Source organism: Tachyglossus aculeatus, unplaced genomic scaffold (assembly GCF_015852505.1).
Source record: "Tachyglossus aculeatus isolate mTacAcu1 unplaced genomic scaffold, mTacAcu1.pri scaffold_140_arrow_ctg1, whole genome shotgun sequence".
Lineage (NCBI taxonomy): Eukaryota > Metazoa > Chordata > Mammalia > Monotremata > Tachyglossidae > Tachyglossus > Tachyglossus aculeatus.
Window position 1 is genome coordinate 333,036 of NW_024044866.1, and position 72,089 is coordinate 405,124.

The window sequence follows — 72,089 nt, forward strand, 5'->3', positions numbered from 1 at the left end:
TGGAATATGGACTGGAGGAAAGAGAGAATGGAGGCTGGGAGATCAGTGAAGAGGCTGGTAGAATAGTTATGTCAGGATAAGAAAAATGCCTAGACCAGTGTGGTGGCCACTAGAGTGAAGAGGAAGAGGCCAGTTCTGGGAATGCTGTAATCGTAAAACCAAAACATTTGGCAACAGCCTGAATATTGGGGTTGAAAGAGAGGGAGGAGTTGAAGATACTGCTTATGTTGCATTACTGTCACATACAGAATTCATCCAAAAACACGATTTCAGCTACTCCCTGATAGTCCCAAACTATCTCTGTAGCCCTGACCTCCTACACACTAGCCAATCCATCTCCTCCTGCCTCCACATCATGTCCAGTTGTCCAAGTCTAAAATTGAATTTCTCAACTTCCCTTCTAATCCTCTTCTCTCCCGAACTTCCCATCTACAATCAATCAATCAATCAGAGGTATTTACTGAACACTTACTGTGGATGATGAAACTGTACTAAACGTTTAAGAGAATACAATAGAGTTGGTGAACATGATTTTTGTTCTCCAGGAGTTAACAATACAGTCAAGGAAACATACATTAAAATAAAGTACAGGTAGCGGATGCAATGGAATAAGAGGATATGTGCAATAAGTGTAGCGGTGAGGGTTGGAAGAGGGTCAAAGTGCTTAAATCTCCATTGACAACATCACCCTCTTCCCTGAATCTGAAAGTAACGTCCTTGAAATTAGAATGCAGGTTTCTGGCCCCAAAGACCTTGTTATCACTATGCTCAATACCTGTTCTATAAAAAAGTGGCTTGTTAATCTTGAACCTCACTTCAGTGGATGCCCCCTCATTCTAGTATTCAATCACTGGTATTTGTGAGTGCTACCTCTGTGAAGAATACTGTCCTAAGTTCTTGGAAGAATATAATAGAGAAGAAGTGTGGCTTAGAGGAAAGAGCACGGGATTGCGTGTCAGAGGTCGTAGGTTCTAATCCCGCTTCTGCCACTTGTCAGCTGTGTGACTTCGGGCACTTAACTTCTCTGTGCCTTAGTTACCTCATCTGTAAAATGGGGATTAAGACTGCATGATAGGCAGGATCCCTGTTCTCAGTGATCTTTCAAACTAAAAGGGAAGGCTGATATAAAGTCATTTACAGATAGGAGGAAGACAAAAATGGAAAGATGGATGTGAAGATGAATAACTGCTTTAAAGGTAAAGAACGTAATTCAGTATGTATAGAGGTGGTTAGTGCTTGTGCATGCAAGTGTATTGATGGAAATGTTGGAAGTATATGACTTAAGGAGAGGAAAATTAATTGGGGAAATTGCCCAGCATAAAATAGTTAAAAGAGAGCATACCTTGAGATGGACAGAAATATCCTACTTTGTTTAAGGGTCAAACTCTGGCCCGAAGGAGAAGCCCATATACTTGAGGAGGGAGAACATGGAAGGGCAGAATACAGCAATGAACTGCAGAGCTAAGCCTGTGCTCTGCCCTTCATTAGGCCTCTCCAGTGATGATTCAATGACAGCATTTCATGTTAACTTTCAGTTGGTTGGGCATGATTAAAAAGAAAATATAAAATATCAGCCCTTGACAGATGTGGCTACTTGCTTTTTCTAGAATTACTTTAAACTGAACCAGCCATTCCTGGCTACTACGTATCACAATAAATGACTGACAGTTTCCCAACTATGCCCAATTGCACAGAACTTGTAAATCACTAGCATTTACTGAGTACCTGTGGGCAGAGCACTGCACCAAATGCCTGGGAGAATAAAACAAAATTAGAGTACATGATGCATTCGGGGTAGGACAAATCTCCTACAGTCCTGCCACAGGAATGCTGTCAGAAACCTGGGAACCCGGCAATTTCTTGAACCTGCTCAGGGACAAAATTTCTCTGCTCTATTTTTCTTCAGAAATAGACGCATGAAGTAAGGACACATTTGTTAAAAATTCATATTCTGGGACAGTCAGCAACAATATCAAATATCATCAACAGTGAGACTCAGAAGGAGCAAGTGAGAAGAAGGAAAGGCAATAAAGGAGGCTGCTGATGAGGGAGAGGTAAAATAAGGTGATCTGTGTTTCCTGTTTCATCTTTCTCCCAACCTTCCAGTCTAATGCATTGGAAATGTCAGGAAGATTACAGGACTAAGCTAGCCCCCCGAGATTCCTTCGGACCACTGGTGTCAACTGGGATGACCCTGGGTTACCGTTCTGGCAACTCCAGTAATGATTCAGTCTCTAGACAAGAAAGCAGGTGCCCTAAGAGACCGTTTGTTTATCTAGGTTGCTAAAAGCTGAGATGGGAAGATCTCCTTTTGGTACAGTGCCATACTAGCCGAGGAACCCTGCAATGGCCCTTCCCAGGATGATAGACCAGGAGTTAAAACGATTAAAATGAAAAGCACGTGACCTGCAGATTGTAGAGAGTGGACAGGTTTTTTTTTGGGGTGGGGAGTACTTACTCTGTGTCAGATACAGGCTAATCTGTTTGGACACAGTCCATGTCCGTCATGGGTCTCACAATCTTAATCCTCACTTTACAGAAGAGGTGACTGAGGCTCAGAGAAGTTAAGTGACTTGTCCAAGGTCCCATAGCAGACAAGTGGTGGATTCAGAATTGGAACCCAGGTCCTTCTAACTTAAAGGCTGGTGTCCTAGCCATTAAGCCATGCTGCTTTCGTGTGACCCACGAGATTAGAGGATGCTGAAGGACATTCTAGACTATGAGCCAGTTTTGGGCAGGGATTGTCTCTCTTTGTTGTTGAATTGTACTTCCCAAGTGCCTAGTACAGTGCTCTGTACACAGTAAATTCACAATAAATGTGATTGAAAGAAATAATGGGAACATGAGATGGGAATCAGAAGGAAGAAAACATCTATTTCTCCCCCCAAAACACCCTCCTACACCACACCTTCCTGATAGCACTTATCATCTCTGTCTTTCTCAGAATGTAAATGAGAGGGTTGAACATGGGGACAATTATGGTGTAAAACACAGCAAGTACTTTGTCCACCATGAACGTGATGGCTGGACATATGTAGATGAAGATACAGGGCCCAAAGAATAAGACCACCATCGTGATATGGGAACCGCAGGTGGACAGGGCCTAGCACCGACTGTGAGGAGAGCATGTTCTTAGGGAACCTAATATAACTATGTAAGAAATGAGCAACACCACAAAGGTGAGCATGGCCTGCAACGTAGGTGTCGGTGTAGATGAGTTTCAATCAGGGATTCACATCACAAAAATAGTGGTCGATCTGATCTGGCCCACAGAAGGGCAACTGGAGGGCGAGGAGTAACTAAGCCATTGAATGCACGAACGCCTTGACACAGACGATAAGCAGCATGCCGTTACAAGTCCACCGGGTCATGATGCAGTGGTTTGCATATGCCCATGAAGCTATCATAAGCCATCAACACCAGGATGAAGATCTCAACACCGCCAAAGAAGTGAGAAGCAAAAAGCTGGGTCATACAGTTGGGGAAGGAAATAATAATAATGTTGGTATTTGCTAAGCACTTACTATGTGCAGAGCACTGTTCTAAGCGCTGGATGGTCGTCCTCTCCACCATCAAGTAAGTGATGAGTTTAGGCGAGATGGTGGAGATGCAGCAGAGATCCACAAGGGACAAGTAACTGAGGAAGAAGTACACTGGCTGTTTGATTAGGTAGCTGAACCGAATGGTGAGGAGAATGAGCAGAGTTCACATCACAGTGCCAATATAAAGGAGCAGAAACAGCCCAAAACTGCACCGTAGGATTTGGGGAAAGTCCCAAGTGAATAAATTCTGAAATATTGCTCTGGTTTTCCATGAATTCAGCAAAGGCTGGCCCTGGAAGTCGTGACTTTGCCTGAAATGATAAAATATTGAAACATAGTGAATAAGACAAAACATCCATATCTTCACTGTAGCTCTCTAGAGTTCGTTTACATGAACCAAGCCTGATCATACATTTTTACTCTTGAAGTATGCCCTTTTATTTGTAATTTTTTAACCAGTCTGAAGACATTGATATGCATGGTTTTCTTCAGTAGGGCAAGCATTTTAGGAAGGAGATGAAAGTAAGAATAAAGAAGCAGAATTTCCAAGTTCAGGAGGTTTGCTTCATCCCTTCACTGAAGGCACTGATAAGAAGAAAGAACTGATGTCTTTAGGATCAGGAAGGAACTGCACAATTATGTTGGCTCTGCCACTGGATGTGTGTGACCTTGAGCAAGTCACTCAACCTCTCTGTGCCTCAGTTACATCACTTTTAAAAGGGGATTAAGCCTGTTTGTCCCGTGTGGGACACGGACTGTGTCCAACTTGATTAGCTTGTATCTACCGCAATGCCCAAGTACAGTGCCTGGAACATAGTAAGCGCTTAACACATACCATTAGGAAAAAGAAAAAAAGAAGAAAAACTCTGACCCTACTACCAAGCATCATGCTTGCAAAATTCATCTTATAGACAGTTCACTATTGATTGCCTACTTGCAGGTGAAGAGAAAATTACCTTCACATTATTACATAAAACTGCAACAAAGATATCTGAACATTATCATGGGGACAGCTCCTTAATGGTCCTCTCAGTTATACATCATATTTTTCAAACTCCATGGATAGGCACCTTATTATCTCCAGCATTCTGAAAACTACTTTTCCCAGTATTTATTTTCCATTCTAGTGGTTTTTCCATTGTATCTTACTTAATGGCAGCCATCTCCCTCTTATGAGTTTCTTTTTCTTTCGAATCCTAAATCCTCACATCATAGTTTCAATAGCAGGAGAAGGTACCACCGAGAACATTCCCCCCTTTCCTTCAGTGAAAAATATGATCTCAAATAAATCCCTTCCATTAAGCAATTCCAGGCCTCCCAAACTTGTTTAAAAGACCTCGGTCTGGTGAATTAGTCCCTTAGCAATATTATACATCAATATTAATGTACTAAGTGATGTAAAGATGACTTTTAATAATCTTTTTTAAGTTCTTTCTGTGTGCCAGGCACTGTACTAACTGCTGGGGTAGATATAAGGTAATCATTTGCGACATAGTCTAGATTCCATATGGGGCTCAGAGTATCAATTTCCATATGTATATATGTTTGTATGCATTTATTACTCTATTTATTTATTTTATTTGTACATATTTATTCTATTTATTTTATTTTGTTAATATGTTTTGTTTTGTTCTCTGTCTCCCCCTTCTAGACTGTGAGCCCACTGTTGAGTAGGGACCATCTCTATATGTTACCAACATGTACTTCCCAAGCGCTTAGTACAGTGCTCTGTACATAGTAAGCGCTCAATAAATACGATTGAATGAATGAATGAATGAATTTTACAGATGAGGTAACTGAAGCACACAGAAAGAAGTTAAGTGACTTGCCCAGGGTCACACAGCAGGCAAGTGGAAGAAACAGGATTAGAACCCAAATCTTCTGACTACTAGACTTGTGGTTTTTCCACTAAGCGCACTACTTCCCATTGAAAGTCATAAATGCTGCCCCCTCCCTGTCTGAAAAGAGTTTTCAACCCCTGTTCCGTGCCTCATCTACCAGCAAGGACGGACTGAGGCAATTGTATGAGTAGAACCCACTGAGAACCCTGCTTTGCACATAGGCATTTAATAGACACTGTATCTACTAAAACCCACATCTGCCATAGCTGCACAGCACACATCAAATACATAACTCTCTCTCTCTAGAAGTTTACAGTTAATTTTAACATCAACTGAAACTGTAATTAGCTCTCCATCCCATTAAGCAGTAGTTATTCCATTTCTTGAAAATATTTTATTTGAAATGGCATAGGATAATTGATGGCTGTATTAAATATAGTCATTGAGATGGAGAAAGGGATTCATTCATTCATTCAAACGTATTCAATGAGTGCTTATTGTGTGCAGAGCACTGTACTAAGCGCTTGGAAGGTACAATTCGGCAACAGAGACAGTCCCTACCCAACAACAAGCTCATTGTCTAGAAGGGGGAGACAGACAACAAAACAAAACAAGTAGACAGGCATCAATGGCATCAAAAGAGATAAATAGAATTATAGATATATGCACATCGTTAATAAAGTAAACAGAGTAATAAATATGTACAAATACGCACAGGTGCTATGGGGCATGGAAGGGGATGGGGAGATGAGGAGGGGAGCAGGAGTAGAGGAAAAGGGGGCTAGTCTGGGAAGGCCTACTGGAGGAGGTGAGCTCTCAGTAGGGCTTTGAAGGGAGGAATAGAGCTAGTTTGGCGGTTGTGTGGAGGGAGGGTATTCCAGGCCAGAGGTTGGACGTCGGCCATGAGCCCATGGTGGGACAGGTGAGAACGAGTGAGCAGGTTAGCGGCAGAGGAGTGGAGTTTGTGGGCTGCACTGTAGAAAGAGAGAAGGGAGGTTATATAGGATTGGGCAAGGTGATGGAGAGCTTTGAAAGCAATAGTGAGGAGTTTTTGCTTCATGCGAAAGTTGATAGGCAACCACTGAAGATTTTTGTGGAGGGGAGTAACATGCCCAGAGACTTTCTGTAGAAAGATAATCTGGGCAGCAGAGTGAAGTATAGACTGAAGGGCAGGATGGGAGATCAGAAAGGAGGCTGATGCAGTAATCCAGTCGGGATATGATGAGCGATTGTACCAACAAGATAGCGGCTTGAATGTAGAGGAAAAGGCATAGCTTGGTGATGTTGTGAATGTGAGACCGGCTGGTTTTGGTGATGGATTGGATGTGTGGGGTGAATGAGAGAGCAGAGTCAAGGATGACACCCAAGGTTGTGGACATGTGAGACAGGAAGGATGGTAGTGCTGTTCATAGTGACAGGAAAGTCAGAGAGAGGATAGGTTTGGGAGGGAAGATAAGGAGCTCAGTCTTGGACATCTTGAGTTTTAGGTGGCAGGCAGATATTCAGGTGGAGAGGTGCTGAAGGCAGGAGGAGATACGAACCTGGAAGGAGGGAGAGAGAACAGGGAAGGAGTTGTAGATTTGGGTGCCATCTGCATAGAGACGATAGTTGAAGCCATGGGAGCAAATGAGCTCACCAAGGGAGTGAGTATAGATGGAGAACAGAAGACGAACAAAAACTGACCCTTGAGGAACCCCTAAAGCTAGGGGATGGGAGGTGAAGGAGGAACCCACGAAGAAGACTGAGAATGAACGTCCAGAGAGATAAGACTGGAGCCAGGAGAGTACAGAATGGAGTCCATGAAGCAAAGGTTGGATAACATGTTGAGGAGAAGGAGGGCGACAGTGTCAAAGGCAGCTGAGAGGTCGAGGAGAATTAGGATAGAGTAGGAGCCATTGGATTTGGCAAGAAGGAGGTCATTGGTGACCTTTGAGAAGGTAGTTTCGGTGGAGTGGAGGGGAAAGAAGCCAGATTGGAGGGGGTCCAAGAGAGAGCTGGAGTTGGGAAATTTGAGGCAGTGGGTATAGACGACTCACTCTAGGAGTTAGGAAAGGAAGGTCAGGAGGGAAATAGGGCGATAACTGGAAGGGGCAGTGGAGTCAAGAGAAGGGCATTTTTAGGATAGAAGGTAAGTGGGCCAGTTTGAAGGCAGAGGGGAAGAAGCCTTTGGAGAGTGAGAGGTTGAAGATGGAAGTTAAGGAGGGGAGGATGGAAGGGATGAGAGTTTTTGTAAGAAGAGAGGGAATGGGGTCGAAGCATAGGTGGAGGGGGTGGCACTTGAGAGAAGGGTGGAGATCTCATCTGAAGATACTGCTGGGAAGGATGGGAAAGTAGAGGAGGGGGTTGAGAGCGGGGGGATGGAGAAGGGGGAGGGAAGACTTTGTAGAGCTCAGACCTGATGGTGCTAATTTTACTAATGAAGTAGGTGGCCAGTTCATTGGGGCTGAGGGATGGAGGAGGGGGAGGAACAGTGGGCCTGAGGATGGAGTTAAATGTCCAGAATAGCTGAAGGGGGTGATGGGCATGTTTACAGTCCAATAAACAATAAGAATCTTCGTTTCATCTGAGCATAGGAGAAAACCTGGGTTGACTGTACAGGGAAGAGTTGGGTGGATAAAATAAACCAAATGCAGGAGGGGAAGACAGGAGTTGTGGACATACATTTCACCTGCCTAATTTTCCCTACAAAAGCGGCTTCCTACACCACACCTTTCTCATGGCCGTTTTCATCTCTCTGTTCCTCAGAGTGTAGATGAGGGGGTTGAACATGGGGGCAATGATTGTGTAAAACAGAGTGAACACCTTATCCTCGGGGTAGGTCTGGGCTGATCGGAGGTAAATGAAGATGCCAGGCAAGAAAAACAATGTCACCACAGTGATGTGGGAAGCGCAAGTAGAGAGGGCTTTATGACGTCCTTCCAAAGAATGGGTCCTCAGACTGGCTAAAATAGTGACATAAGAGAAGACTAAGACTGCAAAGGAAACCGACACAATTGTCCCTGTATTGGTGAGGACTAAAATTCCAGCCACGTAAGTATCTGAGCAAGCCAGTTCCAGGAGAGGGTAAACATTGCACAAATAGTGATCAATCTTATTAGGGCCACAGAAGGGCAAAAAAATGACAAGGAGCCACTGGACCGTGGAATGTAGAAATTCTCCTTCCCAGCACACTACAACTGCTGTGACACACCGCTCCTTGTTCATGATGACCATATAATGTAAGGGTTTACAGATGGCAACATAGCGATCTTAGGCCATCCCCAGGAGAATGAAGATCTCAACCCCACCAAATAAGTGCAGGGTGAAGAATTACATCATGCAGTGGACAAAAGAGATGGTTGTCTTCTCAGACAGCAAATCTCTGACCAGTCTGGGAGTCACCGTGGAGGTGCGGCAGAGGTCCATGAGGGGCAAGTGGCAGAGGAAGAAGTATATGGGCTGTTTAATGAGGAAACTACCTCTGACGGTGACGAGGATGACAAGATTCCCTAAGAGGATTGCAATGTAACAAGGGAGGAACAGCCCAACGAAGAATATCTGCAAAGTTCTATCACTGGACAGACCTAAAAGAACAAATTCTGCTACGTTGTTCCTATTTTCCATCCTGGGAATGAGGAATATTTACCTGAAATGACTGAAAAATTAAACATTGTAAATAACATTTAGAAAATTGCGGTGACCAGTTCATTCTACTTACAATTGAATATCAGTTACAGTACTGTGTTAATGCATATGAGAACACTGCAAGAGAAACTTCATATCTTTTCTGAATATACATCCCTTTCATTTCTAGTGAGGTGATAAGAATTTTTTTTTATTCATTAAGTGCTCACCAGCAAGTGCCTGCGCATGCCAGGCATTGCGTTAAGTCTGAGAATACAGGCTAATCAGAGAGGAAATGATCCTTCTTCCATATAGACCTCACAATCGAAGAAGTAGAGAGAGGGAAAATTTTATCTCCATTTTGCAATGGAGAAAACTGAGACACAAGAGAAGCAGCCTGGCCTACTGGAAAGGGCAAAGTCCAAATATATCTAAGCATTCTCATGAGGATAGTTCCTTAACAATCCTCTTACTTCTACATAATATTTTTCAAACTCCATGGATATGTACATTTTTGTCTCCATCATTCTGAAGGCTACTTTTCCCAGCATTTATCTTCCATTCTAGTAAGTTTTCCATTTTATCTTATTTAGTGGCAGCCATCTCCCTATTCTGAGTTTTTCATTCTTTCGAGTCCTAAATCCTCACATCATAGTTTCAATTGCAGAAGAAGATACCACTGAGAACACTGCCTCCCTTCCTTAAATGAAAAATATGATCTCAAATAAATACCTTCCATTGAGCAATTCCACGACTCTCCAACTTGCTGAAAACACCACAGCCTGATGCATTAGTCCCTTAGCAATATTATGCACCAGTAATATGAATTAAGTGATGTAAAGATGATTTTTAAATCATCTTTTTTAAGTTCTTACTGTGTGCCAGACACTGAACTAAATACTGGGGTAGATATAAGATAATCATTTTGGACACAGTCTAGATTCCACATGGGGTTCAGAGTCTCAATTTCCATTTTACAGATGAGGTAACTGAGGCACACTGAAAGAAGTTAAGTGACTTGCTCAAGGTCACACAGCAGGCAAGTGGCAGAAACAGGATTAGAACCCAAGTCATCTGACTACTAGACTTGTGCTCTTTCCAGTAAGCACAGTACTTTCCATTTAAAACCATAAATGCTGCCCCCTTCATACCTGAAAAGAGTTTTCAACCCCGTTCTGTGCCTCATCCACCAGTAAGGTGGGACTGAGACAATTGTATGAGTAGAACCCAATGAGAACTCTGCTTTGCACATAAGCATTTAATAGAAACTATACCTGCTAAAACCCAAATCCACCATCCCTGAACAAAACACATCAAAGACATAACTCTTGCTCCCTAGAAGCTTACAATTAATTTTAACATTAACTGAAGAATGTAATTAGCTTTCCATCCCATTATGCAGTACTTATTTCTTTTCTTGAAAATATTTTATTTGAAATGGCACAGGGTAATTGATTGCTGTATTAAATATAGGCATCGAGGTGGAGGAAAGGATTCATCCATTCATTCAATCAGATTTATTGAGCACTTACTGTGTGCAGAGCACTGTACTAAACGTATGGAAAGTACAATTCATGAACAGATGGAGACAATCCATACCAAACAACGGGCTCACATTCCAGAAGGTGGAGACAGACAACAAAACAAAACATGTAGAAAGGCATCAATAGCATCAAAATAGATAAATAGAATTATAGATATATACACATCATTAATAAAATAAATGGAGTAGTAAATATGTAAAAATCTACACAAGTGCTGTGGGGCATGGAAGGGGGTAGAGCTGAAGGAGGGAGTAGGGGCAGTGGGAAGGGGAGGAGGAGCAGAAGAAAAGGGAGGTTCAGTCTGGGAAAGCCTTGTGGAGGAGGTGAGTTCTCAGTAGGACTTTGAAGAGGAGAAGAGAGCTATGTGAGGATGGATGTGAGGAGGGCAGGCATTCCAGGCTGTATTAAATATAGGCATTTTGGTAGAGGAAGTGTCCAATAAACAGTGAGAATTCTCGTTTCTCCTGAGCCTAGGAGAAAACCAGGGTTGATGGTGCAGAGAAGATTTGGGTGGGTAAAATAAACCAAATGCAGGAGGGGAAGACAGGAGATGTGGACATCCATTTCAGCTGCCCAATTTTCCCTCCAAATGCGACTTCCAACACCGCACCTTTATCATGCCCGTTTTCATCCCTCTGTTCCTCAGAGTGTAGATGAGGGGGTTGAACAATTGGGGCGATGATGGTGCAAAACAGAGCAAGCACCTTATCGTCATGGAAGGTCTGCGCTGGCCGGAGGTAAATGAAAATGCTAGGCAAGAAAAACAATGCCACCACGGTGATGTGAGAAGGCGCAGCTGGAGAGGGCTTTGCGACATCCTTCCAAAGAACGGGTCCCTATACTGGCTAAAATGGTGACGCAAACGAAGACTAAGACTGCAAAAGTAACCAACACAATTGTCACTGTGTATTGGCAAGGACTAAAAATCCAGTCATGTCAGTATCTGCCAAGCCAATTCCAGGAGAGGGTAAAGATCACCGAAATAGTGATCAATCTTATTAGGGCTACAGAAGGGCAAATAAATCATCATCATCATCATCATCATCAATCGTATTTATTGAGCGCTTACTGTGTGCAGAGCACTGTACTAAGCGCTTGGGAAGTACAAATTGGCAACATATAGAGACAGTCCCTACCCAACTGTGGACTCACAGTCTATAAGGGGAAGACAGAGAACAAAACCAAACATACTAACAAAATAAAATAAACAGAATAGATATGTACAGGTAAAATAAATAAATAAATAAATAGAGTAATAAATATGTACAAACATACATACCTATATACAGGTGCTGTGGGGAAGGGAAGGAGGTAAGATGGGGGGGATGGAGAGGGGGACGAGGGGGAGAGGAAGGAAGGGGCTCAGTCTGGGAAGTCCTCCTGGAGGAGGTGAGCTCTCAGTAGGGCCTTGAAGGGAGGAAGAGATCTAGCTTGGTGGATGGGCAGAGGGAGGGCATTGCAGGCCCGGGGGATGACGTGGGCCGGGGGTCGATGGCGGGACAGGCGAGAACGAGGTACGGTGAGGAGATTAGTGGCAGAGGAGCGGAGGGTGCGGGGTGGGCTGTAGAAGGAGAGAAGGGAGGTGAGGTAGGAGGGGGCGAGGTGACGGAGAGCCTTGAAGCCCAGGGTGAGGAGTTTCTGCCTGATGCGCGGATTGATTGGTAGCCACTGAAGATTTTTGAGGAGGGGAGTAACATACTCAGAGCGTTTCTGGACAAACACAATCCGGGCAGCAGCATGAAGTATGGATTGAAGTGGGGAGAGACACGAGGATGGGAGATCAGAGAGAAAGCTGATGCAGTAGTCCAGACGGGATAGGATGGGAGCTTGAACGAGCAGGGTAGTGGTTTGGATGGAGATGAAAGGGCGGAGTTGCGGAGTTGGCAATGTTGCGGAGCTGAGACCGGCAGGTTTTGGTGACGGCTTGGATGTGAGGGGTGAATGAGAGAGCGGAGTCGAGGATGACACCAAGGTTGTGGGCTTGTGAGACAGGAAGGATGGTAGTGCCATCACTAGAGATGGGAAAGTTAGGGAGAGGGCAGGGTTTGGGAGGGAAGACAAGGAGTTCAGTCTTGGACCTATGCCTGAGCTTAGAGGGGAAAAAAAGGAAAGAAACGCAATTGCAAACTTTTCCCCCTTGACCCAGCAACTGCTTGGTGTAGAAATATCTCTGGGAAAAGGTTTGTCTAGAAGACACACCTGTTAAGAAAAACAGGTCCAGGGACTCTGCCAGCTCCCAAATTCCCTGAAGATCTTCCTTATCAAAGGTGGAGGTGGAACAAATGCAGGAACCTTTCTTCATCAAGTTGAAAACAATCTTGAGTACAGCTTCATAGGCACTGCTATCAATTCTATAACTTTTCCCATATTTTTCCCTATATTTTTGTTCATAGATTCTTTAACATTTGTTATATATATATATATATATATATATATATATATGTATATATATATGTATATATACATATATCATTTATTAAGCGCTTACTATGTGCAAAACACTGTTCTAAGTGCTGGGGACGTTACAAGGTGATCAGGTTGCCCCACACATAGGGGGCACACAGTCTTAATCCTCATTTTACAGATGAGGTAACTGAGGCAAAGAGAAGTTAAGTGGCTTGCCCAAAGTCACACAGCTGACAAGTGGTGGAGCCGGGGTTTGAACCCCTGATCTCAGACTCCAAAGCCCGTTCTCTCTCCATTGAGTCACCCTGCTTCTACAACTAGTTCAAACTACCAGTTGGCTACAGAATGATGCAGTTGTGAAAACGTGAAAGAATGCCCAAATCGTATAACTAAGGTGTGTTGCTTAAAGGGAAGCTAGTAAAAAAATCAGTCTTGCTGTCTAGTTTCAGCAGTTTATATTGCATGTGGTACCATAGGTAGCACACGTTATTTACACAGTCTACATAATTTATGTAATTTTAGTCTCTTGCTCAATTCACATATAAGGCTTTAAAAAATTAGCATGGAAATAAGCTAGAATTTCATTTAAAATGATATTTAAACAATCTGCAGGAATGCCTAGGTAATGGAGAGTGTTACATAAGTTACATTCGTAAGCACTTCAGGCACTTCATGCAATTTATGCACCTCCGTGATTCACATACCTTGCACAATTCCTGTACCTAACGTGCCTACCACATCTTAAGTAATTTCTGTAACTTGAGAGTCTCCTATCCACTGCCCTACTCATCCGGCCCCCTCTGCTACCAGAGCCAGGACGAACTGTGGTGGGGAGGAGGCTGAGGGCACTCCACAGGCCCAAGTCCACTGGCCCTTTTCCCCTGTTCTGGGGACCCCAGTGATTTCCATCACCTCTGGTTTCATACTCAACGAGGGGCACAAATTACAGCCAGACAGCGCCATCCACATGACTATGGGTCAGTCCCTTCAGTCCATAATAATAATAACTGTGGTATTTCCTAAGTGCTTACTATGTGACAGGCACTGTACTAAGCACTGAGGTAGATACAAAGTAATTGGGTTGTATACAGTCGTTGTCCCACATGGTGCTCACAGTCTTAATAGTCTTTTTACAGATGAGGTGACTGAGGCAGAGATAAATGAAGTGACTTGCCCAGGTTACATGGAAGACATGTGGCAGCTGCGATTAGAATCCAGGACCTTCTGACTCCCAGGCCCGTACTCCATCCATTAGGCCATGCTACTTCCCTGTGTCTCCCTACTCTTCCAAAACCGCCAATCATTGCTCATCCATTTCCCTATCAAACAGAAAGTCCTACCCATCCGCTTTAAGACAGCTGCTTATTCCTACCTCACTTCGCCGATCTAATTACACCCCAGCCCACAAACCTTGTTCCACTTGCACCAATGCACTTGAGTCAATACTGGTTAAAGCACTAAGACAGCCCGGACCCATAAGATTCATGTTAATGTCCTTACACTTTACCTGTCCTTTTACATGATGTTTTCTTGTTTTCTGTTTGTTTGTTTTTGTTCCTTTCTATCCTTCGAGATTGTGTGTTCTGCGAACAGGTATCATGTCTATCGACTCAGTTGCACTGTACAATTCCAAGCACTTAATACAGTGCCTTGCACACGGTAAGTGCTCAATTCATTCATTGATCCAGACATATTTATTGAGAGCTTACTGTATGCATAGGAATGTACTAAGTGCTTGGGAGAGTACAATATAGCAGTAAACAGACACATTTGCTGCGACTCCATTGACTGCATGAATGAGGGTGGGCAAAGATGCCTCCAAGCAGAGTCCCCCTCAGAGCCTGCACTGCTCTTTCGAGCTCTCTTCAACTCTGACCAGTCCAGCCCGACCTAGTTCCCTCAGCCTCGCCCTTTTCAGCACGGCCCAGCACGGCCCATGTCCTGTAAACGTCCAGGACATGTTTCCCAACTCCTCCAAGAACTCCAGGCGTTTCCCATACTCCTCCGCAACCATCAAAAACTTCTCACCATTTGCTTTAAAACACTCCATCACCTTGCCCCCTCCTACCTCACCTCTCTACTCTCCGATTAGAACCCAACCCGCACACTTCACTCCTCTAATGCTAACTTTATCACTGTACCTAGATCTTATCTATCTCACTGCCTATCCCTCACCTAAGTTCTGCCTCTGTCCTGTAATGCCCTCCCTCCTCAAATCCAGCAGATAATTACTCTCCCCCTCTTCAAAGCCTTATTGAAGGCACATCTCCTCCAAGAGGACTTCCCTGACTAAGCCTCCCTTTCCTCTTCTGACACTCCCTTCTGCATCACCCTGACTTGCTTCCTTGGCTCATCACCATTCCGAATCCCACAGCACATAGGTACATATTTGTCATTTTATTTATTTATATTAATGGCTGGGTCCATCCCCTTGACTAGAAACACAATGTGGATAGGGAAAGTGTCCGTTTATTGTTGTAGTGTACTCTCCCAAGCACTTAATACAGTGCTCTGCCCACATTAAGTACTCTGTAGGTACAACTGAATGAATGAATGAACTGGGAGCCAGAAGGACCTGTGTTCTAATCCTGTCTCCATCACTTGCGGCTTTGTGCCATTTGCGAAGACAGTCAACTTCTCTGTGCCTCAATTACCTCATCCGTAAAAGGGGCATTAAGCCTCTTAGCCCCACGTGGGACGCAGACTGTGTCCAACCAGATTAGTTTGTACCTACCCCAGTACTTAAGTACAGTGCCTAGCACATAGTAAGCACTTAACAAATACCATTTAAAAAAAAATCCTCTGCCGTAGCACCCCTCATTATGCTTCCAAAAATCGACTTGTGGGCAGTAAGTACACTTCTGATTGTTTACCTGCCAAGTGAAAATTAGCTTCACATTTCAACATAAAACTGTAACAAAGATAGCTGGACAGTCTCATGGGGATAGTTCCTTAATACTCCTCTGACGTCTGCAATCATATTGTTCAAATTTCATGGATATTGTCTCTAGTGTTCTGAAAGCTACTTTTCCCTGTATTTCCCTTCCATTCAAGAAGGTTCACCATTTTTCCCACTGATCTGCAGCCATCTCCCTATTCTTAGCTTCTTTCTCTTTCAAGTCCTGAATCCTCACATCACAGTTTCAAATGCAGAATAAGGTACCACCTAGGCCACTGCCTTCTTTCCTTAAATGATACATATGATCTCAAATACATCCTGTCCATTAAACAATTCCAAGCTTCCCCAAATCCTTTAAACAATCTCAACCTGGTGAATTATTCCCTTAGCAAAAGATATGCACCAATAGACCGAGCAACGTGAAAATGATTTTTAATGCTATTTAAGTGCCTATTGTGTGCCAAATACTCTACTAAGTGTTGGGGTAGACACACGATAATCGGGCTGAACAAAGTCTAAGTCCCACATGGGACTCAGAGTCTCAATTTCCATTTTACAGATGAGGTAACTAAGACACACAGAAAGAAGATAAGTGACTTGCTCAAAGTCACACAGCAGGCAAATGGCAGAGGAGGATCAGAACTCAAGTCCTCTGACTCTAAGATGCCTTCTCCTTCCAGCAAGCAAGACTATTTCCCATTTAAAACCCTAAATGCCATTCCCCTATGTTTGAAAAGAGTTTTCAAACCCCTCTCTGTGTCTCACCTACCAGCAAGGAGAACGTGAGGCAGTTGTATGGGTAGAACCTACTGAGAACCCTGCTTTGTACATAAGCATTTAATCGAAACCATATCTGCTAGGGAAGGGAAGTTTATAGTCTGATAAACAGAATCCATCTCTCCACTGAGCCTATGGAAAAAAAAAAACATGTGTATTGTACAGAAAAGAGTTGGGTAGACAGAGCAAGGCAATAAGAGGTGAAGGAGATGTGGATATTTATTTCATCTACCTGATTTTCCCTCCAAACGTGGCTTCCAATACCACACCTTTCTCGTGGACGTTTTCATCTCTCTGTTTCTCAGCTGTAGATGAGTGAGTTGAACATGGGGAGATGATGGTGTAAAAGAAAGCAGACACCTTATCTTCAGGGAAGGTCTGGGCTGGCCGGAGGTAAATGAAGATGGAGGGCAAAAAAAAAACAAAAAACAATTCCACCACGGTGATGTGGGAAGCGCAGGTGGAGAGGGCTTTGCATCATCCTTCTCAACAGCGGGTTCTCAGACTGACTAAAATGGTGATGTAAGAAAAGACCAAAACTATAAATGAGATCAATACGACAATCCTAGAATTGGCAATAATTAAAAACCCAAGTAAGTGAGTATTTGTGCAGGCTATTTCTATTAGAGGGTAAACATCACAGAAATAGTGATCGATCTTATTGGGGCCACAGAAGGGCAAAGAGATTCCTAGGAGCAACTGTATCATGGAATGGAGAAATCCAGCTCCCCAGCAAATTGTCACTATTGTGCTGCAACTCTGTTGGTTCATGACGATCTTATAGCACAAGGGCTTGTTGATGGCAACATAGCAATCGTAGACCGTCGCCTCCAGGATGAAAACTTCAATACTGCCGAAGAAATGCATGCCGAAGAGCTGCATAATGCACTCGCTGAAGGAGATGGTTTTCTTTTCAGACAGCAGGTCTCAGACTAGTCTGTGAGTACCGTGGAAGTGCAGCAGACGTCCATGAAGTAGAAGTGGAAGAGGAAGAAGTACAAGGGTTGCTTGAAGAAGGGACATTCTGCAAATCAAGCCCCATTCAAATCCTGTCCATAGGAAAAAATACCGAGGAAATTAATGGCCAATGCCTTTCAGATGAATATAAAAGTCTCAGGTGCCATACCTCACCCTATTAGTTATAGGCAGCTGAAACAAACCATTTTTGGCTCATTTGAAGCTATTTCAAATTTTAATTGGGAAAAAATTACATATTGATGTATAAATAATCATATTCTGTCACTGTTAGACTTCAGAGGAGTTCATGTGTTTGGGATTCCTTTATAACCTGCCTGATGGAACCAGGAATGATGGAATCAGTCTTCAGAGACTGATCAGAGGGGAGAAGCTAAGCAATTCTAGAAGCATCGTTTTTTTTTTTACAATTATCTCTTCGTACGTCCTTGGTTGACTTTGTACCAAAACCTGCTGGTCTCACATCCACAACATCACCAAGATCCGCCCTGTCCTCTCCATCCTAACCGTTACCTAGTTGGTTCAATCTCTCAACCTATCCCGACTAGATTACTGCATCAGCCTCCTCTCTGATCTCCCATTCTCCTGTCTCTCCCCAATTCAGTCTATACTTCACTCTGCTGCCCGGATTATCTTATTGCAGAAATGCTCTGGGCCTGTGTCCCGAGGTGACCCTTGGGTACCGGCCATCTCAAGGTCAAAAGCTATCTCGTGACCACCTGAGCCAGCAGCGGAACTCGGAAGTGAGGGTGGGATACCGCCCCCACGACCAAATCTGCTAGATTGACAGCCCAAACTGGGAATACAGAAGGTGTCCCTCGCCCCCGTGCCAACCAAATTAGGTATGGAGGAGGGGGGGAGGGCAGAGATTGGATAGACTGAGGCCGGAAGCTGGAACGGCCTAGGGGCACAGGCAATAAATACCTGTCCACTCTGACCTTCGGGGTCAGAACACCGGGACACGCAGCAGCAGAAGCTGCCGCTGCAGCAGCAGCAGCAGCCCACGTGTCTCTCCCTGCCCAGAAGGCCAGATGCCCGCTCTACAACCAGAACCAACACACTGAAGCAAGGGCCGCGGGATGGGTGAGTGTCTCGTGGGTGGGACCCAGGTATCCCGCTGCTGATGGGAATTATGAGTGGATTCCTCCCATGTAGGGAGAGCACACTGTGAGAGCTAGCCGCCCACAACGTGCGCGGGTAATGTAATGAATTCTTCCCATGTGGGAAAGTAAGTGGATTCTTCCCGAGTGGGAAGTGCACATGGGTGAGAGTTAAACAACTCACCCACGCGTGATTAATGGATGATTGTGTTCTTCCCGTGTAGGGAAGCTCTAACATTGCTAATTGATTATATTCCTCCCGAAAGGGAAGCTCAATCCATTGCGCCTAAACAATTACATAAATTCAATTAACCTCGCGGAATAAATTTTATATAAAACTTAGGCTTTCCGTCCCCGGCCTCTCTCTCTCTCGCCTCGCCGATCACTGAACGAACCCGTCCCCGGACGACGGGTGACAGCCTGTTACTCCCCTCCTCAAAAATCTCCAGTGGCTACCAGTCAACCTATGCATTGAGCAAAAACTTCTCACTCTTGGCTTCAAGGCTCTCCATCACCTCGGCCCCTCCTACCTCACCTCCCTTCTCTCCTTCTACAGCTCAGCCTGCACTCTCTGCTCTTCTGCCGCTAACGTACTCACTGTACCTCGTTCTCGCCTGTCCCGCCGTCGTCCCCTGGCCCATATCCTTCCCCTGGCCTTGGAATGCCCTCGCTCCCCGCATCCCCCAAGCTAGCTCTCTTCCTCCCTTCAAAGCCCTACTGAGAGCTCACCTCGTCTGGGAGGTCTTCCCAGACTGAGCCCCCTTTTTCCTCTCCTCCTCCCCATCTCCCCCCTCGCCCTACATCCTTCCCCTCCCCACAGCACTTGTATATATTTGTACAGATTTATTACGCTATTTATATTACTGTACTTATTTACTATTCTATTTATTTTGTTAATGATGTGCATATAGCTTTAATTCTATTTGTTCTGACGATTTTAACACCAGGCTACGTGTTTTGTTTTGTTGTCTGTCTCCCCCTTCTAGACTATGAGCCCGTTATTGGGTAGGGACCATCTCTATATGTTGCTGACCTGTACTTTCCAACTGCTTAGTACAGTGCTCTGCACACAGTAACCACTCAATAAATACAATTGAATGAATGAATGAATGAATGAACATGACAATAAAAGACGTGATTGATGCTGTGTCAAGTGTTTTGTTTTTTCTGACAAAGTCTGAGGATGGTGGACACAAGACAGCATACTAACATAGAAAGGGGGTGATTTTAACCTCAAAACGTGAATTTGGTCCAGGCGACTTCCCCCAGCAAAAGATACAGTTTACAGAGCTTCATCTACTGTGCTAAAATCAGAACATGAATGTGACGTTCAATGACCTTATGACAATTTCCCAGCAGATAAGTGCTAGAATGAACAGAATTTTATCCCAGGAGAAAATATCTCTTATCCAGGAAAACACACCAGTGCTTGACAAGGAAAAACTCTCTTGCATTAAAACACAAACCTCGTTGTGGGCAGGGAATGTGACTGTTGATTGTTGCATTGTACCTTCCCAACCGCTTAGTATAGTGCTCTGCACACAGTAAGTGCTCAATAAATAAGATAGAATGAAAGAACAAAACCCTTTTTTATAGATAGACAATACCTAGAACTAGCAGACAGAAAGACTCAATATGGCAAACACTCCCCTACCACCTTACTGAAGGATTTCTTGGTGGTTCTCTGATCCTTTACCAGATCCTTTCTTGGGAACCATTAAAGGTTTTCAGGGCTACATAGAAAGCACTGCTGGATCTTTTGCTAACTTAAAAAAAAGAAGTACTTACATAGAAGTAACTTTTTAGAAACCGGAGGTCCCAAGAAACAGGTAGCTTCTGGTTTTCATTAACAAGTCTGGGAAAAATCCTAGAAGGCTAGCATGAGTTCTTCTCCTCATCTCTTCCAACTCACCCTTCCACTCTCTCTCTTTTTCTTAATGACATGAGTTAAGTGCTCACTATGTGTACAAAACACTGTGGTAGATACAAGATCATCAGGTCATCACTGTCCATGTCCCACATGGCACTCACAGTCTTAATCCCCGTTTTATAGATGAGGTAACTGAGGCACAGAGAAATGAAATGACTTGCCTCAGGTCACACAGCAGTCAACCCAGAGCTGTGCTCTTTCCACTAGACAACACTGCTTCTCTTCTTTCCTCTCTCTTCTAGCTCCCTTCATATTTACTCTAGCTATATTGTTGCTGCTTTCTATTAATCAGTTTCTTCCTTCTTGCCTCATCTCAGCCTCTCCTCAAGTCCTCTTGATCTAGTATTCTCCTAAATTCTTTGCAGAGGTGCGTGTTTGTACTGGGAGAGCCAAACACTTCATTCCCTGAGCTAAAATCAGGTGCTCAGTGGCCAGGTTAACTTGAGAGAACTGATGGGTTTGGATTGTGAAAGCCCTGATGGACAGGGTCAGAGTTTAATTTCCATCTGTGGGTTTTCTCTCAGACCTTAATACAGTAGTTCATACACAGTGAGTGCTTACGTAATGCTGTTACTGCTACTGTAAACCATTCCTTTGATTTCAAATGCTAGGGAGAGTCAGTATCTTCTAAATGTATCTTTTCGGGTCTTGGTTCCTTGATAATGTTGTGTCATTGATGACCGTGGCAAGATTCTATCATAGAACATCCCATAAAGGCAGACAACGTGCTTTTCCATTGATTAATCTCTATATACAAGTCCCCATTATTGTACAATACCATATGCATGTGGATGGTGAATGAGTGATGCTTGAATCTTTTTTGGCCATTTGTGGACTGCCAGAGGCTTAGATTGTAATGGGTTTGGAGTTTAAAGCTAAAAAGATCCAGCATTTTAGTCTTAACCTAAACATTAGTTATAATCTAAACCTGGGACTGGTTACACAGTATATAGAGATGGAGAGAGAGGGGTGGTAGGGAAAGGGGAAGGGAGGGGGAGAGGAAGAGGGGGTTGGAAGAAGAAGGGAGAGAGGGAGAAAGAGAAAATTTTCTTTTTCTCATTACCATCAGAAACAGTTATCTTAGTCAGCAGCCTATGTATGTTTTCCTCAGTTCTTTGTCCATCATGGAACCTCAGATAGAGAGAGCTGTGTGCTGTCCCTCTGTGGAGTGTTTTCTCAGGGTGGATAAAATGATGGGATAGGAAACAATCAAGGCAAAAAGGTTAGTAGGGCCAGAACACCAGTGCTGACAATGATTAAGATGTTGCCAAAATAGGTCTCGGTACAGACAAGCTTAAGCAGAGGAAGCATGTCACAAAAATAGTGGTCAATATGACTGGGGCCACAGAAATGTAGCTGCACCATGATGAAAATATGCATGATCGAATGCAGAAAAGCCCCTACAAAAGAGGCCAAGACCAACGTGTGGCAAGCCTGCCAGCTCGTAATGATCAGGTAGTGGAGAGGCTTGCAGAAGGCGACATAGCGATCGTAAGCCCTGGCCACTAGGATGAATATTTTGGCCCCACCGAAGAAGTGAGCACTAAAGAGAAGCAGTGTGGCTCAGTGGAAAGAGAACGGGCTTTGGAGCCAGAGGTCATGGATTCAAATCCCGGCTAAGCCAATTGTCAGCTGTGTGACTTTGGGCAAGTCACTTCACTTCTCTGTGCCTCAGTTACCTCATCTGTAAAATGAGGATTAAGACTGTGAGCCCCCCGTGGGACAACCTGATCATCTTGTAACCACTCCAGCGCCTAGAATAGTGCTTTGCACATAGTAAGCACTTACTAAATGCCATTATTAGTATTATTAAAGAGTTGGACCATGCAGACGTTGTAGGAGATGGAATTTCTTTCTACCAATAGGTCTGCAATCATCTTAGGAGCAACTGTGGAGGTGAACCAGAGGTCCATGACAGACAAGGAACTGAGGAAAATGTACATAGGCTGCTGACTAAGATGGCTGTTTTTGATGGTGATGAGGATAAGAAGATTGCCCAACAAGTTGGCTAGATAACAGAGTAAGAACAACTTCAAGTTACCTTCCCCTCTTGGTTTGGGAACAGACCCCTTAAGACAAACTCTGTGATGTTGTTTGAATTCTCCATCAGGTCGGCCAAGGTGATGTGTGTACAGCAGATGGATATTTACCTGAATAATCCAAATTGAGAAATGTCAAGTATTACTAATTTTGAAGCACTAGCTCAGAACACATGTTCTCACTCTGAATAGAAATGGAGGGACTTGTGTACTATTAAGAATTCATTAAAATGGAATAATGATGATCATGATGATTATGATAGTAGTGAGGAAGGCATAGGAAGTTTCCAGTGCTATACTAATCATTGGGGTAGACAAAAGATAATCAAATCAGACACAGCCCATATCTGGTCAAGTCCCTTAGCTTCTTAGTGCCTCAATTTCTTCATCTGCACAATGGGGATAAAATACCTGAAGCCCCTTCCTCTTAAACTGTAAGCCTCCAGGGGATACAGGTTTTTTTATCCCCATTGTACAGATGAAGAAACTGAGACACTCAGACGTTAAGGAACTTGCCCAAGGACCCACAACAGGCCAATGGCAGAACTAGGACTAAAAGCCAGAGTTCTGGGCTCTTTCTACTAATTAATACCTCATCCCTTAAAATTTGCTGAGATCATTCTCTAAGTGTAAACATCCTGGAAAGGCCATTGGATCCCCCACAATTCATTTCTTAGAACCTTCAAATTTACTGTAAACATTTCAAGATATAAATGAAGTCTATAGCCTTTCTCATCCCCACTATCATTAAGTATTTTCAGGATGCACTTTTTCACCAGTTTCATATATTGCGGAAACAAGTTCAACATTACTTGGTAGTTATACAGAGTTTCTCTTAGCATTTTCTCATATGAGGTGATCTGAGGTGCAGGTTCATGGCATAGTGGATAAAGCATGGGCCTGGGAGTCAGAAGATCATGCTCTGCCACTTACCTGCTGCCCTGGCCTAATCACTTCACTTCTCTGCACCTCAGTTATCTCATCTGTAAAATGGGGATTAAGAATCTGAGCCCCACATGGTACAACCTGACTACCTTGTATCTACCCCAGTATTTAGAACAGCATTTAGAACATTTAGAACTGCAATTAGTATTCCCAGTACTATGTGCTTACCGGGCACATAGTAAGCGCTTAACAAATACCATAATTGTTATTATTGAGCAGCGATGTGGCTTAGTGAAAAGAGCATGGGTTTGGGAGTCAGAGGTCGTTCATTCATTTCATTCATTCATTCATTCAATCGTATTTACTGAGCACTTACTGTGTGCAGAGCACTGTACTAAACGCTTGGGAAGTACAAGTTTGCAACACATAGAGACGGTCCCTACCCAACAGTGAGATCACAGTCTAGAAGGGGGAGACAGAGAACAAAACAAAACATATTAACAAAATAAAATAAATAAAATAAATATGTACAAATAAAATAAATAAATAGAGTTATAAATACATACAAACATATATACCTATATACAGGTGTTGTGGGGAGGGGAAGGAGGTAAGGGGGGGGAGGGGGAGGAGGAGAGAAAGGAGGGGGCTCAGTCTGGGAAGGCCTCCGGGAGGAGGTGAGCTCTCAGTAGGACCTTGAAGGAAGGAAGCGAGCTGGCTTGGTGAATGTGTGGAGGGAGGGCATTCCAGGCCAGGGGAATGACGTGGGCCGGGGGTCAACAGTGGGACAGGCAAGAACGAGGCACGGTGAGGAGATTAGCGGCAGAGGAGTGGAGGGTGCGGGCTCGGCTGTAGAAGGAGAGAAGGGAGGTGAGGTAGGAGGGGGCGAGGTGATGGAGAGCCTTGAAGCCGAGGGTGAGGAGCTTTTGCCTGATGCGTAGGTTGATTGGTAGCCACTGGAGATTTTTGAGGAGGGGAGTAACATGCCCAGAGCATTTCTGCACAAAGACGATCTGGGCAGCGACGTGAAGTATGGATTGAAGTGGGGAGAGACAGGAGGATGGGAGATCGGAGAGGAGGCTGATACAGTAATCCAGATGGGATAGGATGAGAGCTTGAACGAGCAGAGTAGCGGTTTGGGTGGAGAGGAAAGGGCAGATCTTGGCAACGTTGCGGAGGTGAGACCGGCACGTTTTGGTAACGGCTTGGATGTGAGGGGTGAACGAGAGAGCGGAGTCGAGGATGACATCAAGGTTTCGGGCTTGTGAGGTGGGAAGGATGGTAGTGCCATCAACAGTGATGGGAAAGTCAGGGAGAGGGCAGGGTTTGGGAGGGAAGACAAGGAGTTCAGTCTTGGCCATGTTGAGTTTTAGGTGGCGGGCAGACATCCAGATGGAGATGTCCTGAAGGCAGGAGGAGATGCGAGCCTGGAGGGAGGGAGAGAGAGCAGGGGCAGAGATGTAGATTTGGGTGTTATCAGCGTAGAGATGATAGCTGAAGCCGTGGGAGCGAATGAGGTCACCAAAGGAGTTAGTGTAGCTCGAGAACAGAAGGGGACCAAGAACTGACCCTTGCGGAACCCCTACAGTTAGGCGATGGGAGGGGGAGGAGGAGCCCGCAAAAGAGACCGAGAATGAATGCCCGGAGAGATAAGAGGAGAACCAGGAGAGGACAGGGTCTGTGAAGCCAAGGTTGGATAGCGTGTTGAGGAGAAGGGGGTGGTCCACAGTGTCGAAGGCAGCTGAGAGGTCGAGGAGGATTAGGACAGAGTATGAGCCGTTGGATCTGGCAAGCAGGAGGTCATTGGTGACCTTTGAGAGGGCAGTTTCCGTGGAATGTAGGGGATGGAAGCCAGATTGGAGGGGGTCAAGGAGAGAGTTGGTGTTGAGGAATTCGAGGCAGTGCGTGCAGATGTCTCGTTCAAGGAGTTTGGAACGGAATGGTAGGAGCGAGATAGGGCGATAACTAGAAGGTGAGGTGGAGTCAAGAGAGGTTTTTTTTAGGATAGGTTTTAGGCAGAGGGGAAGGAACCAGTGGAGAGTGAGCGGTTGAAGATGGAAGTTAAGCGGAGGAGGGAAGGGGCAAGAGATTTCATAAGATGAGAGGGAATGGAGTCCGAAGCACAGGTGGATGGAGTAGCACTTGAGAGGAGGGAGGAGATCTAATCTGAAGATACTGCTGGGAAGAATGGGAGAGTAACAGAGAGGGCTGAGGGCGGGGGGGGATGGAGAAGGGGGAGGGGTGTCTTTGAGGAGCTCAGACCTGATGAAGTTAATTTTACTAATGAAGTAGGAGGCCAGATCGGTGCGGGTGAGTGATGGAGAAGGGGGAGGAATAGGGGGCCTGAGGAGGGAGTTAAATGTCCGGAACAGCTGAGCAGGATGACGGGCATGGGTGTCAATAAGGGAGTAGAAATAGTTTTGCCTGGCAGAGGAGAGGGCAGAGTAAAGGCACGAAAGGATGAACTTGAAGTGAACAAGGTTGGCCTGGTGTTTAGACTTTCGCCAGCAACTTTCAACAGCTCGAGCATAAGAACGAAGGAGGCGGACAGTGGCAGTGATCCAAGGCTGTGGGTTAGTGGCGCGAGAACGACAAAGGGAAAGGGGAGTGAGTGAGTTGAGTTGAGTAGAGAGGGTGGAGTTGAGAGCAGTAATCTGGTCATCAAGAGTGTGTAGAGAGGATAGGGAGGTGAGGTGGGGTGTGATGCGCTGAGAAAGATGGATGGGGTTAAGAGAGTGGCAGTCTCTGTGGGGTAGTAATATAGATTTAAAGGGGGGAGGAGTGTGAGTAAGGAGGCACGTGAGAAGGTTATGATCATAGAGAGATAGGGCACCAGGGCACCTATATCAGACAAAGAGGTACCCAGAATCACACACCTTACTTTGCAGGAAGTGGTCAGATAGACATTACTCACAGATTGTGGATCATTCATTTTTTTTTCTTTTAGAAAGAAGTGAATTTGTTAGTTGAACACAAATTTAATAATACTGAAAGCACCTGGCCCTTCAATTTTGAAGCATTCCATTCAGTCCACACCTCTTTGAATCCAAGAAACAACAGAGGTCATTTCTGAGCTCTGACTCAAGTTCTACTCTAAGTGATGCTCCTTGTTCATTTGACTATGTGACTATGCGAACTAACTGTTAAGTTGCCACAGGACCATTTAAAGACCATTAAAGGAGCCAGGGACCTATCCCCTGGAGGGACTTCCAGTTGTCTTCCAAGGAACTTAGAGAAGAGGAAGGAAGCCACAAAACTTTGACTGCATTAGTTGAGGTCAATTGCAGGAAAAACATCAGGGACTTGACCAGTAATAATAATAACGGTGGTATTTATTAAAGACTTACTACATGTCTAAAACTGTGCTGTTAGGGAGGATACAGGATAATCAGACTGGACACAATCTCTCTTCCCCTTGAGACTCATGTCTAAAGGAGTTCGCAAACAATTATTTAGTCCCCATTTTATGGATGAGGAAACTCTAAAGCAAGCTTAGAGAAGTTAAGTGACAAGCCCAAAGTCACACAGCACGAACATGGTGGATCTGGGATTAGAACCCAGTCCTCTGACTCCCAGGCCAAAGCTCCTTCCATTAGGCTATGCTGTGTCTCTGCATAGTGGATAGAACACTGGCCTGGGAATCAGAAGTTTATGGGTTCTAATTCTGACTCCACCACTTGTCTGCTGTGTGACCTTGGGCAAATCACTTTATTTCTCTGTGCCTCAATTTCCTCATCTATAAAATGGGGATTAAATCTGTGAGCCCCAAGTGGGACTGGGCCTGTGTCCAACCCAATTTGCTTGTATCCACCCTGGCACTTTGTATAACACCTAGCACAATGTAAGTGCTTAACGAATACCACAAATATTATTTATTGTTATTATTTTCTGCCATTGATTTCTCATGACATAGACACTGGTGATGGGATTTTAAAATTAAGAACATTTGAACAAACCATTTAGGTTTTCTGAAATGAGAAAAGAATCTTTATTTCTTATTTGAGCTTAGGGTCTGCTGTTCCTTCCTGTGATGGTCAGCCTGCTCTACCTGCTCTATAACAGATAATAATGACACCTGGTAGTAGAGCTCAATATTTTCCCATGGAAGCACTGGGAGACAGAAAATGTGATGTGACCATAGAGTCCTGAATGATGTCCTTCTGACACTCATGATCTCGCAGAGGTTAAAGTCTCAGTGGGAGGACCACTTCCTGAGAGGAGAATGATCTCCCCCACACTCCCTGACTACCATCTTCAACCATTCACTCTCCAATGACTTCTTCCCCACTACTTTCAATCATGCTCATGTCTCTACTATCCTAAAAAAACTCTCTTGACCCCATTGCTCCTTCCAGTTATCACTCCATCTCCCTCCTATCATTCCTTTCCAAACCAAACTCCTTGGGTGAGTTGTGTAGATCCTCTGTCTGCCTCCACTTCCTCTCCTCCAATTACCTCCTGGACTACATTCAATCTGGCTTCTACCTACTTCACTGATACTGACACAGTCTCTGTCCTACATGATGCTCACAGCTTAAGGGGGAAGGAGAACAGTTATTTAATCCCTATTTTGCAGATGAGGAAACTTAGTCCCAGAGAAATGAAGAGACCAGTCAACAGTCAAACAGATGAGAGGCAGAGGATTGGAACCCAGGTGTCCCGACCTTTCACTCTCAGGTGTCAAAATAAATGATTGAACTTCTCTCATATGATCCCTGTGCTTGAATTGCCTCCCGATTACATCACTCTTATTTGCTGAGCCTTTACTGTGTGCAGAGCACTGCATTAAGAACTTGAAAATAATTTTGGGTTTTGCTAAGCACTTACTGTGTGGTAGGCACTGTACTAAGCACTAGGGTGGATACAAGGAGATTGGGTTGGACACAGTCCCTGCCCCACATGGGGCTTCCAATTCTTAATCCCCATTTTGCTGATGAGGTAATTTTGGCACAGAGGAGTGAAGTGATTTGCTCAAGGTTACACAGCAGACAAATGGCAGCGCAGAATTAGAACCCGGGTCTGTCTGACTCTCAGACCTATGCTCATGCCTCTGCTAGAAGGGATAATAGGTAGTGAATCCCCATTTTGTAGGTAAGGGAACTGAGGCACAAAGAAGATGAGTGACTTGATCAAGATCACACAGCTGACAAGTGATAGAGCTGGGATTAGTACCCAGGTTCTGTGACTACTAGACCCATGGCTTCTTACATGGAGCAGACGTGAGATTATCACCCCTTTTCTATGTTGTGAATACTTGAAAGATGCTCTCTTCCAAATGCTCACTTCCATATGGAATGCTCTCTTCCATATGCTCACCTTCATATTCTAATCTCATCATCGAAAGTTCATGTGAAGGCATGCAAACTCTCTCTAGATGTTTTTCTGCACTGAACAATGGCAGGGTGCTCTATCTGAATGCTTGTAAAAGTGGAAGTGAAATTAAAGCATTGGGTTAGTTTATCATTTTTATATTCTCCTTGGAAATCTCACAACTCTACGGATGCTTACACAACCATACATGTAACTAACATTGGTATTTATAAACGGTATTATTCTGCATCCATAGTAATAGCTGTTCATAATAGCCAGTTGGAGCGATTATATGCATAACCAAATTACTTCATACCATTTAACACTATACAGAAATGATAGGTTTGTCTTTGTCAGAAGAGCATCGTCTAGTTGAAAGAGTGTGGGCTTAGGAGTCACAGAGCCTGGATATTTATTCCAGCTCCACCATTTGTCTGCTGTATGATCTTGGGCACATCACTTATCTTTTCTGAGCCTTAGCTCTCTTATTTGCAAAATGGGGACACTGCAAGGTCACCCAGCAGTCACACACTGCGGATGGGTGGACTATCCAGAATGCATATTTTTGCTTTTTCAATTTTTGCAGCTGATTGAGTCATGACTGAGGCGTGTTCGCTTGTGCTTGATAGAAGACAGCATGGAAGCACCAAGACCTAGTAGAAAGGGCATGAGTGGAGAATCAGGAGTTCTGAATTCTAGTTCCATTATTGTCCTGCTGTGTGTCCTTGGGTAAATCACCTATTCTCTCTGTGCCTCAGTTTCGTTACTTCCTTTCAGACTGTGAGCCCATAAGGGACAGTATTTTCACTTTGTAATGAATTAGGTGCTCAACACATAGAATGTGATTAGTACCTTATTTAATCAATGCCATAAAGTGGGTCACTTCACTTTCTTTCATTTCTTCTTCCACTTGTCATTCTCCCCATATCACTGTTACCTTGCACAGCACTGTGTGATCTTGGCTGGATAGAACACTTGAGGTCCCATAGCCTAAAATGATTTTAAGGCCAAATAATGAGAACCAAATGGAGAAACTAAAAAGAAATTGAATACCTATTGTCGTCCATTTGTGTCTCCTTTGAATTTCCTGTTACATGAAGTTGTGATAGTGGGGCAGTTCTGGGGATGTTTGCTGCATTTACTCTCTTTGTTCCTTTACCTTAGCGGTATGGGGAGTGCTAGATGATGGTGAGGATAGAAAGAAGGAAGAAGAGGGGGCATTGCTAGAGAAGCAGCAATGGATAGAGCAAAGACCTTGGAGTCAGAAAAACTTGGGTTCTCATCCCAGTCCCCACAACATGTCTGCTGTTTGACCTTGTGTAACTCACCTCACTTCTTTGTGCCTCACTTACCTCATCTGTAAAATGGGGATTAAGACTGTGAGCACCATGTGGTACCGGGAGTGTGTCCAGCCCAATCTCCTCGTATCCACCTCAGCACTTAGTACAGTACTTGGCACATAGTAAGCACGTAAAGAATACCACAGTTATTACTATTGCTAGGTATGGGCAGGACCTTGTAAGGTGAATTGAACTTTAGGCTCCTAACAGATGTTTGAAGCTCAATTAGACCTTCAGAATACAAACATGTGGCTTATTACTTCATTGCTGCAAAGCCACTTTCCTACTCCATAACTTCTTCATGGCATTCTTCACCACACTGCATTCCTCAGGGTGTAGATCAGGGGGTTCAACATAGGGGTGATGATGGTATAAAATGTGGCAACCATTTTATCTTCCGCAAAGGTGGTGTCCGGTCTCAAGTACATAAAAGTTACAGGGATCAAAGAACATGATGATCACAGCGATGTGAGAACCACAGCTAGAGAGAGCTTTTTGCTGTCCTTCCTCGCTCTGCTGTCTCAGAGAACATAATATGATGGCATAAGAGAAGAGCAAGATGAGAAAGCTCCCTAGAGTGATCATTCCACTATTGGCCATGACTACAACAGTAGAGACATGGGTGTTGGCACAGCGAGTTTCAACATAGGATGGACGTCACAAAAATAGTGGTCAATCACATTGGGGCCACAGAGGGGCAGCTGGACAACCAGGGCCACCTGAATGATGGAGTGGATGAAGCCCCCAAGATATGACCCCACGAGCATTTGATTGCACACAGATCGGTTCATGAAATGGAGGGGTTTGCAGATGGAGATGGAGGGGTTTGCTTGTACTTCCCAAGCGCTTAGTACAGTGCTCTGCACACAGTAAGCGCTCAATAAATACGATTGATGATGATGGCCACGTAACGGTCATAGGCCAAAACTGTAAGGAGGAAGATCTTGGTGCAACCAAAGAAATGGACACCAAAAAGTTGTATCATACACCCCTCAAAGGAGATGGTTTTCCTCTCAGAGATCAGGTCTCTAATTATCTTGGGGGCTGTGAAGGACGAGTAGCAAATATCTACCAGAGACAGATAATTGAGGAAGAACTATGTAGGTGACCTGTAGAGGTATCCGAAACAGACAGTCAGCATGATGAGGACGTTTCCCAGAACGATGATAGCATAGAAGAGGAAAAAATATCACAAAACATGCCTTCAGCCGTTCACATTCTGAGAAAGTCCCAAGAGCTCAAATTCGGTGACATCGTTTATTTTTTCCATGGATTTATTAGTTGGCAAAGTGCATAGGAGGTGATTAATTTCCCTAGAATAGTGCAAAAGAAATGACATCATTGATTGTAATGTAGACAGACTCACAGTCCCTGAGGGAAGAAAACAACAGTTGTCAAGGTGACAAAATCCTAAATTTTTTTTAGTATGTATTTTTCAGTTTAATTATGGTAACAATTTAGTAAATGAAAGGTAGCCTTCTGTTTAGAAAAGTTATCTCTGCACCTCTTCCATTCTGACAGGGCAACTGAGCCAAAGCTTCGGGCAGGAAAAGTAGGATAGGTAATTAGAAGGACCTAGCTTCTAATCCTGGCTCTGCCACTGTTCTTTTGTGTGACCTTAGGCAAATCACTTTACTTCTCTGGGCCTCAATTACCGCATCTGTAAAATGGGGATTAAGCACCTGTTTTCCCCTATTTAGACTGTGTACCCCATATGGGACAGAGATTATGTCTAATCTTATCTTTCCCATCATTTAGTACAATGTTTGGTAAATAGTAAGTGCTTAACAAATACCAAATTATTATTGATGATTATAATTAATTATATATCAAAGTAATCAATATTATAACAGTATATATTTTTGTATAATACAAATATTAGTAGTACAAAAATGCATCAATCTATTAGTAACGGAGTATATTATGTTATGATGTTAATTAATTAAAAAGTAATTAATTGATTAGTATTAAAAATTATAATTACTGTTATTATTCCTTGTGCCAGGTCACATAGTGGGCAATGGGCAGAACCTGGATTAAAACTCAGGCCATTTCTAGTAGACCAATCTACTCAACTTAACTTTTTTGTGTCTCTGTTTCTTCATCTGTAAATTAGGGATTCCGGTTCTCCCTCTAAGCCTGAAATCCCCATAGAACTGTGTCTGACCTGATCACCTTGTATCTATCTCAGAGATTAGAATAGTCTTTGGCACATAGTAAGTAACTCACTTAACTTTTCTGTGCCTCACTTATCTCATCTGTAAAAGGGGGATGAAGTCTGTGAGCCCCACATGGGACAACCTGATCACCTTATATCCACCCCAATGCTTAGAACAGTGCTTTGCGCATAGTAAGCACTTAAATGACATCATTATCATTATTAAGGGGGCTGCAGACCCAGACATAGAAGGGGGCTGCAGACCAGATGCAGAAGGGTGGAGCAACCAGACAGAGAAGGGGGTTGCAGACCAGACAGAGAAGGAGGGTGCAAACCAGACGGAAAAGGGTGAGGGGGTGCGGAGCACACAGTCAATGGGGTTGTGGATAGAGAACGGGGGGGGGGGTGCAGAACCAGATGGAGAGGGGGGTGCAGTCCAGATGGAGAAGGGGTGGTGCAGACTAGACAGAGAAGGGGCGGGGTGTGCAGGCCAGCCAGTGAACGTGGTTGTAGACAGAGATGGAGAAGGGGGTGCAGACCAGGTGGAAAAGGGGTGTGCAGACCAGATGGAGAAGGGGGCCTTGACAGAGAATGAGGGTGTACACCAGATGGATAAGGGCGAGTGCAGACCCAGACAGAGAAGGGGGGGTGGCAGACCCAGACCGAGAAGGGGAGAGGTCCAGACCCAGACAGAGAAGGGGGGTGGTGCAGAACCACACCGAGAAGTGGGGGGTGCAGACCTAGACCGAGAAGGGGGGAGGTGCAGACCCAGACAGAGAAATGGGGGTGCAGAACCATACCGAGAAGGCGGGGGTGCAGACCCAGACCGAGAAGGGGGGTGCAGACCCAGACCGAGAAGGAGGAGGTGCAGACCCAGACCGAGAAGGGGGAGGTGGAGACCCAGACCGGGAAGGGGGGTGCAGATTCAAACCGAGAAGCGGGGGTGCATTCCCAGACCGGGAAGGGGGGGCTGTGCAAACCCAGACAGAGAATAGGGGGCAGACCCAGACCGAGAAGTGCCGGGGGGGGGGGGCAGACCCAGACCCAGAAGTGGGGGGTGTAAACCCAGACCGAGAAGGGGGCTGCAGACCCAGACCGAGAAGCGGTGTGGCTCAATGGAAAGAACATGGGCTGGGGAGTCAGAGGTCATGGGTTCAAATCCCATCTCTGCGAACTGTCAGCTGTGTGACCTTGAGCAACTCACTTAACTTCTCTGTGCCTCAGTTATCTAATCTGTAAAAGGGGGATGAAGTCTGAGCGCCCTACATGGGACAACATGATCACCTTGTATCCTCCCCAATGCTTAGAACAGTGCTTTGCACAAAGAAAGCGCTTAGCAAATGCCATCATTATTTTTATTAAGGGGGCTGCAGACCGAGACAGAGAAGGGGGTGGCAGACCAGATGCAGAAGGGTGGTGCAACCAGACAGAGAAGGGGGATGCAGACCAGACAGAGAAGGAGGGTGCAAACCAGACGGAGAAGGGGGTGGGGGGTGCAGAGAACACAGTGAATGGGGTTGTAGACAGAGAAGGCGGGGTGCAGAACCAGATGGACAGGGGGGTGCAGGCGAGACGGAGAAGGGGGGGGTGCAGACAAGACGGAGAAGGGGCGGGGGGTGCAATCAATCAATCAATTGTATTTATTGAGAGCTTACTGTTTGCAGAGCACTGTACTAAGCCCTTGGGAAGTACAAGTTGCAACATATAGTGACGGTCCCTACCCAACAGTGGGCTCACAGTTTAGAAGAGGGGGGTGCAGACCAGATGGAGAAGGGGAGTGCAGACCAGTTGGAGAAGGGGGAATAGACAGAGAAGGGGGTCGTACACCAGACGGATAAGGGCGAGTGCAGACCGAGACCGAGAATGGGGGGTGCAGACCCAGACCGGGAAGGAGGTGTTGCAGAACCAGACCGAGAAGGGGAGGGTACAGAACCAGACCGAGAAGGGGGGAGATGCAGACCCAGACCGAGAAGGGGGGAGATGCAGACCCAGACCGAGAAGGGGGGGAGTGCAGACCCAGACCCAGAATGGGGGGAGCAGACCCAGACTGAGGAGGGTGGGGGTGCAGACCCAGACCGAGAAGTTGGGGGTGCAGACCCAGACCGAAAAGGGGGAAGGTGCAGACCCAGACCGAGAAGGTGGAGGTGCAGACCCAGATCGAGAAGGGGGGGGGGTGCAGACCCAGACCGAGAATGGGTGGAGCAGACCCAGACCGAGAATGGGTGGAGCAGACCCAGACCGAGAAGGGTGGGGGTGCAGACCCAGACCGAGAATGGGGGGAGCAGACCCAGACCGAGAAAGGAGGGTGCAGACCCAAACCGAGAAAGGGGGGTGCAGACCCAGACCGAGAAGGGGGGGGGGGGGTTGCAGACCCAGACCGAGAAGCAGCGTGGCTCAATGGATAGAGCATGGGCTGGGGAGTCAGAGTTCATGGGTTCAAATCCCATCTCTGCCAGTTGTCAGCTGTGTGAACTTGAGCAACTCACTTAACTTCTCTGTGCCTCAGTTATCTCATCTGTAAAATGGGGATGAAGACTGTGAGCCCCGCATGGGACAACCTGATCACCTTGCATCCTCCCCAGTGCTTAAAACAGTGCTTTGCACATAGTAAGAGCTTAACAAGTGCCATCATTATTATTATTAAGAGGGCTGCAGACCCAGACAGAGAAAGGGGCTGCAGACCAGATGCAGAAGGGTGCTGCAACCAGACAGAGAATGGGGATACAGACCAGACAGAGAAGGAGCATGCAAACCACACGGAGAAGAGGGTCGGGGGTGCAGAGCACACAGTGAATGGGGTTGTAGACAGTCAACGGGGGCTGCAGAACCAGACATGGAAGGGGGGCTGCAGAACCAGACGGAGAAAGGGGCTGCAGACCAGATGCAGAAGGGTAGTGCAACCAGACAAAGAAGGGGGATGCAGACTAGACAGAGAAGGAGGGTGCAAACCAGACTGAGAAGAGGGTGGAAGATGCAGAGCACAGAGTGAATGGGGTTGTAGACAGACAAGGGGGGCTGCAGAACCAGACAGAGAAGGGAGGCTGCAGAACCAGACAGAGAAGGGGGTGCAGACCAGATGCAGAAGGGTGGTGCAACCGGGCAGAGAAGGGGGTTGTAGTCCAGACAAAGAAGGGGGGGTATAAACGGAGAAGAGAGAGTAAAAACAGAGAAGGGGGGGCAGACCAGACGGAGAAGGGGGGTGCAGACCAGCCGGAGAAGGGGGGGTGCAGACAGAGAAGGGGGAGGTGAAGACAGAGAAGGGGGCGGTGCAGAACCTGACATGGGAGGGTGCAGAACCAGAAGGAGAGGGGCGTGCAAACCAGATGGAGAAGGGGGAATGCAGACCTGACAGGGAAGAGGCGGGGGTGCAGGCTAGCCTTTGAATGTGTTTGTAGACAGAGACGGGGGTGTACACCAGATGGAGAAGGGGGTGCAGACCAGATGGAGAAGAGGGGTGCAGATCAGATGGAGAAGGGGGCATAGACAGAGAAGGAGGGTGTACAACAGACGCATAAGGGCGAGTGCAGACTCAGACCGAGAAGGGGGGGGTGGCAGACCCAGACCGAGAAGGGGGGAGGTGCAGACGCAGACCGAGAAGGGGGGAGGTGCAGACCCAGACCGAGAAGGGGGGGTGCAGACCCAGACCGAGACGTGGGGGGTGCAGACCCAGACCGAGAAGTGCGGGGTGCAGATCCAGACCGAGAAGGGGGGGGGTGCTGACCCAGTCCGAGAAAGGGGGTTGCAGACCCAGACCGACAAGGGGGGTTGCAGGCCCAGACCGAGAAGGCGGGGTGCAGACCAAGACCGAGAAGGGGGGGTGCATTCCCAGACCGGGAAGGGGGGGGGGGTGCAGACCCAGACAGAGAAGGGGGGGCAGACCCAAACCGAGAAGGGGGCTGCAGACCCAGACCGAGAAGCACCGTGGCTCAATGGAAAGAACATGGGCTGGGGAGTCAGAGGTCATGGGTTCAAATCCCATCTCTGCCAATTGTCAGCTGTGTGACCTTGAGCAACTCACTTAACTTCTCTGTGCTTCAGTTATCTCATCTGTAAAAGGGGGATGAAATCTGTGAGCCCCACATGGGACAACCTGATCACCTTGTATCCTCCCCAATGCTTAGAACAGTGCTTTGCACCTAGAAAGCGCTTAACAAATGCCATCATTATTATTATTAAGGGTGCTGCAGACTGAGACAGAGAAGGGGGCGGCAGACCAGACAGAGAAGGAGGGTGCAAACCAGACTGAGAAGGGGGTGGGGGTACAGAGCACACAGTGAATGGGGTTGTAGACAGAGAAGGGGGGGTGCAGAACCAGATGGAGAGGGGGGTGCAGAACCAGATGGAGAGGGGGGGTGCAGACTAGACAGAAAAGGGGCGGGGGGTGCTATCAATCAATCAATCATATTAATTGAGAGCTTACTGTGTGCAGAGCACTGTACTAAGCGCTTGGGAAGTACAAGTTGGCAACATATAGTGACGGTCCCTACACAACAGTGGACTCACAGTTTACAAGAGGGGGGTGCAGGCCAGCCAGTGAACGTGGTTGTAGACAGAGTTGGAGAAGGGGGTGCGGACCAGATGAAGAAATGGAGTGCAGACCAGATGGAGAAGGGGGCTTAGACAGAGAAGGGGGTCGTACACCAGACGGATAAGGGCGAGTGCAGGCCCAGACCGAGAAGGGGGGAGGTGCAGACCCAGACCGAGAAAGGGGGATGCAGAACCAAACCGAGAAGGGGGGGGTGCAGATCCAGACCGCGAAGGGGGGGAGTGCAGACCCAGACCCAGAATGGGGGGAGCAGACCCAGACCGAGTAGGGAGGGTGCAGACCCAAACCGAGAAAGGGGGGTGCAGACTCAAACCGAGAAGCGGGGGTTGCAGACCCAGACCGAGATGCAGCGTGGCTCAATGGAAAGAGCATGGGTTGGGGAGTCAGAGGTCATGGGTTCAAATCCCATCTCTGCCAATTGTCAGCTGTGTGACCTTGAGCAACTCACTTAACTTCTCTCTGCCTCAGTTATCTCATCTGTAAAATGGGGATGAAGATTGTGAGCCCCGCATGGGACAACCTGATCACCTTGTATCCTCCCCAATGCTTAGAACAGTGCTTTTCACATGGTAAGAGCTTAACAAATGCCATCATTATTATTATTAAGAGGGCTGCAGACCCAGACAGAGAAAGGGGCTGCAGACCAGATGCAGAAGGGTGGTGCAACCAGACAGAGAAGGGGGATGCATACCAGACAGAGAAGGAGGGTGCAAACCAGATGGAGAAGGGGGTGGGGGTGCAGAGCACACAGTGAATGGGGTTGTAGACAGACAAGGGGGGCTGCAGAACCAGACAGAGAAGGGGGGCTGAAGACCCAGACAGAGAAGGGGGTGTAAACCAGATGCAGAAGGGTGATGCAACCAGGCAGAGAAGTGGGGTGTAGACCAGACAGAGAAGGGGGGGTATAAACGGAGAAGAGAGAGTATAAACAGAGAAGCGGGGCAGACCAGCCGGAGAAGGTGGGATGCAGAGAGAGAAGGGGGAGGTGCAGACAGAGAAGGGGGCGGTGCAGTACATGACATGGCGGGCGGGTGCAGAACCAGTAGGAGAGGGGGGTGCAAGCCAGATCGAGAAGGGGGAGTGCAGACTAGATGGGGAAGAGGCGGGGGTGCAGGCCAGCCATTGAATGTGTTTGCAGACAGAGATGGGGTTGTACACCAGATGGAGAAGTAAGTGCAGACCAGATGGAGAAGAGGGGTGCAGACCAGATGGAGAAGGGGGCATAGGCAGAGAAGGAGGGTGTACAACAGACGGATAAGGGCGAGTGCAGACCCATACCGAGAAGCGGGGGGGGGGGGGGCAGACCCAGACCGAGAAGGGGGGAGGTGCAGGCCCAGACCGAGAAGGGGGGGCGGGGTTCAGACCCAAACCGAGAAGGGGGAGGTGCAGACCCAGACCGAGAATGTGGGCAGCAGACCCAGACGGAGAGGGGGTGGTGCAGACCCAGACCGAGAATGGGGGGAGTAGACCCAGACCGATAAGGGAGGGTGCACACCCAGACCGAGAAGGGGGGGGGTGCGGTTGCAGAACCAGACCGAGAAGCAGCGTGGCTCAATGGAAAGAGCATGGGTTGGGGAGTCAGAGGTCACGGGTTCAAATCCCATCTCTGCCAGTTGTCAGCTGTGTGACTTTGAGCAACCCACTTAACTTCTCTGTGCCTCAGTTATCTCATCTGTAAAATGGGGATGAAGACTGTGAGCCCCGCATGGGACACCCTGATCACCTTGTATCCTCCCCAATGCTTAGAACAGTGCTTTGCACGTAGTAAGAGCTTAACAAATGCCATAATTATTGTTATTAAGAGGGCTGCAGACCCAGACAGAGAAAGGGGCTGCAAACCAGATGCAGAAGGGTGCTGCAACCAGACAGAGAAGGGGGATGCAGACCAGACAGAGAAGGAGGGTGCAAACCAAATGGAGAAGTGGGTTGGGGGTGCAGAGCACACAGTGAATGGGGTTGTAGACAGACAAGGGGGACTGCAGAACCAGACAGAGAAGGGGGGCTGCAGAACCAGACAGAGAAGGGGGTGCAGACCAGATGCAGAAGGGTGGTGCAACCAGGCAGATAAGGGGGGTGTAGACCAGAAAGAGAAGGGGGGGTATAAACGGAGTAGAGAGGGTATAAACAGAGAAGGGGAGCAAACCAACCGGAGAAAGGGGGTGCCGACCAGACGGAGAAGGGGGGTGCAGACAGAGAAGGGGGCGGTGCAGAAAGTCACATGGGGGGTGCAGATCCAGAAGGGTGGGGGGTGGAAGCCTGATGGAGAAGGGGGAGTGCAGACTTGACGGGGAAGGGGAGGGGGTGCAGGCCAGACATTGAATGTGTTTGTAGACAGAGACAGGGGTGTACACCCGATGGAGAAGGAAGTGCAGACCAGATGGAGAAGAGGAGTGCAGACCAGATGGAGGAGGGGGCGCAGACAGAGAAGGAGGGTGTACACTAGACGGATAGGGCCAGGTGCAGACCCAGACCGAGAAGGGACGGTGCAGACTAGACAGAGAAGGGGCGGGGGGTGCAGACCAGCCAGTAACCGTGGTTGTAGACAGAGATGGAGAAGGGGGTGCAGACCAGATAGAGAAGGGGTGTGCAGACCAGATGGATAAGGGGGCATAGACAAAGAAAAAGGGTGTACACCAGACGGGTAAGGGCGAGTGCAGACACAGACCGGGGGGGAGGGGGGCAGACCCAGACCGAGAAGGAGGGAGGCGCAGACCCAAACCGAGAAGGAGGGAGGCGCAGACCCTGACCGAGAAGGGGGGGTGCAGACCCAGACCGAGAAGGGGGGGTGCAGACCCAGACCGAGAAGTGGGGGTGCAAACCCAGACCAAGAAGGAGGGGGTGCAGAACCTGACCGAGAAGTGGGGGGTGCAGACCCAGACCTAGAAGGGGGGAGGTGCTGACCCAGACCGAGAACGCGTGGTGTGCAGACCCAGACCGAGAGGTTGCGGGTGCAGACCCAGACAGAGAAGTCGGGGTGCAGACCCAGACCGAGAAATAGGGGTGCAGGTCCAGACCGAGAAGGGGGGGTGCATTCACAGACCGGAAGGGGGGGGCGATGCAAACCCAGACAGAGAAGGGGGGGCAGACCTAAACCGAGAAGGGTGGGGTGGCAGACCCAGACAGAGAAGTGGGGGGTGAAAACCCAGACCGAGAAGGGGGGCTGCAGACCCAGACCGAGAAGCAGCGTAGCTCAATGGAAAGAACATGGGCTGGGGAGTCAGAGGTCATGGGTTCAAATCCCATCTCTGCCAATTGTCAGCTGTGTGACCTTGAGCAACTCACTTAACTTCTCTCTGCCTCAGGTCTCTCATCTGTGAAAGGGGGATGAAGTCTATGAGCCCCACATGGGGCAACCTGATCACCTTGTATCCTCCCCAATGCTTAGAACAGTGCTTTGCACAAAGTAAGCGCTTAACAAATGCCATCATTATTATTATTAAGGGGGCTGCAGACCGAGACAGAGCAGGGGGTGGCAGACCAGATGCAGAAGGGTGGTGCAACCAGACAGAGAAGGGGGATGCAGACCAGACGGAGAAGGGGGTGGAGGGTGCAGAGCACACAGTGAATGGGGTTGTAGACAGAGAAGGGGGGGTGCAGAACCGGATGGAGCGGGGGGTGCAGGCCAGACGGAGAAGGGGGGGTGCAGACTAGATGGAGAATGGGCGGGTGGTGCAATCAATCAATCAATCAATCAATCGTATTTATTGAGAGCTTACTGTGTGCAGAGCACTGTATAAAACGCTTGGGAAGTACAAGTTGGCAACATATAGAGACGGTCCTTACCCAACAGTGAGCTCACAGTCTAGAAAAGTGGGGTGCAGACCAGCCAGTGAACGTGGTTGTAGACAGAGTTGGAGAAGGGGGTGCTGACCAGATGGAGAAGGGGGGTGCAGACCAGATGGAGAAGGAGACGTAGACAGAGAAGGGGTTCGTACACCAGATGGATAAAGGCGAGTGCAGACCCAGACCGAGAAGGGGGGAGCTGCAGACCCAGACCGAGAAAGGGGGGTGCAGACCCAGACCGACAAGGGGGGGGTTGCAGAACCAGACCGAGAAGGGGGGGGTGCAGACCCAGACCGAGAAGTTGGGGGTGCAGACCCAGACCAAGAAGTGGGGGGTGAAGACCCAGACCGAGAAGGGGGGTGCAGACCCAGACCGTGAATAGGGGGAGCAGACCCAGACCGAGAAGGGGGGGTGCAGACCCAGACCGAGAAGGTGGGGGGGGGGGTGTTGCAGACTCAGAACGAGAAGCAGCGTGGCTCAATGGAAAGAACATGGGCTGCGGAGTCAGAGGTCATGGGTTCAAATCCCATCTCTGCCAATTGTCAGCTGTGTGACCTTGAGCAACTCACTTAACTTCTCTGTGCCTCAGTTATCTCATCTGTAAAAGGGGGTGAAGCCTGTGAGCCCCACATGGGACAACCTGATCACCTTGTATCCTCCCCAATGCTTAGAACAGTGCTTTGCACATAGTAAGCACTTATCAAATGCCATCATTATTATTATTAAGGGTGCTGCAGACCCAGACAGAGAAGGGGGCTGCAGACCAGATGCAGAAGGGTGGTGCAACCAGATAGAGAAGGGGGATGCCTACCAGACAGAGAAGGAGGGTGCATGCCAGACGGAGAAGGGGTGGGGGGTGCAGAGCACACAGTGAATGGGGTTGTGGACAGAGAAGGGGGTTGCAGAACCAGATTCAGGGGGAGGGGGGTGCAGGCCAGACGGAGAAGGGGGGGCGCATACTAGACAGAGAAGGGACAGGGGGTGCAGACCAGCCAGTGAACGTGGTTGTAGACAGAGATGGAGAAGGGGGTGCAGACCAGATGGAGAAGGGGTGTGCAGACCAGATGGAGAAGGGGGCATAGACAGAGAAGGGGGGTGTACACCAGACGGATAAGGGCGAGTGCAGACCCAGACCGAGAAGGAGGGGGCAGACCTAGACCGAGAAGGGGGGAGGTGCAGATCCAGACCGAGAAGGGGGGGTGCAGACCCAGACCGAGACGGGTTGGTGCAGACCCAGACCGAGAAGGGGGGGGGGTGCAGACCCAGACCGAGAAGGGGGGGTGTATTCCCAGAACGGGAAGGGGGGGCGGTGCAGACCCAGACCGAGAAGGGGGGGGTGTATTCCCAGAACGGGAAGGGGGGGTGGTGCAGACCCAGACAGAGAAGGGGGGGCAGACCCAGACCGAGAAAGGGACTGGAGACCCAGACCGACAAGGGGGCTGCAGACCCAGACCTAGAAGCAGCGTGGCTCAATGGAAAGAACATGGGCTGCGGAGTCAGAGGTCATGGGTTCAAATCCCATCTCTGCCAATTGTCAGCTCTGTGATCTTGAGCAACTCACTTAATTTTTCTGTGCCTCAGTTATCTCATCTGTAAAAGGGGGATGAAGTCTGTGAGCCCCACATCGGGCAACCTGATCACCTTGTATCCTCCCCAATGCTTAGAACAGTGCTTTGCACATAGTAAGCACTTAACAAATGCCATCATCATTATTATTAAGGGGGCTGCAGACCCAGACAGAGAAGGGGGGGTGTATTCCCAGAACGGGAAGGGGGGGTGGTGCAGACCCAGACAGAGAAGGGGGGGCAGACCCAGACCGAGAAAGGGACTGGAGACCCAGACCGACAAGGGGGCTGCAGACCCAGACCTAGAAGCAGCGTGGCTCAATGGAAAGAACATGGGCTGCGGAGTCAGAGGTCATGGGTTCAAATCCCATCTCTGCCAATTGTCAGCTCTGTGATCTTGAGCAACTCACTTAATTTTTCTGTGCCTCAGTTATCTCATCTGTAAAAGGGGGATGAAGTCTGTGAGCCCCACGTCGGGCAACCTGATCACCTTGTATCCTCCCCAATGCTTAGAACAGTGCTTTGCACATAGTAAGCACTTAACAAATGCCATCATCATTATTATTAAGGGGGCTGCAGACCCAGACAGAGAAGGGGGCTGCACACCAGATGCAGAAGGTGGTGCAACCAGACAGAGAAGGGGGATGCAGACCAGACAGAGAAGGAGGTTGCAAACCAGACAGAGAAGTGGGTGGGGGGTGCAGAGCACACAATGAATGGGGTTGTGGACAGAGAAGGGGGGGTGCAGAACCAGATGCGGGGGGGGTGCAGGCCAGACAGAGAAGGGGGGGGTGCAGACTAGACAGAGTAGGGGCGGGGGATGCAGGGCAGCCGGTGAACGTGGTTGTAGACAGAGATGGAGAAGGGGGTGCAGACCAGATGTAGAATGGGGGTGCAGACCAGATGGAGAAGGTGGCGTAGACAGAGAAGGGGGCTGTATACCAGACAGGCAAGGGCGAGTGCAGACCCAGACCCGGGGGGGGGGGGGGTGCAGACCCAGACCGAGAAGGGGGGATACAGGCCCAGACCTAGAAAGGGTGGTGCAGACCCAGACCGAGAAGGAGGGGGTGCAGACCCAGACCGAGAAGGATGGGGGGTGCAGACCCAGACCGAAAAGGTGGGGGAGTGCAGACCCAGACCGAGGAAGGGGGGGGTGCAGATCCAGACCGTGGAGGGGGTGTGTGTGCAGACCCAGACCGAGAAGTTGTGGGTGCAGACCCAGACCGAAAAGGGGGGGGGGGGGGTGCAGACCTAGACCAGGAAGGGGGGGTGCAGACCCAGAGAAGGGGGAGGTGCAAACCCAGACCGATAAGGGGGGGGGGGTGCAGACCCAGACCGAGAAGGGGGCGGGGGGTGCATTTGTACTCTTCCAAATGCTTAATTCAGTGTTCTGCACACTTCTCTATACTGTATGCTCTTCCTGGGCAGAGAACATGTCTAACAACTCTTTTAGGTTGTAATTTCCTAAGCGCTTAGTACAGTGCTCCTTTTTAAAAAGGTGTTTGTTAAGTGAGTTTTACTTGTCAGGAACTGTACTAAGTGTTGGGGTAGATACAAGATAGTCAGGTTGGACATATTACCTGTCCCACATGGAGCCCACAATCTTAATCCCCAGTTTACAAATGAGGAAGCCAAAGCATAGAGAAGCTAAGCGACATGCCCAAGGTCACACAGCAGACAGGTGGAAGAACCCAGGTCCTTTGGCTCCCCAGCGCATGCTCTTTCCACTAGGCCAAGCTGCTTCTCAACCCTTCTCAACTCATTTCTGCACACAGTAAATACTCAATAAATATGATTGATTGATAATAGACCCTTCCTCATCTTTAGAAAGTGAGAAAAGAAAGAATGCTTTATATCCATCTCCAAATACCCACAAAGGTCTCTGGGATGGCTCTTTCCGTAGCCACCGAACATAAATCTAAGTTTTTTTTTTTCTATAAGGTACATTGGTTCCACAACTGGACTACTTTCTTGACAACATTCTCCTCATGGCATTTTTCATCTTGGCATTTCTCAGTGTGAAGATGATGGGTTTCAGCATCGGGGTAATCACCGTGTAGAAGACAGCCACAAGTTGCCCTCCGTGTAGGTGGACGAGGGCCGCAAATACAAGAAAGTGGCAGGCCCAAAGAATAGGACGACCACGGTGACGTGGGAAGTTCAGGTGGAGAAGGCTTTGCGTCTTCCCTTGGCAGAACGTGATCTCAAGTTCCTCAGGATAGCAACGTACGAGGAAAGCAAAAGAAAGAAGGAGATTGCAGAGATTAAACCGCTATTGACAAGAACTACCACCCCCTCCACGGAGGTGGCCGTGCAGGCTAGCTTAAACAAGGGTTGGAGATCACAGAAATAGTGGTTGATCACATTAGGGCCACAGAAGGGGAGACTGATAACCACAGAAATTTGAACCATGGAGTGAAAAATCCCCTGCCCATGAACTGAGAGGAGAATCCTCTCCTCAGAGCGCCACCATAGAAGCCAGGGATCCCGATCCTGAGAGGCCCGCCGGCCATCACACCGCACAGCCCTGCTGCTCCCGGAAAGATCTTCTCCTTGGAGCGCTGTCATAGGATCCCGGGATCTCGATCGTGAGAGGCCCGCCCGCCCGATATCACACCGCGCGGCCCTGCTACTCCCGGTATGGTCCTCTCTTCTGGACGCCGCCGTGAGGGCCGGGGCTCACCCACTCTCCCTCCCTCCGTCCATCTGTCCCCGAGCTGCCTGCTATCGGTCGCCCATCCCCCGCGGCAGGACTTCTGGCCGTCCCCCGCCCGGACATCGGCATCCCCGCCCGAGGACAACGACGCCCCTGGGCTGAGCTCCCCCACCCCCAGCATCACTAGACTCACCCCTCGAAGCCAACTCCACTCTGTCCAAGTAGGCAACTGGGATCGTGGGACATTGTGTCCCCCTGATTGATCGTGAAACATTGTGTCCTCCTGGTTCCATCTCCACCTACCTCATAAACGATCTTCTTTGAGGAGCTCCCACACCACCCCCCTTCCCGTTCTGGACCTGCTGATTCCCCCGCGCCCCCCTCCCTGGAGAAAAAGGCCCTTGTTACTACCGAATTACTTTAACAACCACCCCATTCGCACCTAGTCAGCCCTCGCATGCTATTTGGCAGCTCACTCCTCTCCCCAGGCATCTCCTCTCCTATGACCTCCCTTAACAGTTCCGCCTTACTCCAGAACTTCCCTCCATAGGACTCCAACCTCCACCACCTCAGAGACATTGTTCCAAGAGCCCTTAGACTCTCCTTGCCATTGGCCTTTTTGATTTGATTTGATCGACCCATGGACAATTCATCCTTCTGCTTTGGGCATCTGCCTATTTTATGGTCGCTTCTGCATATTAATTGTTAACTGCTCTCTGTGATGTCATCATCTGTTTATTTCATTATTCCCATCGAATGTTAATTGTTAACGGCTCAATGATGTTATCACCTGTTTATTTTATTGCCATCGCATGTTAATTGATAACTGCTCTCTGTGATTTCATCTGCTTATTTTTTCTCCTCACATATTAATTGTTAACTGCTCTCTGTGATGTCATCATCTGCTTATTTTATCACTGTCATCACATGTTAACTGTTAACAACTCTCTGTGGTGGCATCGCCTGCTTATGTTTTTACTGCTATTGCATTGTTGCTACTGCATGTTAATTGTTAACTACCCGCTGTGCTGTCATTTACCTTGCTGATCACACCATGAACTATCAGTTCCCCTGTTCTCAATTGCCCTTCCCATTCCTCATCTTCCCCTTCCCCTTCTCTCCTACTTAGCTCTTTCCCTCCCTTTCCCTCTCCCCCACCCCTCCCTCTCACCCCTTCCCAAGAATTCCTCTGTACGAGCACCAACCCTCAACCCCTCCTTTCCAACCCCCTCCCTCGCCTCCTCCCCGCCCCACCCCATCGCAGTTCTCCCTTTTCATCGCCACCCCTCTTCCCCTTCTCCCCACCCAGGCCCTCGCCAAGTCTTCCCAATCCAAACCCTCCCCACCCCTCACACCCTGACCCCTCCGTCCCTTCCCTTCACAGCTGCTGCCAAGTGTGACTTTTGGAACCCCCGCTCCATTATAGGTAAACTCCCTTTAATCCTGGACATTTTCCTTTCTAGCTCTCTCCTCCTCCTCTCCCTAACCGAAACGTGGCTCAGTCCGGATGACACGATCTCTTCTGCTGCTCTCGCCAGCGGTATCCTCTTCTTCTCCCACTTACCCATACTCACCGGAAAAGGAGGAGGTGTCGGTTTCCTTCTCGCTCCTCAATGTCGCTTTCACACTGTCCCTCCACCCCCTTCCATTTCCTTCCCCTCTTTTGAAGTCCAAATTATTCGCCTCTACCACCCGCTCCAGATTCTTGTAGCCATCATCTACCGCCCCACCGGCCCCACCTCCAACTATTTTTAAAGATTTTGACCTCTTTCTCACCTTACCTCTCTCCTTTTCCATGCCCGTTCTGATACTCAGAGACTTCAACATCCACACGGATGTCCCTGGTGACTCCTCTGCTGCCCGCCTTCTATCTTTCCTTGACGCTGCCAACCTCCTGCTCCACCACACTTCGCCCACTCACCAACTTGGTCACACCCTCAACCTCATCATCTCCTATCGCTGCACTATTTCCACCCTCACCAACTCTGAAATCCCACTCTCTGATCACAGCCTTCTCACCTGCCTCCTCATCACACTCCTCCCCCCTGTAAAGTTACATCACTACCTCACAGAGACCTCCACTCTCTCGACCCCGTCCATCTTTCTCAGCGCATCACACCCCACCTTGCCTCCCTTTCCTCTCTACCCAATCTTGAAGACCACATTACTGCTCTCAACTTCACCCTCTCCGCGCAACTCACTCGCTCCCCTTTTCCTTCACCGCTCTCATACCACTAACACACAACCTTGAATCACTCCCACTGTCCACCTCCTTCCCTTTTATGCTCGAGCTCCTGAACGCTGCTGGTGAAAGTCTAAACACTAAGCCAATTTCGCTCAATTCAACCTTAACCTTTACTGCCTTAACTCTTCCCTCTCCTCTAAACTATTTTCCTCCCTTATTGACACCGTGCCCATCATCACCGTCAGCTCTTCCGTACATTTAACTCCCTTCTCAGGCCCCCTGTTCCTCCCCTCCTCCATCCTTCACCCCCAATGATCTGGCCTCCTACTTCATTAGTAAAATTAACTCCATCAGGTCTGAGGTCCCCAAAATCACTCCTCCAAACCCCCGCTCTCAACCCTCTCCACTACTTTCCCATCCTTCCCAGCAGTATCTTTAGATAAGATCTCCTACCTCCTCTCAAATGCTACCCCAGCCACCTGTGATTCTGAACCCATTCCCTCTCATTTTATGAAATCTCTCGCCCCTTCCCTCCTCCCCACCTTAACTTCCATCTTCATCCACTCACTCTCCAGTGGTTCCTTCCCCTCTGCCTTCAAAAATGCCCACGTGTCCCCCATCTTAACAAAAGCCCACCTCCCCTTCTAGTTATCGCCCCATCTCCCTCCTACCTTTCCTTTCCAAACTCCTAGAACGAGTCGCCTACACCCGCTGCCTCGAATTCCTCAACTCCAATGACCTCCTTGACCCCCTCAAATCTGGCTTCCGTCCCCTACACTCCACCAAAACTGCCCTCTCAAAAGTCACCGATTAACTCCTTCTTGCCAAATCCAACAGGTCCTACTCTATCCTAAGCCTCGTCGACCTCTCAGCTGCCTTCGACACTGTGGACAGTCCCCTTCTCCTCAACACACTATCCAACCTTGGCTTGACATACTCCGTCCTCTCCTGGTTCTCCTCTTATCTCTCTGGCCGTTCATTCGCAGTCTCCTTTGTGGGCTTCTCCTCCCCCTCCTATCCCTTTACTGTAGGGGTTCCTCAAGGGGCATGTATTGGCCCCTTTCTGTTCTCTATCTACACTCACTTCCTTGTTGAACTCATTCACTCACACGGGTTCAAGTATCATCTCTTCGCTGATGACACTCAAATCTACATCTCTGTCCCTGCTCTCTCTCCCTCCCTTCAGGCTCGGTTCTCCACCTGCGTTCAGGACCTCTCCATCTGGATGTCTGCCTGCCATCTAAAACTCAATATGTCCAAGACTGAACTCCTTATCTTCCCTCACAAACGCTGCCCTCTCCCTGACTCTCCCGTCACTGTAGACGGCACTACCATCCTTCCCATCTCACAAGCCCGCAACCTTGGTGTCATCCTCGACTCCGCTGTTTTATTCACCCCACATATCAAATCCGTCACTAAAACCTGCCGGTCTCACTTACACAACATCGCCAAGATCCTCCCTGTTCTCTCCATCCAAGCCACTACCTTGCTGGTTCAATCTCTCATCTTATTCCGACTGGATTACACCATCAGCCTCCTTTCTGATCTCCCATTCTCCTGTCTCTCCCCACTTCAGTTTATTTTTAATTCTGCTGCCCGGGTTATCTTTATGCAGAAATGCTCTGGGCATGCTACTCCCCTCCTAAAAAATCTCCAGTGGCTGCCTGTCAATCTACGAATCAAGCAAAAACTCCTCACTCTCGGCTTTAAGGCTCTCCTTCACCTCACTCCCTCCTACTTCACCTCCCTTCTCTCCTTCTACAGCCCAGCCCGCACTCTCCGCTCCTCTGCTGCTAACCTCCTCACTGTGTCTCATTCTTGCCTGTCCCGCCGTCGAACAAAAAAGGCCCACATCCTTCCCCGGGCCTAAAATGCCCTCCCTCCACATATCAGCCAAGCTAACTCTCTTCCTCTCTTCAAAGCCCTACTGTGAGCTCACCTCCTCCAGGAGACTTTCCCAGACTGAGTCCCCTTTTTCCTCTCCTCCTCCCCATCATTCCCCTCTGCTCTATCCCCTTCTCCTCTCCACAGTACTTTTATATATTTGTACAGATTTATTACTCTATTTATTTTACTTGTACCTATTTACTACTCTATTTTTTAATGATGTACATATAGCTATAATTCTATTTATTCTGATGATTTTGACACCTGTCTACATGTTTTGTTTTGTTGTCTGTCTCTCTCTTCTAGACTGTGAGCCCGTTGCTGGGTAGGAACCATCTCTATAAGTTGTCGACTTTTACTTCCCAAGCGCTTAGTACAGTGCTTTGCACAAGGTAAGCGCTCAATAAATATGATTGAATGAATTAAACCTTTGATTTGATCCAAGAAGTTCTCAGGGAATTTTTTAAAATTGATAACTCATTTGCTTTCTTTGGATTTTCTGTCCAAATTTTGTTTCCCAAGAAATATTATTCATTGCTCAGATACACGCATTACATTGGATAATGTAGTGGATGAACACATTCAATTATAATAATAATGATAATTATAATTATGGTACTTGTTAGGCACTTCCTATGTGGCAAACACTGTTCTAAGCACAGGGCTAAATGCAAGGTAGTCAGCATGGACACAGTCCGTGTGCCACATAGGGCTCACACTGTTAATCCCCATTTTAAAGATGAGGTAACTGAGGGCCAGAGAAGTTTAGTGCCTTGCCCAAAGTCACGCGGTAGACATATGGCATAGCCAGGATTTGAACCCATTATCCTCTGACTCCTCGGCTCATGTGCTTTCCATTATGTCATGCTGCAAGCATATATTAAGAAAAATTTCCCAGCATGTGACTAGGCTAAATTAGAAGTAGGGAATACAAGATCTGAAAAGTCATCTTTTTTCAATACTCTGCATTGGTGAAACCTGTGTGTATTTTGTCTTGGTCACCGATCTTTAAATTGGACATGGAGAAGGTGGAGAGGATCCAGAGAAAATTGATAAAAAGTAGTAAATACAGAGCAATTAAAGCCATTAAGAAGTATCATGGAGTACGTGCAAGCACATGGGCCTGGGATTCAGAAGACCTGGGTTCTAAGTGGTTCTGCGACTTGACTACCGTGTGACCTTCGGCCAGTCACTTAACTGCTCTGTGCCTCAGTCACCTCATCTGTAAAATAGGAATGAAGACTGTAAACACTATTTAGTACCTGGACTGTGTCCAAATTAATTAGCTTGTAATTAGTCCAGAGCTTAATAATAATAATGGCATTTGTTAAGAACTAACTATGTGCAAAGCACTGTTCTAAGGGCTGTGGAGCATACAAGGTGATCAGATTGTCCCACATGGGGCTCAGAGTCTTCATCCCCATTTTACAGATGAAGGAACTGAGACACAGAGAAGTTAAGAGACTTGCCCAAAGTCACACAGCTGACAATTGGCAGAGCCGAGATTTGAAACCATGACCTCTGACTCCCAAGCCCGTGCTCTTTCCATTGAGCCACGCTCTGGCTGGCATATAGTAAGCATTTAGCAAGTACCAATAAAATAAAAAATACATTGGAATTATTTATCCTAAAGGGAAAACAGATTACAGGGTGATTTACATATTTATTTATGTATGAAAGGCTTTTATGGGGAACATGATAATTATTACTTCTCCATGATCATAGAGTACTGATGAAATGGAAATAGACTTCAATTAACCTAAGAGAGCGCTCAGGAAGATAGAAATGATTTCTTGATGGCAAGGATGGTTCTACAATAGACAGGATACTGTGTGAGGTTGAGGGGTATCCACTTTGAGATATTTTTAAATAAACATGGGTAAACATCTGACAAATGACTTAGACCTTTTGCACTCTAATCATTTTGTTGAAAGTACACTCTACCACACTCCCCAGCTTACAGCGATGATTGAAATGCAGAAGCCGCACAAAACGAATAGATCAAATTGCAAACCCAAATCACTTAGAGGAACAGAGAAAACTCCATCCAAAAACTAATGACTCTTTCATTCTCCTTGAATCCCGCCCAGTGAAGACATGATGCAATAAGTATTGCTTATATGCCGGTACATGGAGGTTTTTTTTCTCTCAACTTCATTGTTTGCAATCTTCTTTGATGATGACAGAATCTTTCGTTGGGAATGATGGATGAACAGCATTCCTGAGACTCCAAAGGGATTTATTATAGTGCTGGTATTTTGTGTAGTGCTAGTCACATTATCTCTTTCCTGACCGATGTTTTCCCACTGGGGGAGTGAACAAGAAAGTAGTCAGAGATACTGAACATTGCGAAATGCACTTCAAGCCCTGTCTCCCCCTCTAGACTGTCAGCTCGTTGTGGGCAGGAAATGTGACTACCAATTCTGTTGCACTGTACTCTCCCAAGTGCTTAGTAGAGTGGCTTAGTGGATGAGAGCACTGGCCTGGGAATCAGAAAGACGTGGTTTCTAATCTTGGCTCTGCCACTCGTTTGCTGTGTGACCATGGGCAAGTCACTTAACTTCTCTCTGCCTCAGTTACCTCAGCTGTGAAATGGGGATTAAGACTGTGACCCTCACGTGGGACACGGACCGTGTCTCATCTGAGTAGCTTGTATCTACCCCAGAACTTAAGCACTTAACATTCCTTCATTCATTCATTCATTCAATCGTATTTTTTGAGCACTTACTGTGTACAGACTATTGTACTAAGCGCTTGGGAAGTACAAGTTGACAACACATAGAGACGGTCCCTACCCTTCAATGGGCTCACAGTCTACAAATGTCATCATTACTAGTGAGTGCTCAATAAATGATGGATTGATTGCTTGATTGCAGCGCCCATCTAGTATTGAGGACGGAGTCTAAGTGAAGGTGGAAGGTGGCAGGTTTGGGGTACTTGTACTTTCATTGGCTCAAAGGAGTCACTTTTTCACTTCTATGTCTATCTTTGCATCACTGAAGCAAAATTCAGGGACATTGTTCAACACCGTGATATCACTGGAGATCGATCCTTTTATGTTGCTTGTTAGATAAAGGATGCTCTTTAGCTCACTGAATTTTGAAACACGCTGCTTTCTCTGAAAAAAAAATGACTAAACATCCGCACGTGTCTTTAGGGATGTCCTTCAAAGGCACAGTTTTATTCACATTAATGTGTGGCTATGGTTTGGTTGGTATAAAAGATCTAAACTTGGTAAACGGAATTGTGCTCATTAAATCCCATAGCAACAACAGGACTGGTAGGCTCAAAGCTTGAAGATGGTACATATTAGCTCATTGCCGACAGGTAACATGTTTTACAATTCTGTTGTACTGTACTCCCCCAAGTAGTAAGTACAGTACTGTGTACACAATGAGTGCTCAATAAATACCACTGACTGATTAAAACTAAACATAAGGAAAACGGTCTCATTCGGCAGTTGGTTAATACATGGGATTCCTTGCTAGAGGAAGTTGTGAAATCTGAAATGTGATATGGAAGGGAAGATTAGGAATATAGAGGGAGGAGTTAGGGAAATTAGGTAGTACACGATAAGTAATAGAGTGGATGTCATGGAGAACAGCCATTGGATTGGTTTTCTCAAGCTTCTTACGGCCACTGTTGAAGACAGTATTCTCAAATGGGGAAGGAGAAGATAACTCCATGGCAAAGGTAGGACCTAGCAATAGGTATTGAGTATGGAACAAACCATCTTCACCCATATCCTTGGCTTTCTGTATAAGGTCAGACTACAAAATAAAAGCTGAGCCAATACTATGAGCCCCATGTGGGACATGGACTGCATCCAACATGTAGATTGTATCTACCCCAGTGCTTAGTACAGTGCCTGTAATATAGTAAGTACTTCATTCATTGATTCATTCAATCGTATTTATTGAGCGCTTACCGTGTGCAGAGCACTGTACTAAGCGCTTGGGAAGTAAAAGTTGGCAACATGTAGAGACTGTCCCTACCCAACAGTGGGCTCACAGTCTAGAAGGGGGAGACAGAGAAGAAAACAAAACATATTAACAAAATAAAATAAATAGAATAAATATGTACAAGTAAAATAAATAAATCAATAGAGTAATAAATACGTACAAACATATATACATATATACAGGTGCTGTGGGGAAGGGAAGGAGGTAAGGTGGGAGGGATGAAGAGGGGGTATAGGGGGAGAGGAAGGAGGGGGCTCAGTGTGGGAAGGCCACCTGGAGGAGGTGAGCTCTCAGTAGGGCCTTGAAGGGAGGAAGAGAGCTAGCTTGGCAGATGTTGGGAGGGAGGGCATTCCAGGCCAGGAGGATAACGAGGGCCCGGGGTCGACGGCGGGACAGGCGAGAACGAGGCACGGTGAGAAGATTAGCGGGAGAGGAGCGGAGAGTGTGGGCTGGGCTGTAGAAGGAGAGAATGGAGGTGAGGTAGAAGGGGGCGAGGTGATGGAGAGCCTTGAAGCCGAGGGTGAGGAGTTTCTGTCTGATGCGTAGATTGGTAGCCACTGGAGATCTTTGAGGAGGGGAGTAACATGCCCAGAGTGTTTCTGAACAAAGACAATCCGGGCAGCGGCGTGAAGTATGGATTGAAGTGGGGAGAGACAGGAGGATGGGAGATCGGAGAGGAGGCTGATACAGTAATCCAGACGGGATAGGATGAGAGCTTGAACAAGGAGGGTAGCGGTTTGGATGGAGAGGACAGGGCGGATCTTGGCAATGTTGCGGAGGTGGGACCGGCAGGTTTTGGTCACGGCTTGGATGTGAGGGGTTAGCGAGGGAACGGAGTCGAGGATGACACCAAGGTTGCGAGCCTGTGAGACGGGAAGGATTGTAGTGCCGTCAACAGTGATGGGAAAGTCAGGGAGAGGGAGGGTTTGGGAGGGAAGACAAGGACTTCAATTTTGGACATGTTGCGTTTTAGGTGGTGGGCAGACATCCAGATGGAGATGTCCTGAAGGCAGGAGGAGATGCGAGCCTGGAGAAAGGGAGAGAGAGCAGGGGCAGAGATGTAGATTTGGGTTTCATCAGCGTAGAAATGATAGTTGAAGCCGTGGGAGCGAATGAGGTCACCAAGGGAGTGAGTGTAGATCGAGAACAGAAGGGGACCAAGAACTGAACCTTGAGGAACCCCTACAGTAAGGGGATGGGAGGGGGAGGAGGAGCCTGCAAAAGAGACTGAGAATGAACGACCGGAGAGATAAGAGGAAAGCCAGGAGAGGATGGAGTCTGTGAAGCTAAGGTTGGATAGCGTGTTGAGGAGAAGGGGGTGGTCCACAGTGTAGAAGGCAGCTGAGAGGTCGAGGAGGATTAGGATAGAGTATGAGGCGTTGGATTTGGCAAGCAGGAGGTCATCAGTGACCTTTGAAAGGGCAGTTTCCGTGGAATGTAGGGATGTGGGGAATGTGTGGAATGTACTTAATAAATGCCATTAAAAAAAAAACAACCAAAGCAACATGACCTAGTGGATAGAGCACCAGCCTGGGAGTCAGAGGGACCTGGGTTCTAATCCCAGCTCTGCCACTTGTCTGCTGAGTGACCTTGGATAAATCACTTCACTTCTCTGTGGCTCAGTTACCTCATCTGTAAAATTAGGACTGAGACTATGAGCCTCAAATGGGACAGGGACTGTGTCCATCCCAGTTTGCTCATATGTACCCTAGCACTTAGTATAGTGCCTGGTACGTGGTATATGGTTAAGAAATACCACAATTATTAGCAACAACAGTAAGGAGATTCAGTTGTTCATCTTGTCCCTGTTTTGGAGTGTTTTCCACACCAAGGTAGTCACTAATATGCATGATATCATCTAGATAAACCTCATACTCTATTAATGCTGATTTCTAATATTGGAGGACTTTTGCTGCAATAACCTGAATACAGAGCAGATTTAAGACCGCTTCAATACCAGAACATACAGAGCTCCTCACTCTTGGCTTCAAGGCTCTCCATCACCTCTCCCCCTCCTACCTCACCTCCCTTTTCTCCCTTTACAGTCCAGACCACACCCTCCACTCCTCTGCCGCTAACCTCCTCACTGGGCCTCGTTCTTGCCTGTCCTGCCATCGACCCCTGGCCCACGTCCTTCCCCTGGTCTGGAATACCCTCCCTCCACACATCCGCCAAACTAGCTCTCTTCCTCCCTTCAAAGCCCTACTGACAGCTCATCTCCAGGAGACCTTCCCAGACTGAACCCCCTTATTCCTCTCCTCGTTCCCATCTCCCCGACCTACCATCTTCCCCTTCCCATAACACTTGTATATATTTGTACAGATTTAATACTTTTTATTTTACTTGTATATATTTACTACTCTATTTATTTCGTTAATGATGTGCATATAGCTGTAATTCTATTTTTTCTGATGTTTTTGACACCTGTCTACATATTTTGCTTTGTGGTCTGCCTCCCCGTTCTAGACTGTGAGCCCATTTTGGGGTAGGGACCATCTCTATATGTTGCCAACATGTACTTCCAAAGTGCTTAGTACAGTGCTCTGCACACAGTGAGCGCTCAATAAATATGATTGAATGAATGAATGAATAATTGAGAAAAGAAGTCTGGCCAGGATCCAAATGGGAGCTCTACAGAAAACTTGGAGAACGGGACTGAAAGTGAAAACCTTGATCAAGGAAGTAGTGAAAGGGAAGAGCAGAAGGTTGTCGGTATCCTGAGAACGTGCTGAATTTTTTCCTTGAAGATTGAATGCCAAGAGTCACCACTCTCCCAAGTAGCAGAATGCAGAACCATGCATTACTGGACTAAACGGAGGGTGTGCAAGTTTGAGGAAACTCATGCTGCCTAGGACCTTCACAAGAAGTAGACTGAAAGGAAAGGGTGATAGAAAGAGGAAGAAGAACTGAGGGAAAGGACAGAAAGAATTAGGCTGAAAATCATGCTGGTCTCCTTCTCCTCGAACAGCCAGCATGGCCTAGTTGAAAGAGCATGGACCTGGTAGTCAGAGGACCTGGGTTCTAATCCCAGCTCTGCCACAAGTCTGCTGTATATCACTGAACAACCTCATCCAGAATATGGGAATTAAGACTTTTAGCCCTATTTGGGACAGGGGCTCTGTCCAACACAATTACCTTGTACATACTCCAGCACTTAGTCCAGTCCCTGGAAAATAGTAAATGCTTAACAAATGCCACTGAAAAAAGGAAAACGGCAAAGAAGGCCCAGGAGAAAAATCACACAGACACGATAATTACTATAACTTATTTTTTTATACTGGAAACGGAGGCACATAGAATTTCAGTGACTTTGCCTGGGTCACATAGAAGGCGAGCACCAGAACCACTTCAATGCCTTCAATATGAACTTTAGCTTCATTCATTGTCAGCCTGTCTTTGAAGGCAGTCCAAGGCGACAGACAAAATGATGGGAAGCTTTTTTTAGCGCTTGGAGTCATGGCTTTGAGTCATTTCAGTAAGATTTTAGGTAGATCCAGGACTCTGGGAAAGAATGTAAAATCTGAACACGCTACTGTGAATGAGGTGCAGTAAATCCTAATGCTAATCATGCAATATGTGGTATATCTTCAAATCAGTGTCTAAAACTGAATTTGGTCAAACGACATAAAACAGCCATAGACGCCGGGGAGTCCGTTCCCGAGAGGCCCGCCCGCCATCACACCGCGTGGCCCCCGCTGCTCCCGGAAGGTTCCTCTCCTTAGAGCGCCACCATAGACGCCCGGGACTCCGTTCCCGAGTTGCCCGCCCGTCCGCCCGCCATCACACCGCGCGGCCTTGCTGCGCCCGGAAGGATCCTCTCCTCAGAGCGCCGCCATAGATACCCGGGACTCCGTTCCCGAGAGGCCCGCCCGCCCTCCCGCCATCACACCGTGTGGCCCCCGCTACTCCCGGAAGGATCCTCTCCTCAAAGCGCCGCCATAGACGCCCGGGGCTCCGTTCCCGAGAGGCCCGCCCGCCCGCCATCACACTGCGCGGCCTTGCTACTCACGGAAGGATCCTCTCCTCTGAGCGCCAACATTGACGCCCGGGACTCCATTACCGAGAGGCCCGCCCGCCATCACAACGCGTGGCCCCCGCTGCTCCCGGAAGGATCCTCTCCACAGAGCGCCGCCATAGGTGCCCAGGACTCCATTCCCGAGAGGCCCGCCCGCCCGCCCGCCATCACACCGCGTGGCCCCTGCTGCTCCCGGAAGGCTACTCTCCTCAGAGCGCCCCCATAGATGTCCCCTGCTTCCACCCCCGACCCCCATTTAAGCGACCTTCCTTAAAGTGACCCCCACCCCCCCCTTCCCGGTCCGGTCCTGACTGACTCTCCCCACCCCCCACCCCAGGAAAAAGGCCCTTGTTATCACCAAGTTACATTAACGACAACCGCATTCACACCTACTCAGCCCTCCCATGCTATTTGGCTGTTCGCTCCTCTCCCCAGGTATCTCTGCTCCCTGACCCCCTTTAACAGGTCCACCCTACTCCAGCACATAATAGTTTGTATCTGCTCTATGTGACATCATTATCTGCCAATTTTTATTATTGCCATAGCATATTAATTGTTTGACTACACCCTGTGATGCCATCGCCTTCTTATATCATTGTTACTGTTTTATTGCTTCTGCATCCCAATTGTTAACCTCCCGCTGTACTGTCACTCTCCCTGCTGACCTCACCATGAACTTTCAATTCCCTTGCTCCCAACTACCATTCCCATTCCTCACCGTCCCCTTCCCCTCACCCACCCAGCTTTTTCCCTCCCTCTCCCCCACCAAGACCACTCCCCCTCACCCCCTACCAAGGATCCCTCTGTACCAGCGCCAGTCCTCCGCTCCTCCCTCCCCGCCCCCTCACTCCCCTCCTCCCCGCCCCCACCCCATCCCAGTTCTCCTTTCGCATCGCCACCCCTCTTCCCACTCTCCCCGCCCAGGCCCCCGCCAACTCATCCCAACCCGAACCCTCCCCACCCCTCGCACCCTTCCCCCTCCCTCCCCTCCCTCAACAACTACAGCCAAGTGTGGCCTCTGGAATGCCCGCTCCGTTTTGAGTAAGATCCCTTTCATCCTGGACCTATTCCTATCTAGGTCTCTACTCCTCCTCGCCCAAACTGAAACATGGCTGTCTCCAGACGACACGGTCTCTTCTGCTGCTCTCTCCAGTGGAGGTCTCTCTTCTCCCACTCCCCCAGACTCACCGGAAAAGGAGGAGGTGTCGGTTGCCTTCTCGCCCTCCACTGTCGCTTTCGCACTATCCCTACTCCCCCTTCTCTTTCCTTCCCTTCCTTTGAAGCCCACATTATTCGCCTCTACCACCCCCTCCAGATTCTTGTAGCCATCATCTGCCGTCCCCGCGGCCCCACCTCCAACTTCAACGATTTTGACCCCTTCCTCACCTACTTTCTCTCCTCTGATCCTCGGAGACTTCAACATCCACATGGATATCCCTGGTGACTCCTCTGTCACCCGACTTCCATCTCTCCTTGACGCTGCCAACCTCTTGCTCCACCCCACCTCGCCCACTCACCAACTTGGTCATACCCTCGACCTCATCATCTCCTATCGCTGCACTGTGTCCACCCTCACCAACTCTGAAATCCCTCTCTCTGATCATAATCTTCTCACCTGCCTCCTCACTCACACTCCTTTCCCCTGTACAAACACATATGCATATATACAGGTGCTGTGGGGAAGGTAAGGAGGTAAGACGGGGGGATGGGGAGGGGGACGAGGGTTAGAGGAAGGAAGGGGCTCAGTCTGGGAAGGCCTCCTGGAGGAGGTGAGCTCTCAATAGGGCCTTGAAGGGAAGAAGAGAGCTAGCTTGGCGGATGTGCGGAGGGAGGGCATTCGAGGCCAGGGGGATGACGTGGGCCGGGGGTCGACGGTAGAACAGGCGAGAACGAGGCACGGTGAAGAGATTAGCGGCAGAGGAGCAGAGGGTGCGGGCTGCGCTGTAGAAGGAGAGAAGGGAGGTGAGGTAGGAGGGGGCGAGGTGATGGAGAGCCTTGAAGCCGAGGGTGAGGAGTTTCTGCCTGATGCGTAGGTTGATTGGTAGCCGCTGGAGATTTTTGAGGAGGGGAGTAACATGCCCAGAGCGTTTCTGGACAAAGGCAATCCGGGCAGTGGCGTGAAGTCTGGGTTCATAGTTCCACTAAGAACTTCACCAGCATCTTGGGGGCGATGGTCAAGGAGTAGCAGGCATCCACACAGGATACGTTACTGAGGAAGAAGTACATTGGGGTGTGGAGGTGGGATTCCACTCCGATTAATCCCGTCATCCCCAGATTCCCCATTAATGTGGTGAGATTAATGCAGAGAAATAGCCCAAAAAGTATTCTCTTCAGCATCAGGGACTCGGTGAATCCCATAAGAATGAACTCCCTCTCAACTGTGTGATTGTACTCAGTCATTCAGAAGCTGCGATCTGTTGTAACAAATCTAAAGGTAATAATAATAACTATGGCAATTGGTAAGCGCTTACTATATGCTAAGCTCTGTTCTAAGCCCTGGGGTAGGTGCAGGGTAATCAGATTGTCCCACGTTGGGCTCACAGTTTTAATACCTATTTTACAGATAAAGTAACAGGCACAGAGAGGTTTAGTGACTTGCCCAAGGTCACACAGCAGAAGATTGCCACCCAGTGGAAACATCTTATATTGTTGTGCTGTACTCTCCCTAGTGCTTAATACAGTGCCCTGCTCACAATAAGCGCTCAATAAATTCCACTTATTAATCGAAATAGAAATTTTGATTCTAGAAAGATAAGAAAGGAGGAATGCACCAAGGAAAAATAAAAAGAAGTGACAAAACCTCAATTTTATTCATTCGAGATGGGTAGTACATACAGAGGACCTGGGTTCTAATTCTGCCTCTGCCATCTGACTGCAGTATGACCTTGGGTAAGTCACTTAACTTCTCTGTCACAGTTACCTCATCTGTAAAATGGAGATTAAGAGTGTAAGCTCCACGTAGGACATGGATTGTGTCCAGTCTGATTTGCTTGTATCTACTCCAGCGCTTAGTATAGTGCCAGGCAGATAGTGAGAGCTGAACAAATTCCATGAATAAAACAATGATAAAATGTCTAATTCAATGATTCAATAATTATTGAGCATTTACTGTTGAGCGCTTGAGAGAGTGCAATACAAAAGAGTTGGTAGTTACCTTCCCTACGCCTTACAAGTTTACAGTCTAGTGTCTCTGTCCCTGCTTATTCTAGAAACAAGCAACCGCCTAGAAATTAGCTTTTCACTATAAAATAGAGAAGCATTATGACCTAGTGGAAGGACCACTGGCTAGGAGCTGAGAAATTGGCTTCTAATCCCATCTCTTCCACTTTCTGCTGTGTGACCTTGCGTGAGTCACTTAACTTCTCTGCCTCAGTTTCCACAACTGTAAAATGGGGATTCAATGCTTAGACTGAGAGCGCCATGTGGGACAGGGACTGTGTCTGACCTGATTACTTTGTATCTACCCCAGGGCTTAGTACAATGTTTGACGCATGATAAGTGCTTAACGAATACATAAAGAGGTACAAATGTAGAAATTTATATAATATGTTTTTCTTGACATTGATCCAAGATCATTTCTCTACTTCTATTACCAATTCTGATCAAATTCGGAAAATCAGGTTGCCTGAAGGCTATTTGGTTTCTAAATCAATGCTCATTTTCCTTTCTCCTTCAAGGAACCAGTGTTGCCTAGCGGAAAGAGCTTGGGCTGGGAGTTAGAAGGAGCTGGGTTCTAATTCCAGCTCCTCCACTTGTCTGCTGTGTGACCTTGAACGAATCGTTTAATTTATCTGTGCCTCATTTACCTCATCTGTGAAACAGAGAATAAGATTATGAGTCCCACCTGAACTGTACTCAGTTTGATGAGCTTGTATCTACCCCAGTGGTTAGTACATTGACTGGCACATAGTAAGCTCTTATCAAGTACAAAAAAAGGAAGACGATTCAGCTGTATTTCACAAAGGAGGGGTGGCAGATTTATTACAGAATATTAGCCTTAAGTCTCATTATGACTGTTCTACTTTTGTTTCGCCCCACAAGCCAATAGCACTTTCTTTAAGTCTGGAAAGTTTCTTTTAAGGAACTGATTCGATTATAGCCTGTCAACATTCTCTGTTAAGCAACAAATGGGCATAGGTGTACAAAGGTAATCAGAGAGGTATTCCAAAAGACATTCAAGACATGGTTCCTGCCCGTGAGAAAACGTCTTCCGGTAGTTTTTTGTTGTTGTTTTTTAATGCAAGTGGACATATTTGAAACAGAACATAGAAGTGTCTTTCTTTTGACTACCAAATTGGTTTGCCAGTTAAGATGTGAATACTTGACAGGTTCAGTTTGAATTTTAACTTGGAAAATATTTCTGCAAGAGCCCTTCAGTTTTCTGACCTGTCAATTATATGTGATCTTAGGAAACCTTCCAAGAATAATTGTTTCTAAATAATGCCAAGATTCATTATACAATGTATGATGTTCTTATAGGCATTTTTCCAAAGTTTTTATACACATTCCGTCACCCATAATGAATTTGCAAGTGACGGCACTGAAACTAAAGCTACATTCAGGAGCATCTAAGACCCATTACACATGATTTCAGTTTGCCAACTGATTAAGGAGATGAGTCACTATTAGCATTGGAAATGGCTTCCCCTATTACCTCAATGGAAAGACTGTCTAGTCTCTTTCACTAAAAGAAACTATTTCTTTCCTTAAGAAATATTTGAGGATTCCTCCATTTCTGTTCATTCCATATAGAGGTCTCACCTACTTCTTCCAAGGTTTTGTAACCTCATTTTTCAAATCCTCTTCACTTAAATAAGGCCATGTCACTAAACCTTCCAAATTGCCAAATGACAGAGAGTGATAGTAATATTTCAGTGATTTGAAATCGTGAATTTCCTAATTAATTGTTTCATTTAAATGGGCTATATTGGACTTACAAACATATTTTGTGCCTAAATCCCTGATGTTTGTGTCGGTTTAGTTTTCACTTGCAGGTCCTGTGGGCAGGGAATATATCTACCAACTCAGTTCTTTCTCAAGCACTTAGTTAAATGCTCTGCACATAGTAAGCACTGAGTAAATATTCATTCATTCATTCATTCAATCGTATTTATTGAGCACTTACTGTGTGCAGAGCACTGTACTAAGCGCTTGGGAAGTAAAAGTTGGCAACATATAGAAACGGTCCCTACCCAACAGCGAGTTCACAGTCTAGAAGGGAGAGACAGACAAGAAAAAAGCATATTAACAAAATAAAATAAATAGAATAGATATGTACAAATAAAATAAATACATAAATAGAGTAGTAAACACCTCAGACATATACATATATACAGGTGCTGTGGGGAGGGGAAGGAGGTAAAGCGGGGGGGATGGGGAGGGAGAGATCGGGGAGAGGAAGGAGGGGGCTCAGTCTGGGAAGGCCTCCTGGAGGAGGTGAGCTCTCAGTAGGGCTTTGAAGGGAAGAAGAGTGCTAGTTTGGCGGATGTGTGGAGGGAGGGCATTCCAGGCCAGGGGAATGACGTGGGCCGCGGGTCGATGGCGGGACAGGCAAGAACGAGGCACAGTGAGGACATTATCGGTAGAAGAGTGGAGGGTGCGGGCTGGGAGTAGAAGAAGAGAAGGGAGGTGAGGTTGGAGGGGGCGAGGTGATTGACAGCCTTGAAGACGAGGGTGAAGAGTTTTGCCTAATGCGTAGGTTTTTTGGTAGCCACTGGAGATTTTTGAGGAGGTGACTAACATGCCCAGAGCGTTTCTGCACAAAGACGAACCGGGCAGCGGCATCAAAAAAATACTTTTTGATTGATTGATTGACTGAATTGCTATTACCCCTTCAGTCTGTCTGACTTTAGAAAGTTAGGTAGCAGTAGGATCATCAAGCACATGTATCTGACAGGAGCAAGAAAACACTGAAACCTTTAAATGAATTCTAGTTCGATTTTTGTTCGTGGCTTCTGTAGCAATAAATAAATGGGACTCAAACTCAAAAATTGAGAAATTTTATTAAGGTTAAGGTATTTAAACAGTAAAATCATGTTGAGAGTAAAAGGTGTGTGAATACCATCCTTCTATCAAATCCTCTTTAGAGTCAACATTGGAATCTGCATTGGTTCTTATATCAATCAATAGTATTTACTGAGTGCTTACCGTTCTAAGCACTTGGGAAAGTGCAAAGTTGGTAAACATGTTCCCTGCCCACAATGAGCTAACGTGCTACTAGAACTGTATAATTAGAACTACCCAGTCAAGAAGGTTATGCAGAAAATCTGCTTACCTGTCCACGCTGGCACTGCATCCTTTCCTAACCATTTGAGTAACTAAGAACTTATTGTTTCAAAAAACCCCACCAAATACCTCCTGGGGCTGAATTGCTACCCTGGAGAATTATCCACAAAATCCCTCTAACATCTCTAGTGAGAAGGACCGCAAAATGTACTTACTCCTATTAATCCCTCTGAATTCTTTGGTCTCATCCCCATCACCTTGCCTGAGAAATCCATTCTTGCACCTGTTCTTTTGGGTATTTCTCTCCCGCTTCAGTGTAGGAGTAATAATGGGAATCCATGTACCTACCACAGCATCTCAATCTAGTCTGTGTTTCTAATTATATGAAAAGCATATAACATAGAAGCGGCATTGCCTAGTGGGTACAGTACAGGCTTGGAAGTCAGAAGAAGCGTGGCTCAGTGGAAAGAGCACGAGCTTTGGAGTCAGAGGTCATGGGTTCAAATTCCAGCTCTGCCAAATGTCAGCTGTGTGACTTTGGGCAAGTCACAACTTCTCTGTGCCTCATTTACCTCATCTGTAAAATGGGGATTAAGACTGTGAGCCCCCTGTGGGACAACCTGATCACCTTGTAACCTCCCCAGCGCTTAGAACAGTGCTTTACACGTAGTAAGCGCTTAATAAATGACATTATTATTAGAAGAATCTGGGTTCTAATGCCAGCTTCACTACCTGTCTTCTGTGTGACCTGGGCAAGTCACTTAACGCCTCTGTGGCTGAGTTACCTCATCTGTAAAATGGGGATTAAGGCTGTGAGCCTCATGAGGGATGGGGACGGTGTTCAATTTGATTAACCTGTATCTAATCCAGTGCTTAGTACAGTGCCTAGCACATACTGAGAGCTTAACAAATACTATAAAAATTCCCGTGGCTCAGTGGAAAGAGCCCAGGCTTGGGAGTCAGAGGTCATGGGTTCTAATCCCCACTCCGCCACTTCTCAGCTGTGTGACTTTGGGCAAGTCACTTCACTTCTATGGACCTCAGTTACCCCACCTTTCAAATGGGGATGAAGCCTGTCAGCCCTACTTGGGACACCCTGATTACCTTGTAACCTCCTCAGCGCTTAGAACAGTGATTTGCACATAGTAATCGCTTAATAAATACAATCATTATTATTATTATTATTAATTTGAGACAATTGGGACAAAATGTCAGTCCGTTTTACTCTAAGAGTATCGAGATTTTCAAATTTCCTCGACTTGGTCAGCAGTGATCAATTGACCTATTAATCCATAAATATCGTAAATGCACTGTAACAAGGAAAATGTTAAATAAAATTATAGTTACAAAAATGCAAAGACATTTTCACCTCATATTTTTTTCCTCAACCATCATATTTCCCATACAAGGGATTGTAATCTCCCAAGCTCTTAGTACAGTGTCCTACACACAGAAGCACTCAGTAAATACCCTTGATAGGTAAGGGAATTTTTCCATCCCTTTCCATTAAGCCTCAGTCTGGCAAAAGGTAGAGAAAAGTAGGAGGTTTCTTGTTACTTGATTTCGCTCAATATAAGTCCACAATGATAGGGCATGCCACATTGTGATTTCCATGATATATTTGCGTCAGGCAAAGGAGTCCAAGCTGTAGAGTAGGAAGTAATATTGTTCCCTCTCAGGATAATCTGTTCCCTAATTAATAACGACATCACATGGATCTATGCAGGGAGGAATTCTGGGTAGAGGTGGTAGAGCTTTTGTGGATCGTAGTTTCCCTAGGGCATTTTTCCAACCACCTTGCCATACTTACCTGGAAATGGGGTGACACATTTTTGTATTAGCAAAAAGTTGGAGACCGCATTTGGGGACCACAGAGAATCTTCTAGAACACCCTTTTCCAAAGGATTTACTCCATCTCAAATCTCACTGTGGCAAACCTATTGAGAGAATGAAATATTTTCACAATATCTGGGCACATCCATATAGCGCCATTTGTATATTCCTTTGAACATTCAGAGAATTATCATGGCCTAATGGATTGAGCACAGGCCTGGGTGTCAGCAGGACCTGGATTCGATTCCCAGCTCTGCCATCTGTCAAAGCCGGATGGGCAAATCACTTCACTTTCTCTGTTCCTCAGTTACCACATCTGTAAAAGGGGGATTAAGACTGAGCCCTATCCAACCAGAACTTAGTACCATACCTGGCACGTAGTGAGTGCTTAACAAATGCCATAAAAACAACTCAAAAAGACCAAAATTCAATATACTTACATTCAATTTATTTCTTTTGAATCTCCATCTCCTTCATTAGAGTGTTAGCTCCTTGTGGACAGGTACTTTGCCTTGTGCTTCTGGTATCCTTTCCCAAGGGCTTAGTACAGTGCATTGTCCTCAGTAGGCTCTTAATAAATACCATTATTACTCCTTCTAAGAATAATTATAACAACAACAATTATAATAATAATAATTGTGACATTCATTAAGCAGTTACTGCATAGGCACAGTACTAAGTGTTGGGGTAACTATAAGATACTGTAAATATCTTATATGTAAATATAAGATAATCAAGTCGGACACAGTCCCTGTCCTACATAGGGATCGCAGCCTAAATAGGAGGGATTACAGGCACTGAATCCCCATTTTACAGGTGAAGATACTGAGGCACAAAGACATTAAGTGAATTGACCTGGCTCATAGAGCAGGCAGGTGGCACAGCCAGGATTAGAACCCATGTTCTCTGATTCCCAGGCCCATATTCTTCCCACTAGATCATGCTGCTTTTCCAAGTGAGACTAAGGGCAGCCAAACTTTATCCTAATCTAAATATGTATAGTAACTATAGATAGAAAACCATATACTTAAACTAGTATAGTATACTATAGTACGCTAGTATTGAATACTATAGCATACAATATAGCACACTAGTAAATCTATAGTAACTGACCAACTCTCTATGTAGTTATAAGACACAATCCTACTAGAGGAGGCCCACCCAGATTCTGGAGCAGTTTTCAGAGCATTATATGAGCCATAGCCAAATGGAAAAAGGTGGTCCTGAACATAGAGATCCTGAAACACAATCAGCAACAGAGCTCATCATCAGGAAAATGATTTATTGAGTGTATATTCTGCAGAGAATGCTGAAGTAGACGCATGGGGATATGGCAAAAGTGACTAAGCACTGGCCCAACCTTAAGGAGTTCACAGTCTGGCAGAGAAAGCCAGAATAAAAATGACAGTGCCACATTATAAATTCAACTCTAATCAATGCAAGACACACGTTTCACCCAGTGAAGCCCTTCAGTGGAACACTTTGAGACTATCCCCTTTTCTCAACTGGCATTTCTATTATCGCAGTCCAGTGCATGGTAGAGAATCCCAACTTAAAAAAGTTAATGAGCTTTCTGCCCCTGCAGGGAGTTAGGGTTTGAGTAAGAGAACTAACATTCAGGAAGGCATTAGGTTAAGGCAGGTATCTGCTCCAGTCCTATTGTGAAACATATTACTTTATCAATGGGTAAGCGTTTTGAAATGTGGATTGCTGGGGAAGATACTTTTCTGAGCGGTAAAGCATTTCTGAAGGTGAAGACAATTAATTTAGGTAATGTTCTTCCTCCTGAGCAGATAATCCAGTCATTCAGTCGTGTTTACTGAGCACTACCTGTGTGCAGAGCACTGTACTAAGTGCTTGGGAGAGTACAACATAACAATATAGTCCAATCATATCATTTTAGCACCAAAGTAGAATTTCCCCAAGTGAATGAGAATCACACAGAATATAACACACACCAGATAATAGTCCAAGAGATTAATCGCATTCCCCAAGTCAATCAATAGATGGTATTTATTCATTCATTCAATAGTATTTATTGAGTGCTTACTGTGTGCAGTGCACTGTATTAAGCCCTTGAGAGAGTACAATAAAGTTGATAGACATGTTCACTGCCCACAAAGAGCGTACGGTCTAAAGCGGGAGGCAAATCCACTATCACTTCCCATTAAGGATCAATAAAAAGCAAATCAGTCAAATATGGAATACACGGAGTCTGGCGACCTTGTTTCCATTGAGTATTGTCGATTCAGCGTGCTGGACATTGAAGGGATGGTTCATCATCTTAATTAGGTTCAGTCAGAATTCGCTTTCCCTTCCCCGGAGTGGACTCTCAATGAAGGAATGTCGTTAATTATGTTTCCCTTCTGAAGACACCTTTCTACACCAGACTTTTCTCATGGCATTTTTCATCTCTGTGTTTCTCAGTGAGTAAATTAAAGGATTGAACATGGGCGGGATGATTGTGTAAAAGAGGGAAAACACCTTTTCCTCAGAGTAGCTGGAGGGGGGCCGCAGGTAGGTGAAGATGGAAAACAGGAAGAATAAGACGACAACTGCGATGTGAGACCCGCAGGTGGAGAGGGCTTTGCGGTGCCCTTCCGCTGAATGGGATTTTGGGGAAAACAATGTGATGACATAAGAAACCACCAAGATGATGAAAGTGACCAAGGGCACCATCCCCGAATTTGCCACGAGCAGGGAGCCCACAAGATAGGTATCCACGCAGGCGACTTTCAGCAAGGGAGAAATATCACAGAAGTCCTGGTCACCCTCATTAAGATCACAGAAGGGCAACTGGAAAACGATGAACAATCAGGGAAATGTGTGGACGGAACCACCCACCCAGGAAACCAAGATCAGGAGTTTGCATTTCTTCTTACTCATGATGACCACATAGTGTAGAGGTCTGCATTTGACCACATATCAGTCAAAGGCCACTGACGTAAGAATGAAGACCTCGATGCACTTAAAGAAGGGCGTGCTTAAGAGTTGCAACGTGCCATTGTCGAAAGTAATGACTTTGAGCAAGTCCTGGATCAGTATGGGGGTAAAGGTAGAAGTATAGCACACGTCTATAGAAGACAAGTGTGCCAGGAAATAATACATATGTTCTAATTCCAGCTCCACCACTTGTCAGCTGTGTGATTTTGGGCAGGTCACTTAACTTCTCTGTGCTTCATTTACCTCATCTGTAAAATGGGGATTAAGATTGTGAGTCTCACACAGGACAACCTGATCACCTTGTATCCCCCCAGCGCTTAGAGCACATATGCTTTGCACATAGGAAGCACTTAACAAATACCATCATGTTGATGATGATATGTTGGTTGATAAGATGGCTGCATCTAATGGTGATGAGAATGAGAAGATTTCCCATTAAGAGTATAATGTAACAGAACGAAAACAGCACAAAGCAAAATATCCGTACGTTCTGATCTTGCAAAAGTCCCAAGAGAATGAATTCTGTGATGTTTTTCTTATTTCCCATTCAGTTTTTTCAGGTGGTGAAAACACGCCAAGAGCTCTGTGCCTGAAATGATTAAAAAACATGGTGTATTGACATTTAACATTGATCCAAGAGCCCAGCCTCTCTAAACATTAATTTGGTTGATCAGTAAAAAGAGTTGAAGGGCTCTGAAATACAAACTTCAGATTCCGGTTCCCTCAAGAGTTGCCTCTACCCTCCCCAAAATCCATATTCATTAGGGTTGCTGGAGGAAACCGGAACAAAAGTGATAAAATTGAAGAACTATGAGTCCAGAGTTGCCTTGAGAAAAGGCTTAATTTATTTTGAACATCTCTATCCACGTAAATATTCACAATTGTGCCTCCCCTTTCCCAGATAGTGTATCTGGAAAGATTATCTCTCTGACAGAGGTGATCAGTGTAGTCGCTTGGAATTGTAAAAGCTCTGTTTTCAACCAAAGTCTTATTAAACCTTGATTATTATGGTATTTTCCATTGGGGCCATCTTGAAATTAAGAAATTTAGATACTTAGAATTAATATGAAGAGAGAGAGGCAGAAAGACAGAGAGGGGTGCACAACTTTCGATTTGTCTAAATTTTTACAACTGACAGAAGATAGTAGATGCTTCCTAATTTTGATTCGGCTGAATGCACTTGATTTCTTCCATTGCTATTTCAATTCAGGTTTCTTCCATCTTCTTCGAGAAAAGCACTGTGGTAACTACCACCTACCCTCATTCCCCCGTGGGTCCCTGCTCCCAGTCTGATCTCTGCACCAGGATACAAGCGACTCCTGCATTCTCTCTGATCCCTCCATCACTACTGGGAAAAAGACATGGTAACCACCACCTTCCCTCCCTCCACCGAGGGTCCTTACTCTCAGCATTATCTCCTCGCACCAGGATGGGGATAAAAGCTTCCCCTGCTCGCATCCCATTCCTCCATTGCCACAGAGAAAACTTTCCAGGGTAACCGCTCCTTTCCCTTCCACCATCCAGGATCCCGACTCCAGGCATATTCCATACACACCGGGCCATGGATAAAAGCTGCTCCCTCCATCGCCTCCGAGACTTGGAGATTATTTTGTTTATCCTGTTATGTTGTGATTTAATGTACCCTAACTCCTGGCGTTTCTGTCTCCAATCCCTTCTCCCCATTTAAACTGTTAACAATAATAATAATGACAATAATGTTGGTATTTGTTAAGCACTTACTATGTGCCAAACACTCTTTTAAGCACTGGGGTAGATACAAGGTAATCAGGTTGTCCCACGTGGGGCTCACAGTCTTCATCCCCATTTTACAGATGAAGTAACTGAGGCACAGAGAAATTAGGTGACTTGCCCAAGGTCACACAGCTAAGTGGCAGAGCCAGGTTCAGAACCCACAACCTCTGACTTCCAAGCCTGGGCTCTGTGAGACCCACGAGGGACAGGCACTATATCTAATTTCCACCGGTGCATTCTTTCCCTGCCCTCAGTCCAGTGCTCTGCACACAATAAGCACTTAATAAATATTTTAATCTACTAGAATTCTTTAGAGTGTTTCTCAGTGGTTGGACTCGCGGTTTCTACATTGGATGATGTTATTGGGAGGAATCAAACTCAGGTGCTATACAGGGAAATTATAAAATATTTTTTCACATACAACACCCACCTACAAAAACCAGATAAAGAAAAAGATAGCCAGCCAGGGCTAAGCTTACCCCGCTAGTTACAACCCAGAAATGATTGGAGGGTAGCACAGAACAACCTACTCCAAATTGCAAACTCTCCAGATCACCTCAAGGAACAGGGGGGCGGTCACCACTGTGAAAAAATCGAGAACACAATGCACCTCAACTGAGAAAAAATGCCTTCTAATGTGGAGCAGCTTGGTATAGTGGATAAAGCACAGTCCTGGAACTCAGTTGACTCAATTTCAAATTCTGGCTCCATCACTCGTCTGCTCTATGGCCTTGGGCAAGTCACCTAACTGCTCTGTGCCTCAGTTTCTTCATCTTTAAAATGGAAATTCAATGCCTGTTCATCCTCCTACCAAAACTGGAGTCTTATGTGATAGAGTGACTATGTTTGACATGATTTAGTATCTACCCCATCACATAGAATAGTGCTTGACTCATGGAAGCTCACTATGGGATGAGAATGTATTTATTTATTGTTATATCGAACTCTCCCAAATATCTACAATCATATTTATCCACTTTGATGCTACTGATGCTTGTCTACTTGTTTTGTATTGTTGTCTGTCACCCCACCGTTGTTGGGAAGGGATTGTCTCTATCTGTTGCAAAATTGTACTTTCCAAGCGCTTAGTACAGTGCTCTGCACACATTAAACGCTCAATTCATATGATTGAATGAATAAATGTGATTGAACGAATTAATGAATGAATAATATTTATCTATTTTGATGTTATTGATGTTATTCTTTTGTTGTCTGTCTCCCCCTCCTAGACTGTGAGCCCATAGTTGGGTAGGGATTGTCACTGTTGCCAAATTGTACTTTCCAAGCGCTTAGTACAGTGCTGTGCACACAGTAAACGCTCAATTCATGATTGAATGAATAAATGTGATTGAACGAATTAATGAATGAATATAGTACAGTGCTTTGTATACAGTAAGCGCTCAATAAATATGATTGAATGAATGAATAGCAAGCACTTTCAGGGCTTAGAACAGTGCTTGGCACATAGTCAGCGCTTAACAAATACCATCATTATCATTAACAAATACCATAATAACAATCAAGAGTGGGGAGGGAATTAGCTGGTACTGGAGGACTACTAGTGAATCCAAATAAATCGAGGTGAAGTATCAGAACTGAGGAAAGAGGGAAAGAGGTAAAAGGCAAGAATAAGTGCTAAGAGTAAGGGAATGGATAAAAGTGGAGAATTTGAGAAATGAATAAATATCAAGAAAAGGAGAGTAACTGACAGTATCCGAAGTGCTGGGAAGCAGTGAATTAGTGGAAGGAGCTCTGGCCTGGGAGCAAAAAGATGCGGGTTTTAATACCCCCTGCCGCGTGACCTTGGGCAAGTCACTTAATTTCTGTTACCTCAACTGTAAAATGGGGGTTAAATCCTACTCCCTCCTACTTAGACTGTGTGTCCAATCTAGGACAGGGATTGTGCCCAACTTGATTATTTATCCCAGCACCTAGTACAATGCTTGGCTCATAGTAAATACTTAACAAGTACTATTTTTAAAAAGGGTGCTTTTTTTAAAATCGTCTACCTACTCTGCTGCTGGTGTTGGAAAGGAATCAGAGATTAAGATCCCAGGAGAGCAGGTGTGGGGAAAGAGAGAAACTAGAAAAATGGATAACTAGAAGGTCTAGGGTTATAACGGAAAACTAAAGCGAAAACAGAAGGAGGGAAATATATGGAGGAGAAAGATGGGTATGTGAAAAAGCAGGAAAGATAAGTGAAAGTACTAAGTACTGCGAAAACATGGGAGAAATAAGTTGAGAAGAAAAGAAAATGACTTGAAAAAAGAGAGAAGTGGAGGAAAAAGGTTAGTCAGATATACCTGAAAACAATGAAAAAATACTTGCAAAAAGTCCCCTTGACTTTGTGGAAGAAACCGGTTGTGGGCAGGGATTGTCTCTCTTTAT

At 46.6% G+C, this 72,089-nt stretch overlaps 2 pseudogenes; both read right to left on the reverse strand.

Moving 5' to 3' along the window:
* Positions 1 to 8,065: 8,065 nt before the first annotated feature.
* LOC119923067 lies at positions 8,066 to 8,986 on the reverse strand (annotated as a pseudogene).
* A 20,460-nt stretch (positions 8,987 to 29,446) lies between these two features.
* Positions 29,447 to 44,190, reverse strand: LOC119923068 (annotated as a pseudogene).
* Positions 44,191 to 72,089: the final 27,899 nt, after the last annotated feature.